This window comes from Elaeis guineensis, chromosome 4, assembly GCF_000442705.2.
Source record: "Elaeis guineensis isolate ETL-2024a chromosome 4, EG11, whole genome shotgun sequence".
Lineage (NCBI taxonomy): Eukaryota > Viridiplantae > Streptophyta > Magnoliopsida > Arecales > Arecaceae > Elaeis > Elaeis guineensis.
Window position 1 is genome coordinate 23,219,470 of NC_025996.2, and position 60,948 is coordinate 23,280,417.

At 40.6% G+C, this 60,948-nt stretch overlaps 3 protein-coding genes, 1 long non-coding RNA gene and 1 pseudogene across 7 annotated transcripts; 1 reads left to right on the plus strand and 4 right to left on the minus strand.

Moving 5' to 3' along the window:
- Positions 1–7,977: 7,977 nt before the first annotated feature.
- On the minus strand, positions 7,978–36,017 carry LOC105043545 (DEAD-box ATP-dependent RNA helicase 7-like; annotated as a pseudogene).
- A 2,371-nt stretch (positions 36,018–38,388) lies between these two features.
- LOC105043363 (serine/threonine-protein kinase Aurora-3) lies at positions 38,389–39,256 on the minus strand. The gene is made up of 3 exons (XM_010920885.4): positions 39,066–39,256; positions 38,916–38,988; positions 38,389–38,835 (listed from the first exon to the last, which is right to left on the minus strand). Exons 1-3 carry the CDS (start codon positions 39,218–39,220, stop codon positions 38,743–38,745), a joined length of 321 nt encoding a protein of 106 aa, XP_010919187.1. The 5' UTR covers positions 39,221–39,256; the 3' UTR covers positions 38,389–38,742.
- LOC140857204 (uncharacterized) lies at positions 38,712–39,403 on the plus strand. Its single transcript, XR_012140755.1, has 2 exons — positions 38,712–38,844; positions 38,945–39,403. It is a non-coding gene; the product is annotated as an uncharacterized lncRNA (long non-coding RNA).
- Positions 39,404–43,315: 3,912 nt separating this feature from the next.
- On the minus strand, positions 43,316–46,259 carry LOC140857203 (serine/threonine-protein kinase Aurora-3-like). 4 transcript variants are annotated; one of them, XR_012140754.1, is made up of 4 exons: positions 46,180–46,259; positions 45,990–46,079; positions 45,348–45,443; positions 43,316–43,499 (listed from the first exon to the last, which is right to left on the minus strand). XR_012140754.1 is itself a non-coding variant. In XM_073255858.1 (4 exons), exons 1-4 carry the CDS (start codon positions 46,069–46,071, stop codon positions 43,449–43,451), a joined length of 447 nt encoding a protein of 148 aa, XP_073111959.1. In that variant the 5' UTR covers positions 46,072–46,173; the 3' UTR covers positions 43,316–43,448. The 4 variants fall into 4 exon arrangements, 2 of the variants coding, with proteins under 2 accessions (XP_073111959.1, XP_073111960.1); XM_073255858.1 differs by lacking the exon at positions 46,180–46,259 and adding an exon at positions 45,674–45,891 and having other exon boundaries at positions 45,990–46,173; XM_073255859.1 differs by lacking the exons at positions 43,316–43,499; positions 46,180–46,259 and adding exons at positions 43,509–44,324; positions 45,674–45,891 and having other exon boundaries at positions 45,990–46,173.
- A 7,074-nt stretch (positions 46,260–53,333) lies between these two features.
- Positions 53,334–56,509, minus strand: LOC105043362 (xyloglucan galactosyltransferase XLT2). Its single transcript, XM_010920884.4, has one exon. It carries the CDS (start codon positions 55,734–55,736, stop codon positions 54,201–54,203), a length of 1,536 nt encoding a protein of 511 aa, XP_010919186.1. The 5' UTR covers positions 55,737–56,509; the 3' UTR covers positions 53,334–54,200.
- Positions 56,510–60,948: the final 4,439 nt, after the last annotated feature.

Sequence of the window (60,948 nt, forward strand, 5' to 3'; positions counted from 1 at the left end):
CTCTCTCTCTCTCTCTCTCTCTCTCTCTCTATATATATATATATATATATATATATATATAGGCACACACACGTAATGTTTCAGTTAGGAGTCCATGGGTCACTAAACACTGAATAAGACTATATCTGACCAAAGCTGCCCTTCTATTCCCTATCACATGATGTATTTGACTTTCAACCTCCTTAAGAAAAACTGACAATAAAAAAAGTATTTCCTTCCAAAAAAATAAAAAGACAATAACGGACAAGCACTATTTATTAATCCTAGTGGGTGGTTTATCTTGGTTTATTGATTAGTGGATGTTTTATCATATATGCGTTCTCCCATGTATGCCGTTGGACTTGAGAATTGCACATCAAAATCTCAAAGAAGTGCCAGTACCACTACAAATCTGCTAATCGAAACTGCATTATGCGGTTGTGCTCCTTCATCCATGGCAGAAAACTAGAACAGAAAGGAAATCTACATAAAAACCACCAATTTCAAATACTGCCGACAAAGCTAGCAAAATCGTCTACTCTCACAAACCATGATCTAAGACATTTGACACTACATTTTCAGGAAAGACATTTCAAATTCAATATTCTGGTTCATCTTATTATTCCTCTTTGTCATTATCATCCCTACCAACATTTATCCGAACTAGTAGCGTTTATGCCCGCCTTTCTGAAGTCGAATACTCTCAGTTGGGGGCTGCAGCATTCAGCCTGGCCCGAAGCATCTTGCCGAACTCTACCAGCTTGTCGACCTTCGGCATCACCTCCTTCACGGCATTGGCCGAGCAGAAACGTTCTGCCCATCCCATCAAGAGAGGTATCTTTTCCTTGTCTAGTAGTTTGACGCCGTCCATCTTTTCCGCCGCCTTGAGCCACCCCAAGTGGCACACCAACGCGTTGTCTACGTGGCCAACACTTTCCCCGCCAAAGAAGTCCTTGCCTTTGGAGCATTTCTCGAAAGCCACTTCCAACAACTGGAGACCGGCAATCACTTCCTCTGCTGCTTCGGCCACCTCTCCATCAGCAACCTTTGCTCTTGTGATCTTTTGCAGATAAGGGAACCACTGAGAAGGAAGCTAAAAAAGGAAAACACTGCGCTCAGGAGTCTTGTGCATGATGAACTCAAGTTCTCTATATCTTTTAATGGGGTAAATGAAACTTTTCATTTGGTTCATAGATGATTAGGATGCTTGAAGTAAGCGCAGCAAAAGTCAGCTGCAATTGAGATGGGTAAATCGGGATCCAAGCCCGAGTTAAATCGAACGCACACACAAATTTAGGAATCAGGGGTTGCAAAGGTCGGTCCCAGACCCACACCCACCTTCCACTGCTATGGGATGAGCGATATAGTATCCATGCTGACGTACTTGACAGAGATATGAAAAAAATGTCCCAAGCTACTTATCTTGGATACAACCCAATCGAGACCTTCCGACGCAACACAAAAAAAAAAAAATTATGATAAATTTATTTATAATAAAAATATTTTTATCGATAATAAAAATATTTATGATTAAAAATTAAATTTATCATAAATAATAAAATATTTATGACAAAAATAATTTTTTAACACAAATAGTTTATATTAGCGAAGAAAAAAGAATTTCATCGTAAATATTTATTATTTGTTACGGTTATTTTTATCGTAAATAATAAAATATTTATTTTAATTTTAAATTTTTAAACATTCACGATGAAAAATTTTCATCATAAATAATTTCAGTATTTATGATAGAAAATATTTTTTCATCGAAAATAATATTATTCTCAATGAAAATATTTCATCGCTAATATTTAAAAAAAAATTAAAATTTAAAAATTATAGATTACTTGCGACGAAAATATTACGTCATAAATAATTGAGTATTTATAACGAAAAATTTTTTTCATTATAAATACTCAATTATTTATGATGAAAAATTTTCATCGCTAATATTTAAAAAAAAATTATAAATTATAAATTATAAATTATTTATGATGAAAATATATATCAAAAATAATTGAGTATTTACGATAAAAATTTTATCCATCGAAAATACTAATTATTTACGATGAAAAATTTTCATCACTAATATTTAAAAAAAATTAAAAAATTACAGATTATTTGTGATGAAAATATTACATCATAAATAATTGAGTATTTATGATGAAAAGCTTTTTCCATCGCAAATAGCCATTTATTTACGATCAAAAATTTTCATTGCTAATATATAAAAAAATAATAAATTTTAAAAATTTAAAAATTACAGATTATTTGTGACGAAAATATTACATCATAAATAATTTAGTATGTACGATGAAAAGTTTTTTCCATCATAAATACTCAATTATTTATTACGAAAAATTTTTGTCACTAATATTTAAAAAATAAAAAATTTTAAAAATTTAAAAATTACAGATTATTTACAATGAAAATATTACATCATAAATAATTGAGTATTTATGATGAAAATTTTTTTTCATCATAAATAGTCAATTATTTATGATGAAAAATTTTTGTCACCAATATTTTAAAATTTTAAAATTTTAAAAATTTAAAAATTATAGATTATTAATGATAAAAATATTACATCATAAATAATTTAGTATTTATGATAAAAAACTTTTTTTATCATAAATACTCAATTATTTATGATAAAAAAATTTTATCACTAATATTTTAAAAAAAATAAAAAAAAATTAAAAATTTAAAAATTATAGATTATTTATGATGAAAATATTATATCATAAATAATTTAGTATTTACGATTAAAATCTTTTTCTGTCATAAATACTCAATTATTTATGATGAAAAATTTTCATCGCTAATATTTTAAAAAAATAAAAAAATTTAAAAATTTAAAAATTATAGATTATTTATGATAAAAATATTACATCGTAAATAACTGAGTATTTACGATGAAAAGTATTTTTCATCGCAACGAATCAATTATTTACAATAAAAAATTTTCATCACTAATATTTTTAAAAAAATAAAAATTTAAAAATTATAGATTACTTATGATAAAAATATTACATCATAAATAATTAAGTATTTATGATGAAAAATTTTTTTCATCATAAATACTCAATTATTTATGATGAAAAATTTTTATTGCTAATATTTAAAAAAAATAAAAAATTTAAAAAATTATAAATTATTTATGATGAAAAATTATTTTTAATCATCAATATTTTTTAAAAAATAAAAAATTTAAAAATTATAAAAATTATAGATTATTTATGATAAAAATATTGCATCGTAAATAACTTAGTGTTTGCGATGAAAACTCATTTTTCGTCATAAGTAGTCAATTATTTATGATGAAAATCTTTTTACCACTAATATTATGAAAAAATAAAAAATTTAAAAAATATAAAAATTACAGATTACTTCCGATGAAATAGTAAAAATATCATAAATAATTGACTATTTACGATGAAAAATAATTTTCATCATAAATACTTCATTTTTATGATGAAATAATTTCATCGCTAATAATTAAAAATTTAAAATTTAAAAAAATAGCTTCCGACACTGAAAAAGAATCATTCTCTCAGTATCCAAATTTTATTGGATGATGCAATAAAATTTTTCACCCACAATCGAATCAACCGTCTATGAGATTCAGGAGCAAATTATCTTAAAAAATTAAACATAAGAAATTTGATTCAGAGAAAATGTCAACATCTAACTGTATAAATAACAAAACTTTATCAACTGTTCGATGGACTAAATTATGTCATTTACTTCTAAACCATCCTAAAAAAATTTGGCCAATAATCTCTTGTGACAATAAAATCCTATAACATCTTTAACAGAAAAATATAACTTCTTAAACATTGTCCTTAATCTACGGCAGATGATGCACCACAGCAGTCCGATTCTTGAAACCACCAATTGATGTCAATCCTCCATCAAAAGGATCAGACTTTATATAAAAACTAAGGCCGGCAGATCACCTAAAAATTAGTCCAAACAAGATATCTGTCAAAATATAAGAACACGATCAAAATTTAATTTACGTGTAATAAAAATTGTTAGTTAACATCTGCAATGTATCAGCAAAAAATTGATTCTCATCTGACAATACATAATAATGTGTTGGTCTGTTGGTCTCCTGAATGGAAACAAAATATAGATAAATTGATAAAAAATTATTTTAAAAACTAGATAAAACTAGATTATGTAAATATTTAAAATTACAGATTATTTGTGATAAAATTTTTCATTGTCAATAAATTTTTTTATGATGAAAATAATATTTTCATCGTAAATACATGATTATTCGCAACGAAACATGTTTTGTTGCCAATAGTTAAAAAAAATTAAAAATTAAAAAAAAAAATAAAAGTTGATCATTATTTGCGATAAAATTTTTCATCTCTAAGTTTCTCTGTCTCATTGCTCAATTTTATGTAGGTTGTTAGTTCTATAGACTGATCAGATGTCACAAAATATAAAGGCCTTATATCTATCCAAGAACATAAAAAAGAGATGATACAGGATCTTTATATATTAAAATATGATCCACAAAAGGGTTATTCACATGGTGGCATGATAAGATAAGTTTACTCTTAAGGCTTACACTCAGTCTTTGAATTTGAGTTTAAATGCTCCCTTCTTTCCTCTTGTTTTGCAGAAAATTATTGCTTTTTTTTTATAGATCAGTGAAACAAAAGCTCGAGAGAATAATATTCTACATATTTTAATTTACAGTATCAATATATCCTTTAAAAAAATGAGAAAAAATAAAAAATATAAAAATTATAAAAATTATAGATTATTTGTTTGGTTTATTATAACCATTCTGCCATTTCTATTTTTATTGTTTAATGCTCCTTTTGCATTTATATAGGTCGAAGAGTATGCGGAAGGCCTTTGCTAGGTCCTTCAGTATTATTTTTTAAGAGTGTATTCATGGTCTTGGTATGAGATGACTGTTTGTTGTAGATACTCTCTAACTAGCTGAACTCTTATGATTGCTATCCAGTTCAAGATTTATCCTAAGATTGACATACTCTTGAGCAGGTATTATCCTTTCTACCACGCTTCTTTTGCATCGAATCTCAAGGATCTTAGCTGCTCGTAGATTAAATTTAAGTTCTGATGTCCATTCAAATCTTTCGATTAACTCATGGCAGTGTTGCCCCCAAAAAAATAAATCTAATTAGTTAATTTTTTTTAATTATAAATTATGTTTGATTAGAGCAGAATATCAGAGAATTTGCTTTAATTTTGTGATCAAGGAGAATCAAATTGATCCATATCATAATTATCTCATATTCATCTCATTCTTCTGCACAGATCTGCAATCTTTATAAATCTTGATTGGTATGAACATATCCCAAGACTGCTAGAATTCGTGAATATATCTAAGAAGGTACTTTTAGTGGAGAAATATTTTTTTATAAAAATTATTTACGATAAAATTTAAATTTACGTTGCTAATAAGATTATTAACGATGAAATCTTTCATCACCAATAATTTTTTTGATGAATCTTTTTTAGAGAAAAAATTATTTTAGCGAAAAACTTTTTTTTTGAATTATTAGTGATGCAAATAAAATTTTCATTGCTAATAAACTTATTAACCATGAAAATATTTTTCATTGCCAATAATTTTTTTAATTTTTATTATGGCTATTTTTTTGGTAGAAATTATTGGCAACGAATATAATTTTTTTGTTGCTAATAATTTTATTAACGATAAAAAATTTTATTTCGTCGCTAATAATTTTTAGAGAAAAAAATTTTAATGAAGATTTTATTTTTAGTGAGAATTATTAGTGATAAAAATCATATTTTCTTCACAAATATTTTTTTTGAGAAAAAAATTTTTAAAGAAAAAATTACTTTTTTTGACGAAAATTATTGGTGATGAAAAAAATTCCGTCGCTAATAATGGTATTAGCAATAAAAATTTTCATCGCTAATACTTCCTATCAACTCAATATCCTATCACGCCAAACCCACTTCCCCCCTCTCCTCTCCCCTCTCTTCTCTCTCCTCTCTTCTTTCCCTCTCCCCTCTCCCTCTCCATGCTCTCCCTGAACTCTCCCATCTCCCCTCTCCCTCTCCCTCTCCCTCTCCGTGCTCTCCCCCACTCTCTTCCCGTCAGTGAGCCTGTCGCTGCCGCCGTCCGTCGTCCGCGCCGCCATTGCCATTGCCGTCACTGTCTGCCGGAGGTAAGGTTCTTGGAACCCCCTTTTTTTCTGTGTTGATCGGGCCATCGAGGGGCGGAGGGGGTTGCGGGGGGGCCTGGTGGTGGCCGATGGTGCCACGAGGCCAGAGAGGGGGTCGGTCGGCGGGGAGGTGGTCGGGGGCGGCCGAGGGTGAAACGGGGCAGGATGGGGTCAGAGGGCGGTCGAGGGCAGGGAGGGGAGGGGGTCGGCCAGCGGTGCCTTGGGGTCGGGGAGGGGGTTCGGGGGCGAAGATCGGGTCGGGGGGGGGCGGCCGGCGGTCGAGGGCGAAACGGGGGCAGGATGGGGTCATGGGTGGCCGGGGGCGAGACGGGGGTGGGAGGGGCCATGGGCGGCAGGCGGTGCCACAGGGCTAGGGAGGGGGTCGGGGGTCGGAGACAGGGCTGGAGAGGGGACAGTCGGCGATTGGGGGCAAAACGGGGGCGGGATGAGGTCCATGGGCAGCGAGGGGCGAGATGGGGGTGGGGAGGGGGCCATGGGCGGCCGTCGGTGCCACGAGGCTGGGGAAGGGGTCGGCCAAGGGAGACGGTGCCGGGGAGGGGGCGGCCAATGGCCGGCGATGAAACGGGAAGGGAGCCGATCGGGGAGGAGTGGGTGACGACGAGGAGGGAGGAAGGAAAGAGAAAGAGGAGGGGAAAAAAGAAAGGAAAAAAGAAAAAAAATAAAAAAAATATATATTAATAAAATATCTTATTATTTGATTAATAAAAATAAAATCTGAAGTACGATCCGAATTGGATTGAGGTCGAGATCCGGGTCGAGATCTCGATTCGGATTGAGATCCAGATCGGGATCTGATTCGGACGGCGCTAGATATGTGACAGTGCCAGCATCGTGGGAGCGGGGGCTGTGGGAGGCCGAGTCTAGACGACATGGGGTGTGTGACGGTGCCGGCGTCGGCACCGTGGGAGCGGAGGTCATGGGGGCCGAGTCCGAACGGCACGGGGTGTGTGAGGCATCGGCACCGTGGGAGTAGGGGCCTTGGGAGGTCGAGTCCGAAGCTCGTTTCGAAAAAAATTATTTAAAAAAAATATTTTTAGGTAAAAAATATTTTTTAAAAAATAAAAATTTATTTATAATTTTTAAGTAAAAAATATTTTTAAAAAAATAAAAAACCATCGATTCTTCATGATTAGATTTCGTATTATTATTTTGCATTAATATTATTTTGCATGCTCAACTGCTTATAATTTATTTTATATTTATTGCATAAATTTATTTTATATTTATTGTATGCCCAACTGCTTATAGTTTTTGTTATTATTATTTAATATTATATTCATTTATATATCAAGAATTGCAGGTATAGCACCCGGAGACAGATGACGATGTTTGCGTTCGCTGTCTACCTTGGAGGTTGAGGCATCTTCATCGATTTTTACTACCGCACCAGCTCCGTCATCAGAGGATCCTGCACTGGCAGGTCCCAGTGAGATGAGTTTGAGTGAGGCGGATCCGAGTGATAATATTATTCTTTTTATATAATAAAATTTAATTTTTTTATTTAGATAGCATCATATTAATGATTTATTTATTATTGTTTCAGATCAGTCTCCACCGGTAGTGAGGTGAGGACGAGGTCCATCAAAAAATCTCGCTCTAGAACATTGGAGATGCGAGCACCCAGGACAGCATCTACAATGCTCGGTTAGGGGTCTAGGATATGGGATCACTGCTCCCTCATCCTCATACTCGTCTAGGACTGACATTCCTACTGCCTGCGATGCTCAGCTGGCGAAGGTGTAGAGGCAGACTACTAAGAATCGACAGTGGATTGAGCATCAAACTGACGAGTTGGCTACATGCATCGACGAGTATCAGCTGCTCCAAATCCAAATGATGGAGCAGATGGCACAGATGGAGCGGATGATACAGCTGATGAGGCAGCAGCAGATCGGTTCGAGCTCTTCCGAGTGCTCTCCTTCTCCAACTCGTTCTCCTTCTGTAGATGACACTTGACGACCTCTTTATGTAGTCTTTTATTTTTATTTCAAATCTTTTATAATTTTAATTTAATATAATAAAATAATAAAATTTATTTATAAATTTATTATGTTAATTTTTATTTTTATTTTTTATTTTTAATTTATAAAAAATATTATAAATATAAATTAAAAATATATATTCATAAATTATTTTTTAAAAATTATATGTGTAATTTATTAGCGACGGAATTATTTCCGACGAAATATTGATCACCAAAAAAATATTAGCAACAAAAAATTGATCGTAAGTAAAATTTTTAATAAATTTAAAATATTAAAATTTTATATTAAATTAATAACGATAAAAATATTTCATTGTAAATAATTAATATTTTATTAGCGATAAAAATTTACGTCAGAAATTGCTATATTTACGACGTAAGCTTTATGTCGCTAATATTATTTAAATTTAATTTTTATAAAAATTTATAATTAAATTAATAGCGATGAAAATATTTTTATCGCTAATAATTTTATTTATGATGAAAAATTTACGTCGCTAATATTTTTATAAATTTAATTTTTATAAATTTACCTCCCGCTTCCTTCCATGGTCAACTCTTCTTATATTCAGGCCACCCTACTAATTGAAATCCAAGATATAACTCGTCAATTCTATTATAGATATCATATGCCACTTATGCATAAATTTTATCTTAATATCTATTGATTCAAAATCTAATTACCGGATCGTTTGTTTTATGTCTATCATGTTCCTTATGATCATAACCTAAGTTTAAATATCACTAGAATTACAATTTTAAATAATTATAACCTTAAACTCAAATACCACTTAAATCATATTTTCTAGTGATCATAACCTAAACTCTAATATCATTCTATCATACCTTTAATGATCCAAATCTTAAACTCTGATATTATCAATCATACTCTAGTGATTATAACCCCAAAGTTTTGATATCATTTATATGACAATCCCTAGTGACCTTAAACTTGGGTTCTAGTACTGTTCTGTCATATCCTAATCACTTGTATCATTATCTCCGAATAAACGTAACCTAAGCTCTAAGCTCAAATGCCACTCCGTCACATCCTACTGATCTTTACATAAAGTTTTAATATCACTTCATAATCTTAGGAATTTTAAACCTAAGCTCTGATATTATTCTGTCATATTCCAATCACTTATATCATAATCCCTAATGATCCTAACCTATGCTCTGATACCATTCTGTCACGACCCGAACCCAACACCCGGATCGGATACGTGATGGCCGCACACTCCTTAGAGCAAGCCCTAAAGAATATGCAAGGCCAAATCAAATCATTACAATCTTATCAATCCATAACAATTAATTTCAAATATAATTCATAAAATTTTGTATAGGTACAAATTAAATTTCTTCAGTTCTCTGATCAGGTACTATAACACTCTATCTATCCATCTGCTCACCCATAAATCTAAGTCATGGTCAATCATGAACATCCTGTATCTCTGAAAAGAAAAGAAAGATGAAGGGGTGTGAGCTTTACAGCCCAGTAAGAATTCCCATATCACACTGATATAGTAATATAGTCTGAAAATAAGGATAAGCAATAAAATATAAAATCTCATGTTCAATGTCCAGAATAATGCAAACATTCATAAATTTTCTGTCTTGTCAAAATAGATGCATCATCATATGTTAATCGGTGAAACACTTTTGTTCAACAATTGTTTCATATCTTATCTTTCATTTCTCCTTTCATAATCATATGATTTTAACATTTTCTTTCTGGCTCTGGACTATCCAAGTCTATACCTCAGTCATCATCCGGATCGAATCCACTTTAAAAAGTCTTTCAAGACTGTCCCAGGATGAGCTCCTGGCCGGCTGTCCCACGTACCAAAGCCCGTGAGAGGCTGTCCCAGGCATAAGCTCCTGGCGGGCTGTCCCAGGCATGAGCTCCTGGCCGGCTGATCCACCTGTAAGCCAGTGGGGGCTGTCCCAGGCATAAGCTCCTGGCGGGCTGTCCCAGGCATAAGCTCCTGGCCGGCTGTTCCACATGACAAGGCTAGTCCATACCATATATCTCTTTCTTTTCATTTAATCATTATGTGTTGATTTCATCAATCAATTCTGTCTTGCATTATGATCAATTCAGATATGTCATATCCATATAATCATGCCATCAATCTCTGATACATATATATTGACATAACATACTCATGCTCAAAATCAAATAACAGTATCTCAGGTATAATAAATTCATCGATCTCAAATCCGATAACGCAAAACCAATAATGCAAGACCAACAGTAAAATAGCATATATAATAGTGATCATGTACAGGGATTCTTACCTTTACCGGTGACTGATCCAAACACAGAAATTAATGTTCTTCTTTGATTTATGAATTTCTCTAACAAGATATTCCACTCGATATCATATGCAGACAATCATCTCTTCATAACCCTGATCAATATAAAGATCACATATATGGAGAAAATTACCGATAATCGACCTGATAACACAAATCTAAGATCTCTCTTAGGATTAACCAAAATTAGGATTTACCTAAGTATCTGGATCCTCCACTGATCCATAAGACTTCTAGAGAGAAAAAATTCTAGAGAGAGAAAGTAGAGAGAGAAAGTGGAGAGAGAAATCTTCATATCCTTCCGATGAGGCACTCATGATCGAGATCATCAGAGGTCCTATCAGGGTGACTCAATATGAATTAAGTGTTACAAATTTCGAATAGGATCAGACTGGAATCAGACCTACTGCATGAATTTCGGAGCAACCTCGGATCATCTTATTTTCATCTTCAAGTTTATTCTAGGGTTCATGATGAAATCAGAAAGGAAGACAAGATCCTAGAGAGATAATCCGTAAAGAGAGAGAAAAGTCTAGAGAGAGAATCTAGAGAGAGAAAATGTAGAGAGAGAAGGTAGAGAGAGGAGAGAGAAAAGAGAGAGAAAGGAGAGAGAGGAAAATTCTCTCCTTCTTCTTCTTTTTATTTTATTTTATTTTATTTTTATTTTTATTTTTCTCTTTCTCTTTTTCCTTTTTCTTTTCTTTTTCCTTTTTCTTTTTCCTTTCTTCTTCTTCTTCTCTTCTTCTTCTTCTTTCTTCTTCTTTTCTTTTCCCGCGGCCACCCTTGGCTGAAACAGGGGAGGACCGTGAGGTCCCCCCCCTCGGTGGCTCGGGCTCCGGTGGCTTGGCCGGAGATCCGACAACGGCCGACGATGGGGTTCGGTCGGCGGCGAAGAGGAGGACGGCGGCAAAAACAAAGAAAAAAAATCAGAAAACAGGGGATCCGTCCCCTTTCTTCGTGATTTCCGGCCATTGGCCGATCGCCGGCGGTCGAAATTTTCAGGGAAGGAAGAGAGGGAGATGGGGGTTCGATCTCGGGAATGGGATGCCGCAACCGGCGGCGCCGGTGGTCGGAAAAGAGAGGGAAGAGTTCGGCCGAAACAGAGTAAAAACAGGGTCATTTTATTCATGAATTTTTCGGTGATCCCGAAGGCCGGCGGGAGTGCACGAAGCCATAGAAAGGATGGGAAAGAAGAGAGGAAAGAGGAGAAGGGCTTACCTCCGACTCCGGTGAGGTCTCCGGCAAGTATTTGAGATGAACACGATGAGGACATCCGCGGCTTCAACGGAAAAAAATTCGAGAGAAATAAAAGAAAAATCCGGTGCTCACCTTAGAGGGAAGGAGAGGGGGATTTTATAGGATGTAGGGGAGGTCGAATCTGCCTCGGATTCAACCTCTCCACCGGTGATTTGGGTGGAAGAAGACTCCCAGCAGGAGTCTTCTTCATTCTTTTTTTTTTTTTTTTTTTTGTAAGGCTGGGGCTTTTTGGGCCGGGGTGTTACACTACCACCAGAAAATCGACCACCACCACTTCTTCTGTCAGCAAAACTACCCCATCCTCCATACCTGCCTCCAGCTCTTGACTGATCCTTGTCTTTCAAAGGAGGCAATTTTTCCAAAAGCTCAATGTTCACCATATTTGCATTCCCTTGACCTGCAAGCAAAGATGAACAAATGCAAGAGCGTTAAAATTAGAGAGAGTAGAATCATATTTCACAATCACAACAGCGATCCTGCTACACTGTTTCTCTTTTCACTAAAGACAATGATTGACAGCTAAAGTTGCATGCTTTGACTTATTTTACTTCTTTCAACACAACCATAGTTTCACAGGAACAGTGAAGACGAGACAGTTGTATCTGCATTCTTTTGTACAAAAACCAGCCAAGCATTTCCCCAAAGTTCATAGTGCTGGACTGCCACAATATTTGCTGCTTGTAAAAGGCACTATCATATCACGGTTGAACATCACCAACAGTAAAGCCAGAGGCAGGAGTAGGTCAGGTCTTCAATTTCAGAAGTCACACTACTTGAAAAATACATATCATGGCATGTTTCAACTTTAAATATGATCAATTTATCATAGATTAGTAACCAAAGAGATTGATTCTAATGAGCACACCTGCGATGAACGACTCCACATCATCAGTAGGCACATCAAACACAGCATCCATTCCATCAGCTGTAAGAGAAAGACCCTTCACCCCTTCAACCTTTTCATCAGGCAAGAATCTCCTCAAGATACTATAAGCAAACCTAAAACCCAGAGAACAGAATCAGGTCTGAAAGATGGAGAAACTATTCATATGCAGATGTTGAGATGTGGAATCTCTATAAATGCCATTCCAGTGGTTAAATACTTGTGTAAAGTGCTTCTGGGACACAAGCGTAATAAAATTCCAGAGTGGGGTGCAGTGCAAAATTGATCACATGCAAATAAAATATATATTGAAAAAAAAAAACATCCACAATTTTAAGGCATGCAGGGTTTACGAGGGTGAGTAGATGGGCTTTCCAGCATGAAGGAGTAAAGTCACATAATTCTCCATGGATGAAAGTAGTGATCTCTTCCTAATATCAGTGTATCCCTGCAAAACAAACAAAAGATCATCGAACCCACTTGAAGAAATTAACTAAAACTCCCCACAAGCTTCATAATAATATCTATTTTTCTTAAAAGGAAAGGGACTAACTGCAGCTTTTGCAAGTGCTTTTGCAAGTAAATCCACTGCTGACAATCCAGAGGAACTCAGCAGTTGTTCTGCATGTGACTGGAATGCTGGAATCACACTGCAGGAGGGATTGAATTTCGGCATAAGCAACAAGCAGTTTCAAATTTACAAAGGTAATCCTCTACAAACAAAACAAGGACACACCTGTCAGATACATTGAATATAGCTTCAGAGGCTTCAGAACCAGCAGATTCAGCAACGTCAGCAGGTTGAGGAGCAGATATGTGCTCGAACTTAACACCAGATTCCCTTTCTATCCGAGATATGCTATATGAATATTTGGTTTCATATAGTAGGACAGCAACTCCAGTGTTACCTGAAAATTAATCACGCTAGTAACATAGCAACCTCTGGTGATCAATAAAAAAACAGACCATGTGTTTCTGAACTTACCAGCCCTCCCTGTTCTCCCTGAACGATGAATATAAGCTTCAACATCACGTGGGGGCTCGCACTGCAACATAAACAAAGTCAATGTTAATAGATTGAGTTTAGGGGCTATAAATCTATAAGATATGTTCTGAATATCTGTTTTCAAATAAAAGGATAAAAAACCTGAATAATCAATTGCACATCGTTGATGTCCAAGCCCCGTGCTGCCACATTTGTGGCCACCAAAACCAAGAATCTTCCAGATCTGAATCCAGCAAGAATGACCTAGATGAAATCATATCTGACTATTAAGAACAGAAAGTTTTCTTGGAAATAGCATCGATGGTGAGGAAGATCTGATTCTGTTAAAGATGAACTAGGTTCTGGACATGCACAGAACTTGATCCTATGTTCCCTTTATTATCAGTGACACTTACTTCACGTTGTGCCTGCATTATGTCCCCACGCAAAGCACGCGCTCCAGATTATAAACCAGCAAGTTCAGATGCAGATTCCTTTGTCTCCATGAAAATAATGGTACGACCTCCACTGAATCAGAATGACTTCATAAGGAAAAATTATGAAATTGTATTGGTAGAGGAGGGAGACAGAGAAAGGAAAAAAGAACAAGATGAATACAGAAGTAACAGACCGGCTATAGCAATGGATAACATCTGGAATAACTTGACGTCTAGCAGCATGAGAACAGGGAAGAGCAAGATGTCTAACACTAGCACTGGCCTTCAATTTCTCATTTGCAACAAGATCAACAGTTTGTTTATTATGTTTCAGAAAACTTGCAGAAATCTGACAGAGTAAGGAGTAGATCAGACATGTCAAGAGAGTGACATCCATATTTGACATATATATGTTTATAATAAAGACATACATATGTTTATCTATATATATTTTATGAAAAATACTTGAATCTGCCAAGTGTAGGTTGAGAACAAGACCTTCTTCACCCAGTCAGGCAAGGTGGCACTAAAGAGGAGCGTCTGAACTTTGCTTACATCCTCAACCTTCCCTGCAAACCAAAAAAGGGAAAGAACTTATCACCAAGATTAGTAACATATATGCAACTGACTAATGTATGAAATTGTGCTATAATTACAAGGCCTCCCAGCCTCCCTGCTGGCCCCCTCTAGGACTGCAAGCCAATCTAATCCTCCCAACTTGAAGCCGACCCAACAATTATTAAATCCTATTTGAACTTGAATCATTTGGATTAAGTGAGGACTGAAAGTTTTAACAGGGACTCGACATGGATAGGATAAAACCTGACTCAAATACAAATTGACTCATATCTAATACGATATGGCTTTCACTAGGCAGCTAGACCCTCCTAGATGATTGTTGCGGCCAATCTCCCCGTCGCCCGATCGCCGGTGTCACGCATCTGCAAGAAAAGTCCTCACAGACCGGAGATGCCTCCGGCGGGGACCCTCCGATGGTCAAGTCTGAGAGGAGACTAAACAACAGTGGAAAATCAGAGGCTCAGCGGGGGGGAGAGAGAAAGGGAGAGCTCAAGAGCTTAAAGGCGCCTCAGAAAGCTTGAGAAAGCTTGCTCCCCCCAAAAACTTACCAAGACTGTCGCCTTACCCCATTTTATAGTAGAATGCGGTATGGTCCCATCATTAATGGTGCAGACAACTGAAGAGTTGTCAAATCATCGAGAGCTGTCAAATCACTGTGGGTTATCAAGTCATTCGGATTAATCTATTCCTTGGCAGGACAATGCCCCAGGGCGGCCATACCGCATGTCCCTGACAGGACAACTGCTCATAGCGGTCGTACGGCGTTTGAGTGGGCTGGCCGACTATATGTCGGTAATCGGCTGTCGGGACGTCGGCTGATGACCCGAAGACACCATCGGCTGGTCTGGTGCCTTGCGGAGGTCGGACGTCGGCTACCACCCCCGACAGTGAGTCGGTGATTTGGGCTCGGCCGCTTGACCGGTCGGAAATAGTATGAGTCTGTTCAGCCGACATATCTTCGGTCGGATATCGTCGGTAGTCATCGTCAGAGCCGCCGTCGGAGTCGTCTGTCGGTCCGATCGGTAGAGTCGGACGTCGGTCGGACCGGTCTGAGGGTAAGTCAGCGTACAAAGATCAGTCGGTATATCCCACAGTTACCCCCTCCACTCCTGAGTCGGATGTCGTGTTGGCCAGCATTTTCACGTGGGCGACGACGTCGGGTGAAAGGAGTGGTTTTCCATCACGTCATGCTCTGACTCTAACGACCGTACCAACGAACGATCCGATGTCAAACGTCCCATTGAAAATGCGAACCACCATCTCCTTGGGAACGCGAACCGCCGTCTCCTCGAGAACAAGAACTGCCGTCCCCTTGGGAATGCGAACCGCCGTCACCTTGGGAACACGAACCGCCGTCGGTTAATGAATTCCGAGACGCGATTTTTACGCCACGTGTCAGGAGGCTATTAGACCGGAACTGTTCATGCAGATGGAGGCGACGTGGCTCGATCTGGGGATAGGTGCGTCGAACCGTCGGATCGAGGAAGGGCCCAGACGCTGCCACGTGTCGGCATCCGGGACACCCTCGTTCGATGCACTTTCATCTCGACCGTCGAAGGGCTTTATATATATGCGGCCACTTACATCCAAAACTTTACTTTCTGCTGCAAATCTGTTTCTGATGCTGAGGCCTTGTCGAATTATCTCCCAGTTCCAGGTAGTTGTCTCCGTCCTCTTCTTTTGAAAACTCTTCTTAAAGCTTTTCCGTTCCTGTCTCCTTGCCTCCTTTCTCCTTTGTCATTTTTTTTTGTTCTCCTTTCTGGGGCTAGCGTGTGGCTAGAACCTCTCCTCGAGAAAGTCTGTCGGGGAATCCGACCGACGATTCCCGGTCGACCCCGGAGGTGGAGGTTTCTTCACTTTCGGGGGCAAATATCGTACGGCTCAGGGAGCAGTACGGCATCCCGGAGCAGTTCGGACTCTTCGCCCCTGGGGCTGAGGGTCGGGTTAACAATCTGCCTCCGGGCCAGGTGGCCTTTTATGTCGAGGACCTTCAGGCAGGTCTTCGCTTCCCGATTTCGGAGTTTGTCCGGAATGTTTTGGATTATTACGGGCTTTGCCCGACGCAACTGGCGCCGAACTCAGTCCGGTTAATAATCAGTTTTGCTCTGTTGTGTCGGCTTTTACCGACCTTTCCCCACATCTCCCTCTTTCGGGCGTTCTTCGTCCTCCGACCCCATCCGAAAGCCCGAGGGTGGTGGTTTTTCAATCTCCGAAAGGATCTTTCGTTCATTACCGGTCTTCCATCGTCGATCCACAGGTAGAAGAATCAATTTTTCTTTGCTTCCTCTTTGCTACCTTGGGGGTTTCCTTCCCGCTGGAGCGACCCTCGGACTCAGCCAAACGAAAACAGTCGGATGGAGGCTGGAGACCAAGAGGATTTTCACTGACTGAAGGATGTGTCGATGCCGAAGTAGAGGGAGCTTGTCACCGAGCAAGCTCTGTATGACGCCGGCCTGAGTTCGGTTCTCTGTTTAGGTACAGTTCGGTCTGTCGGTTGTTTTTTGTCTTTTTCATCCGTCTTTGGACTTATGCTGATCTTTTGTTGAAATTGTAGGCATGCCGCCGAGAGTGAGGCTGATAGACGCTGACATTCAGCAACATGCGGCGCGGAAGAGACCGGCGCCCGGGGCCGAACCTTCACGGCCTCCCAAGAGGCCTCAGATATCATCGCCGACCGACATTGCAACGGCGGCAGCGCAGCCCGACACCGAACGTGCGTCGATCTACGAGCCGGTCATCGCCCCGTCGGTGCTAGTAGTGCCACCCGAGGCGCCGTCCGAGGAAGGGGAGGTTGAGGGGGCAGCCGAAGGAGTGTCGGCTCCCCCACCTACGGAAGAGGTTCGGGCCGAAGCACGTGAGCCCAAACGACCTGCGGCGGCCCCCGTCGCGCCCTCGGGAGGGACCCAATCGAGTTCGAGCTTCCCGTCTCTCTCCGACCTCCGGGCCTAGGCGACCGACCGAGGGAAGGCACCGATGGCGCCGGTGGACGACATAAGGTCGGCAGGCCGCGTTGCGTCGTCTGACGTCCAGGTTCCTGAAGGAGCGTCGGCCCTGGCCAACCACAATTTGGCTAGGAGGTTGTGTCAGGCAACCATCCTCCCAGCCGACCGGGAGCTCCTGAAGGGTCGGCCGGTGTCCGACATACTTTCTTCCTTTTACCCCATGATCCAGGTGAGATCTTCTTTTCCTTTCCCTTCATTGTTATTTTTATCATTTCATTTTTGTGACGATCGGCTTTCTATTTGCAGCTGATCAACAGCATGTCCGAGCTGGAGGTCGGGTACCGGAGGTTCGGCGATGTCTGGGCGGCCTGGAAGAATCGGGCCGAAATCGCCGAAGCAGAGAAGGCAACACTGGTGGACCAGCTGAAGTTGTCGGTCGACCGTGAGGCTAGGCTCGAGGAGGAGATCTCCCGACTCACCAACGGCCTAGCTGCCTCAGAGGCTGAACTTCAGTCGACTCGCGAGCAGATCCAGCGCAAGACCCGCTCCGTTCACCGACTACGGTGTGAGCGAGACGGCCGCGTCAGGGAGCTCGAGGCCGAGCGCAAACAGCTTCGCGTTAGCCTGGAGAACCTGGCTAAGGCCGAGGAGAACTTGTCCTCCGCCCAAGCTGACGCCGACATAGCGAAGGCGGAGGCGGAGTCGGCCAAGGAGGCGCTGAGCCGGGCGGTAGAGGACTTTCGTGGCTCGGACGAATACCGGGAGGAGCTCCTCGAGAGCGGCTTCGCCTCCTATCGGGTGGGGTACAAGGACGTCCAGGATGCGATTCAGAGTTTGCACCCGGAGCTCGACCTGAGTGGCATCGTCCCTCCAGGGTCGGAGGACCAAGCCGCAGAGGAAGAGGCCGACCCACTGCCGACGGAACGAGTTGCCGAAGGTGAGGCGGCTCCAACTTCCGATCCCTCCCCGACTGGAGCGGGCACGCCGGTTGCTCCCGAACTCTACCCGGTGCAAGAAGCCGACTCCAACGAATAGTCGGAGTATCTGCTCCGTTTTCTTTGTATTCCTCTTTTTTTTCTGTTTAGTCTTTGACATTTGTAGTCGGGCTTCGTCCTAATTTTGTAATCGGACTTTGACCCAATTTTATAAGTCATTTCAACTTAACAAAATCAAAGACTTTTCACACTTTTCCTTGTGTGCGGTTCAATGTGTTTGATTTGCCGAGCCATCCCTGAGAATATAGGTCGTAGCTCCGACATACCTCATTAGGACGTTCGATAGGATCTAGCATAGCTGATCAAAGTAGTCAGTAGCGTGCACCGTGCCAAGGGCAGCGCAAGCCCCGATCGCAGGCCGGCATCCCGACCGTCATACAGATAGCGTAGGATCGATGGTTGAGAGCCGTATCGATTGAAGGTCGAGTGTCCGCCGCCCGGACCTTGGTCGGGCGTGTACGTCAGGCCGAGTGTCGGCCAATCACCGAACGTAGCTCGTCGACACGATCATTCCGTAGAGTTCGATAGTCGAATGGTGTCCGACGTATTCGGATAGGATAACGATGACAAGTCGAATATCCGTTGTCCAACCCTTGGTCGGACGTGCACGTCGGGACGTATGATAAACGATGGCAAGCCGAATATCCTTCGACCGGTCGTGATCAAGTCAGTATGTCGTAAGTCGAATACCTGTTGCTCGGACTTTGTTCGGGCAGGTACGTCGCGATGCATGATAAACGGTGGCAAGCCGAATATCCTTCGACCGGTCGTAACCAAGTCGGCATGTCGTAAGTCGAATACCCGTTGCCCAGACCTTGATCGGGCGGGTACGTCGCGGTTGTCTTGGCGTTTTGCCTTTCTTAATCAAAACTAAGTCGGCGAGTTAGCCAGTCGCGTTGCTCGAGAGTCGACTGTGGAAGGAGCGCAGCTTCAACTTAAAGAGGTTTCATCGCCAGTGCTGGCCTTTCGTTAGTGTAGACAGAACGGTTCTCGTAAGAGTCATGTGTCGTCGGCGATCGAGCCGTAGATTCGACATAGAGTCGTAGACTTGGCGTAGAGTTGTAGACTCGACATAGGGTCGGCAATCGAGTCATAGATTCAGCGTAGAGTCGTAGACTTGGCGTAGGGTCGGCGATCGAGTCGTAGATTCGGCATAGAGTCGTAGACTCGGCGTAGGATCGTAGACTCGGCGTAGATTCCCAACAAGATGTGGGGCCCAAGTCGGAACGTCGAGGCTCGTACTTCTGGCGAGGGCCGACCCTCGGCGGGGAGCCAAACTTTGTAGACTCTGGAGTTTTTGAAATTGTATTGTATTCCGAGCAAGAGGGGCATACAGAATTCATTGATAATATAATTTCAGGTTGTCAGCATTCCAAGTCCAGAGAATGACCGTCCCTTCCAGGGTTTCAAGTCGATAGGCGCCCGGCCTGCAGGTGTCTGCAATCTTGTAGGGTCCTTCCCAGTTTGGGGATAGTTTCCCTTGATCCTGAGGCTTTAAGACTTCCGCCTTCCTTAAAATCAGGTCTCCGGGTCTGAAAGACTTTGGCCTAACTTTAGCGTTGTAGTATCGGGCCACTCTTTGTCGGTAGGAAGCCATGCGGAGTTAAGCCTCGCGTCGGAGCTCAGGTAGGAAGTCCAAGTCGGCTCTCCGACACTCGAAGTTGTCCGGTTCACAGTATTGCTCAACTCTAATCGATGGTAGCCCGATCTCTAGTGGAATCATTGCCTCCGTCCCATAGGCCAGGTTGAAAGGAGATTCCCCGATCGGGACCCAGGGTGTCGTTTGGTATGCCCACGTGATCGAGTGCAACTCTTCGACCCAGAGGCCTCTGGCTTCATTCAGTCGAGTCTTCAACCCATGCAGGATGGTTCGGTTGGTTGCTTCGACTTCTCCGTTGGACTGTGGATGGCCGACCGAGGTCAGCCGGTGCATGATATGAAATCTCGCACCGAACTCTCTGAAATCATTGTTGTTGAACTATCATCCATTGTCAGTGATGATGGTGTGCGGTAGTCCGAACCTAGAGATGATGGATTTCTGGACAAATCTTCCATCTTGTGCTCGGTAATTTGCGCCAAGGGTTCGGCCTCCACCCACTTGATGAAGTAGTCGATTATGACGACTATAAACTTTCTTTGGCCAAATGTCAGAGGGAAAGGGCCGAGTATGTCGATCCCCCATTGGGCGAAGGGCTATGGGGCGACAATGGAAGTCAGTTGGTTGGCAGGTCGGTGTTGTAAGTTGGCATACTTCTAACATGGCTCACACCTCCGAACCAAGTCAGCCGCATCTTTCTTCATGGTGGGCCAGTAGTAACCTTGCCGTAGGACTTTGTAGGCCAAGGATTTGCCCCCCAGGTGACTCCCGCAGATCCCTTCATGCATCTCTCTGAGTGCGTAGTCCACATCCGTCGATCTCAGGCACCGTAGCAAAGGAAGGGAGAACGACCTTTTGTAGAGTCGTCCGTCCATCATTACATATTGGGAGGCCGCCCACCAGAGTCGCTTGGCTTCCGCGAGATCTTCGGGGCTGATTTCGTCAGTCAGGTACTGAATGATCGGGTCCATCCAGTTTGGTTCGGTCGTCAGTTGGAGTACCTGCTTAGCTCTGTCGATGCTCGGTTGCTCGAGACTCTCCACAAAAGTTCGGCCCAAGGTGCTGTAGGCAGATGTCGCAAGCCTGGAGAGTGCATCGGCCCGAGCATTCTCCGACCTGAGAATATGGGAGATCTCGAAATACTTGAGGTGTGCCACGAGATCTCTCACCTTCTGGAGATATTTCGCCATGGTCGGATCCGGCGCTTCGAATTCGCCTTCGACTTGCCCCACAATCAGGTGGGAGTCGGAGAAGACTCTGAGGCAGACGATCCCGAGCTCCTTCACCACTCTCAAGCCAGCGAGAAATGCTTCATACTCGGCTTGATTATTGGAAGCTTTGAAGTTGAATCGGAGGGCATACTCGGTAACCACTCCCTCCGAGTTGGTGAGCAGGAACCCAGCCCCGCTCCCTTGGGCATTGGAAGCTCCATCTATGTATAACACCCAAGTTGACCCAAGGTCATACTCAGAGGTCGCAGCTTCTTTGGAGCTCCCGCCTTCCGACATTTGGTCGACTGTCGGGCATTCTGTAATAAAGTCAGTCAGGACTTGGGCTTTCAAAGCAGGTCGTGATCGGTATTGAATGTCAAACTCGCTCAGCCTCACCGCCCATTTCGCCAGTCGTCCTGATGTGTTGGGGCGATGGAGGATCGCTCTCAGGGGCTGGTCGGTGAGGACCACGATGGTGTGTGCTTGGAAATACGGACGAAGTCGTTGCGCGGATGTGACTAAGGTAAATATCATCTTCTCCGCCCTTGAGTACCGAGTTTCAGTCCCGTGGAGTACTTTGCTGGTATAATATACGGGCTGGTGAGTTCAGTTCTCATTCTCCCGGATGAGTACCGAACTAACAGCCTCTAGGGCAGTGGCCAAATAAAGATACAATGTTTCTCCGACCTCTGGCTTTACAAGCAGGGACAGAGAAGCCAGGTACTTCTTCAAATCTTCAAAGGCTTGCCGGCACTCATTCGGCCAAGAGAAGTTCTTCATCTGCCTCAGGGTTTTGAAGAACGGAAGGCATCTCTCAGCCAACCGAGAGATGAATCGGCTGAGCGCGATGATCTTTCCATTGAGCTGCTGCATCTCTTTTTTAGTGTTCGGGTGCCGCATGTCGATGATCGCCTTTATCTTCTTGGGGTTGGCCTCAATTCTGTGCTGGAAAATGAGGAACCCGAGAAACTTCTCCGAAGCTACCCCGAAGGCGCACTTAGTCGGATTTAGCTTCATCCGATGTTGCCGAAGAGTGCGAAAGGTTTCTTCCAAATCTTAGACATGATCTGAAGTCTGCGCACTCTTCACCAACATGTCATCCACGTACACCTTCATGTTGCACCCGATTTGATCTTTGAAGATCTTATTGACGAGGCGTTGGTAAGTGGCTCCGGCATTCTTCAGACCGAAGGACATCACTCTGTAGCAGTAAAGGCCCTTGGCGATCACGAAGGCCGTATGCTCTTCGTCCTCGGGCGCCATCCGGATTTGGTTATATCCGGCGAAGGCATCCATGAAACTGAGCAGTCGGTGACCGGACGTCGCATCCACCAGTTGGTCGATCTTTGGTAGTGGAAAGCTGTCCTTCGGGAGGCCCGATTTAAGTCGGTGTAGTCGATACAGATCCTCCACTTTCCGTTGGCTTTCTTCACCATGACGACATTTGCGAGCCAGTCGGGATATGTGGTTTCTCTGATGAAGCCCGCCTCGAGTAGCTTGTCCACTTCCTCGTCGATGGCCTTCTGTCTTTCGGGGGCGAAAGCCCGTTTCTTCTGTCTCACCGGCTTTGCGCCAGGGGGGATGTTGAGTCGGTGAGTCATTGTTTCCGGGGGTATGCCGATCATATCCACTGCCGACCAAGCGAATATGTCGGCGTTAGCTTTCAACAGCTTTATCAATTACTGTCGCTCCGGGTCGGACAGCTGCGACCCGACCCGGACAACCTGTTCAGGATTCTTTGTCATCGGGATGGGAATCAGCTGTTCAGCCGGTTCACCCCTCTCCTCCTCTTCCCGTTGGTCCAGCTTGTCGACCGTCAGGGAGTCCTTCGATTCATTGCTTTGAGTAGAGATTTGGAAGCATCGCCGGACGAGCTGTTGATCCCCGCGTATTTCCTCGACTCCATTTTTAGTTGGAAAACGGACCAGCAAGTAGTATGTCGAGACTATCGCCCTGAGGGCGTTTAGTCTGGGTCTTCCAAGTATGGCGTTGTAGGCCGAAGGTACTTGGACGACCGTGAATGTCATATTAACGGTGCTTTGTCGTGGTTCGGTCCCAGCTGTCACGGGAAGAGTAATTTCTCTTTCCACCATGATGGCTTTCCCGACGAAATCCACTAGGGGCGTAGAGACTCTCCTGAGTTGGTTGGTTGACAGTTGTATTCGAAAAAAGATCGAGTAAAATAAAATATTAGTCGAGCTTCCATTATTAACAAGAATCCTTTTTACATCATAGTTTGCTATTGTCGCCGAGACAACAATAGCGTCATCATGGGGAGTTTGGATTCTCCGAGCATCCTCATCTGTGAAGATGATTACATTGTCCTGGCGTGGCCTCTTCGTCGACTCCCCTTCAGCAGTCGTTCCTCGGTCCAGTCGTCTGGAGATCATGTTGATGACTCCAGCGGTAGGCTGGTTATTCACTGCCTCTTTAGTTGGTTGGGGTCGTTGGTCGGAAAGGGGCTGAGCCGGTGGGTCCCTTCGGTACTTCCCGAGATACCCTCATCATATGAGGGTCTCTATTTCATCCTTGAGTTGGATGCATTGCTCGATGGTGTAATCGTGGCCCCGATGGAACCGGCATTATCTTCTACGGTCAAGGCCTTTTGCCTTCAGAGGTGGAGGCCGTCACAGATATTCCGCTCCTTCGATCTCCATCAGGATCTGTGCGCGAGGAGTAGAGAGAGAAGTATAGCAGTCATACCTGTGATGCGTCGGTCTCGGACTCCACCGTCAAGGCGATCTCGGACTTCGTCGTCGGGGCGAGACCCGTCTATCAGTTAGGGGCCTGCTGGGTTTAGCAGGAGCCCGATTCTTCTTCCGCTTCTCCTTCTGGCCCACGTCCTCGGTCAGGCGCCGGTCGGAAACTTCTTCATCTGCGCGCATGCATTTGTACGCGCGCTCCAGCAATTCGGCATACGTCCAGGGGAGGGTCTTGTCCAAGCAATACGTGAACTGGGACCCCCTTAGCCCCCTCTTCATGGCCGAGATAGCCATGTCTTCGTTGAGGTCCCGGACCTCAAATGTGGCCGCGTTGAATCGGGCCACAAAGTATCGGAGTGTCTCGTTTTCTCCCTGCTTGAGGGAGAAAAGACTGTCCGAGGTTCGTGGTGGTTTCCGACTGGTGCTGAAATAGGCCACGAAAGAATGCTCGAGCTACCCGAAGGAGTGGATACTCCCTGAGTGGAGGCCGGAGTACCAGGCCCTGACAGCTTTACGAAGCATGGTGGGGAAGCCGATGCAGAGGAGGGCATCGGTTGCCCCTTGAATTGTCATGAGAGCCTTGTAGCTCTCCAGATGGTCAACTGGGTCGGTGGAGCCATCGTAAGGCTCCACGTGGGGCATCTTGAACCGACTAGGGATCGATTCGTTGAGGACAAATCGGGAGAGAGGTTGGGTGGTCCGGAAGTCAACATCGTTCGAAGACTTCTGACCATCCATCTGGAGTTGAGCAAGCCGACGGTCAATTTCTTTGAACTTACGTTCGTAGTCGTCAACCGTCGGTGTTGTGAAACCCCAGGGGTCGATTCTCCCGATGAACTTGAGAGTGAGGCAGACGGTGTCCGTGGCCGCTTCTCCTTCCTCGCCCGCTCCAGCTGGGAAGGAGAAGGACATCGAGATCGGTGGGTGTCGCACCATGGCCGCCTCGCCCCTTCTCGATGGGAGTGCTGAGACGGCTGCTCTTGAGGAGGAGACGGAAGTTGATGCGGACATCGGCGGCTACTTCTGGATGGCATAGGGTGCGCCATCGGTTGTTCTACCGGCGGTTGCGGCAACCGAGTCGGTTGCTGTTGGAGATTCTTGACCGCGTCCGTCAGAACGATCATTTGCCGCACGATCACCGCGATTTGTGCCTCCGTAGTTACCACTGGATGCGAAGAGCTGGGCTCCGCTGTGGAAGGTGAAGGAGAGGCCTCTTCCCGACGGGAAGAGCGCCTCGCCGATCCGGTAGCTCTCGATCGCTGAGTCTTGATTTTCGTCATCTCGAGAGGGTTTTTTTTTTAAGCTCTGTGGAGCTCGCTGTCTTACCTCTGTCGAATACCCCCTACCTAGCACGCCAAATCTGTTGCGGCCAATCCTCCCGTCGTCCGATCGTCGGTATTGTGCACCTGCAAGAAAAATCCTCACAGACCGGAGATGCCTCCGGCGGGGACCCTCCAACGGTCAAGTCAGAGAGGAGACTATGCAACAGTGAAAAATCAAGGGCTCAGCGGGGAAAAGAGAGAGAGGGAGAGCTCAAGAGCTTAAAGGCGCCTCAGAGAGCTTGAGAAAGCTTGCTCCCCCCAAAAATTTATCAAGACTGTTGCCTTACCCCATTTTATAGTAGAATGCGGTATGGTCCCATCATTAATGGTGTAGACAACTGGGGAGTTGTCAAATCGCCGGGGGCTGTCAAATCGTCGGGGGCTGTTAAATCGTCGTGGGTTGTCAAGTCATTGGGATTAATCCATGTCCTTGGCAGGACAATGCCTCAGGGCGGTCATACTGCATGTCCCTGATAGGACAACTGCTCATAGCGGTCGTATGGCATTTGGGTGGGCTGGCCTACTATATATCGGTAATCGACTGCCGGGACGTCGGGTGATGATCCGGAGACACCGTCGGCTGGTCTGGTGCCTTGCGGAGGTCGGATGTCGGCTACCACCCCCAACAGTGAGTCGGTGATTTGAGCTCGGCCGCTTGGCCAGTCGGGAACAGTATGAGTCTATTCGACCGACATATCTTTAGCCGGATATCGTCGGCAGCTATTGTCGGTAGTCATCGTCAGAGCCGCCGTCGAAGTCGTCCGTCGGTCCGGTCGGTAGAGTCGGACGTCGGTCGGACCCGTCCAAGGGTAAGTCGGTATACAGAGGTCAGTCGGTATATCCCAACAATGATAATAAAATAACATGCTATTAGTACTTTTATATGGTTAATCATTAACCGGTAATTTACATGTTCTTTTTAATTAGTCTCATGTTGAATGGGCTGTTCATAATGCTTGTTATAATTGCTGGTTTCTTGCATGATATGTTTATAATACAAATAAGTAATCCAATATTAGAAAATGTCCACAAAAGTGTGCTTGTGTTATCACTGACCTAGTCTAGCCAAAAAAAAAAAAAAACTTCTAATATCAGAAAAAATAATTAATGTCACCCAGTGCAAATGGAAGTGGAACAGGCTTGGAATTATTTTTTGACCTGATTCAGGTATAAATCAAACTTGGATCATCCCAAAATCTGACCTATCGAATCCTGCTTTCGGCTTTACATGCAGCCTACTCAAAGCTATAAGAATGCACTAGCTTCATTAGAATTTCATATATACATAGAGACCACCTTGAACTTAAGGTCAAATCAAAATCATAAGCCACAACTATTTAGTCCGTAACACAAAGATGTGCAAGAATGACCAATCAAGCATTCAAAAACTGAATCCCACTATGCTTATGTTTCCCTCCTACATCAAAACTGTACTGCCATCTGATCAAATAAATATGTACTTTTTTGTATATAAGTGACCATGCAGCTCTTCAACTCCCTTACAACATGGGAGATGCTCCTTTCCTAAAAAGAACCCCTTTAGTTCCAAGCATTTGATATGCAGCCACCTAGCCTGTGATGCTTATCTTGAATTGTTCATGTCCTAAGCTAGTTCTTTACATACCACAAAGCTGGTCGACAATTTGAACATTGCTGAAAGCCAAATAACACTTCACATAGAGCTGCATAATCATCTTGGTATCCATATTTTCAACCAGGTATGACAATAGCTAATCATTAACAGCAACATTTCAGATGCATTAATAATTACTACCACTCGTGCCATTAGATAACACTATGAAAATAGAAGTTGCATAATGTAGTATAGAAACTAATTATCTTCCAATTTAGTACTATAATATTTGATACCAATGTGTAATTTGGTGTCTGATACTGGCATTTCGGCTTGACTGCAATTCAATCAGTTAATTAGCTACAGAACATCCTTCTATAAGCTATCGAAAAAAAAGGCCAATACCAAGGATAAGCTCAACATCTTCAACGAAACCCATATTCAGCATCTCATCAGCTTCGTCAAGGACACGAAATTTCAGTGACTTCAAGTCAAGCATTCCCCTCTCTATCTGATCCTACAGCAAGTGAGCATGGAAATAAACACACATCACCAGGAAAAAGTCATGAGTTAATTAACCTTTGAGCAGTAAGGAACCAGAAAATTCATTGAAGATTTCTTTTTTTTGTGAAAGAAGAATACTTTTATTCTCCCGGGTGTTCCAACAACTACATCAACCCCTCGTTTCAGTGCAGTTTCTTGGGGACGATAAGGAGCACCTCCATATACACGGCATGCAGATAGTCCCACTGCCTCACCATAAACTTCAAACTCTGAATACACCTGAAAGCAAAATGATCTGAAATAGTTGCCAATGCAAACAAAATATAATTCCAGTTTCCACAGAAAATTCTTCACTGACCTGATTGGCAAGCTCTCTAGTTGGCAAAAGTACCAATACACATGGAGGCCTTCCATAGCCTGTCTTTCTTGATGTCTTGTGTTGTCCATCTACTAATGATTCCAAAATTGGTAACACAAAAGCCAAGGTTTTGCCATGAGAAATTGCAAGTTGTATATAAGTGGACAGTAATTACAAGAGATTAAATTTGAACCATGGGATGCAGTATGCTGACAATAATGCTAATGGATGCAATATGCACATACTGAATTGTATTCAGAAAAAATCACCATTTTTTTAAGTTAACAGTATGTAGAAAATCATAGATTATAAACCAGATGAGTCTTAATTAGGTATACAATCAGCCTATCATACAAACTTTCTCATTATTGAACTCGAAATATGCACATAAATGTCAATTACTAGCAATGCATCAGAAGATGAAGAGATATGATAACTGTAAGTCACGGAAAAATTACAATATCACTGTAATAGCAGATTAATGAATTGCCAAGTTCAAGAAATAAACTAGTAATCCAAACAAATGAAAGATTTTTAATGATCAAAAACAACCAGCCCTCTTAATCGTACTAGTATGCTTTGTTCAACATATAATCATGCCAAAGGTGTCCATTCGATCATTGCATGTTGATGAAGAAAAAATAAATTAATAAAGATTTCCTTCAAATGCTATAGAGAACACAGAAAGGCAAGCATGAAGCATAGCTTGCAACAAAAGGAGGGGAAAAAAAACCAAAATACAAGAATATCACTATCAGGACATTACAAATGCATCAGATTGAAAAAGGAAACTAGTAGATTTTGCATGTGAGATGGTGACTAAAGAGGATAGTTTAAAATTAACAAAAAAGAGATTATTTTAAAAACTTGAATGCATATGACTGGATGTATAGTAGATGACAGGAAGAACTAAATTCACAGGATAGAGGTAATGCTTGACAGTGAATGAATTACAACATGACAAGAACCGAATTACTTTGTATTGGTTGGTGGACCGCAGCTTGTCATATTATACTATTTCCTTCTAGAACTAAAATTAATTGTCATCTTCCATGTTGGAGATACTTTAACCACACAATCTACAGAGCAACCATAAATAAGGAGTCAAATCAGAAACAAAAGGATGAAAGCAAAGACCAAAACCAAATAAGAAAAAAAAAAAGAAAAGAGAAATTTAAAGAAAAACTTGTTTTCTAAATGCAGACAATCAGAGCTTCATAATAAAACAAATAAATAATATGGGAAAAAATAAATAAATAAGCAATCAGCTTTATAGTAAATAAACAAATAAATAATGGAGCAACTCCCAAATTAATGTGGAAATAACCATCATAGGTATTATTCAGAAAGTGCTCTGGAAATTGAAAATCAAAAGTACAGAAATACCAAACAGTGAAATGGCAAGCACTTTGATGCTTAAATATAATAATAACCTAAAATGAATATGTAAATTCATGTTATCAGAATCATGACATCAGAAACATATTTGGCTTCAAACCAAAGTTGGGACCGCAAAGTTTGTGAAACTTTCAATTTCTATAGTGTTATTTGCTGTTAATGGGCTAAAGTTAGTAATACAGTGTATAGTAGGCTTAAGTATTTATAGCAACACCACCATGCTTGCCTGTGAGGATTTAGCAAGAAGGAGTGTTCGGTAGAGTCAGCTACCAAATGAACGTTCAGCACATGTCCTTCCTTAAAGATCATAAAGTTAACCAGTGTATACCTCAAAGATTGATCATGTTCAAGAATTCTAGTGATGCTATCAACAGTTCTTGCATGTTAATAACTTTGAATGATCTACCCCAAGAACATTAACAGAACATCTAAATACATATTGAATGGAATAGATTAACTCATGATATAGATGTATTGTATGGCTCATGATTAGATAAAGTGATAGACAAACAAATATAATATCACTTGACAACTGAAATTGGATCATAAGCTTAAATCCTAGATAAAGGATGCCAGCATATCTCAGTATTAGCACTCACACCTTAACCAAGAAAATATAGGTTCTCTAATTTTATCTTCCATACCTATAGTATAACTTTTGGCAGAAGAGTCACAAATATTTGGGAGATGTTGTGCGCTAGCATCCAACATGATAGCCAGTCGCGGATTCATGTAACAACATGTGGGGTCCCCACAAAAAAAAAAATATGTGGGGTCAATTGACCCCACAAAAAAAAATTAAAAAAAAATATTAGGCATATATACATATACTAGTAGGAAAAATCAAAACTGATCCCATTAATTTTATGAATTGATCCCATATCTCATGTAAAATTTTGAAGAAGTAAAGAAAAAAAAGATCATATATTAAGAGTAATTATGATCTACATTCTCTCTCTTTAATGACCCATATGTCCTACCTCTCTCTTCCTCTCTTTCACTCTCATACCACTTTAACCTCCCTCCCCCTCTCTCTCATTCTTTCTCTTTCTTTATTAATTACTTTTTATCTTTTAATTATCCCTCCCCAATCCCATCCATCCATCTTTTATATTTAAATCTCACATCAATTTATTTTTTATATCCTAGAAGGACCACATCAAAAGATGAAAGGAGTAATTATGACATACATTCTCTTTCTTTAATTGACTCATATATCCTACCACTCTCTCCCTCTCTCATGCCACTTTGATCTCTCTCCTCCTCCCTCACATTCTTTCTATTTCTTTATTCATTACTTCTCTATTTGTCTTTTAATGCCCCATCCCAAACCCATGGTCCCCATCCGTCCACCCCTTACATTTAAACCCCACCTCAATTTATTTTGCATACCCTATTCAATCCAAATGCAATAGAAAACCATGTGTTCTTTTTGTCTCTCTTCTCAACCTAAATTAGATATTTCTCTTTTAGCTTCATTTTTTTATAATATTTTTTTACTTTTTTTTATCTTTTTCTTTTTTCATTCATATCAAATATATATGATTAGAATAATTTTTGGTTAGCCATTATAATTTAAACATTTAATAATATCTAGAATTTTGCTATAATGCTTCTTATAATATTTTATTATAAAGGATATTTAAGATATTACAAATTATTATTTTTATATATTTTATTATTTTAAAAAATAATATTTTTTTCTTTCTTCTTTCTCCTCCTACGGCTCCTCCACTTCTTTTGTTATATTGACCCCACAAAGCAAAATTGCTAGATTTGCCACTGATGACGGCCCGTTAAATTTCAACTTGAGAAGGATACCATCACAATTAGCAATAATTTATACTTTGTGAAGATGATACAAAAAACTGAGTCTTACATTTGATATTTCAGTTATACATGATCAATCATGCACAGCTTAGCATACAGCACTCACAAGCATGCATATGTGCAACTGGATCCTTAACAATTGATAACTTATCGATGTCAAAGAAAGATGGAATAGCATCCTTGGATTCAAGCAACAAGATAGTAAGTCAAAAGCTTCACTCACAAACTTTATAGTGGGAGAACAGCAAGCAGAGCGGCAGCCTTTTCAGTTAAAAGAACAGCTGAGAATGCTTAGATATTTGAATTTTTTACTAAGACAGTAGATGAGGATACAAACTGTCATGAGGCTGACCTAGTAGAACTAAGTAACTTCCTAGGTTGGAGTACCAGATAAGATGTTGATGACTCACGGAAAGGCATCAAAGTGCTCATTTACGCATTTCCAGGGTGGATACTCTGTGTTCGTCTTGGTGTGGGAGGTTAGGCAAACATAAGTAGGGCCCAATGGGGATTAGGAGTTGGTTTGTTAGAAATATGAAAAATCTTCATACCAGGCAGCAAGATTAATTTTAGAAGTTGGTTCCCAACTACCATGCCTGTTTTTTCTCCAACCACGTCTGAAGCATTAATTGTAACTGACAACAGCTATTTCTTAAATAGGAAGATGAGAGTGAGACGCAGCATGGGTTACCACTTGTTAGCTTCAAATATAGAAAGATGAATGTGGTATTACTGACTGAAGGATTGCAGAAACTTGATAAAATTCAAAATGGGTTCAATCCATCATTGGAGAGGAATCATGATATCAAGCTTTCACATAATGCACCTAGAATACAATTGTCTGCTTATTAAAAGGCCTTTTTTCAGGTTGCAGATCTTAGAGGGGCCGAAAGGTTCAGAATGGACATGATTAACAGGATTTTGAGGATATAAGACACATGTATTGGAAGAGATGGGAGAAAAATCGGATGTGAAACAACATCCGTGAAGGACCACCATGGCATTTAAGATAGGATGGTGTTTGGTGCACCACCATGGAAATGACCTATTTTAGTCCCTTACCGAGATTCTTTGTATCAAGCATGTAAGATGCTGCAAATGTAAGGCCAACAAAAACTGCAAGGTCAATATTTTAACCCTGGTTGGTAGTGAACTGTGATCAAAGCAATAGCTTAACTAGAACTTCAAAGTTCTCCAGATACCAGATATTTTTCATCAGGAAAGCATGTCAGGCTTCCAGGATCTTCAAAAGAATTCACATCAAAATACAAAAAGTGCAGTTTCAGATCTGGTGATCATAGCAACCATGGCTCAGGACATAAGATATGGTGTTGATCGTACTGACAAATGACAACCTTAGTAGGAAAATATCTAAAAGGAAACTTTCTCGTCTTCTCATTTACTGGGCAATTTAGAGAGAAATAGTCACAGCTTCCTTTATTCTAAGTTCAAAACAAGTGGGAAACAAAAATTATCCCATCAGAGGAACGCCCCACTATGATAAGCATAATATTTCTACCCTTACGAGCTACCAATTAATCCAAAAGATCCCTACATTCAGGTCGGTGGCAATACATATAAGAAAAGCTTTAACTAAATGGTCGCAAATGGCTTGCCTGTAACACCCCGCCCAAATTGGGCCCAGAATCAGCCACGGCCCACAAAAAAAAAAAAAAAAAAAAAAGGAACACAGGGGAGAAGACTCCCGAAGGAAATCTTCTTCCTCCTCTCGCCGGCTCCCAATCGGAGTCGGAGACAAGCTCCCTCCGGCCCTATTTAAGAAGGAGATCCCTCCTCTTCCTTTCCATCGAAAATCCTAAGCTCAATCGGCGACAATCGTCGGAAAATCCACCGCGGAAGACCGTCCCTGTGCCGTCCAATTTCTCGCCGGAAAAGCTTCGCCGCGACGGAGATAAGCCTCCTCCCTTCCTCTCTTCTCCCCCTTCCTTCCGTGCCGGTGTGCACGCTCGCCGGCGACCGGAGTCGTCGGATTTTGTTGCGGAAGAAATCTTTTTTTTTGCCATTTTTCCATCGCCAGTTGTCACTGCCGACCACCGGTTTGGTCCCCCTTTTACCGCCGGATCTCCTCCCCTCCTCCGACGGCCGCCCCACGCCGGCTGCGCCGCCGGCCGGCCAACCAATGAGGGGATTAAAGTTCCCCTGTTTCGGCCAAAGGAAGCACGGGAAAAGAAAAGAAAAAAGAAGAAGAAGAAAGAAAAGAAAAGAAAAGAAAAAGGAAAAAAGAAGAAAAAAAAAAGAAAAAGAAAAGGAAAAAGAGAAAAAGGAAAAGAAAAAAAAAAGAAAAAAAAAAAAAAAAAAAAAAAGAAGAAGAAGAAGAGAGAGAATTTTCCTCTCCCTCCTTTCTCTCTCTTTCCTCTCTCCTCTCTCTACCTTCTCTCTTAGATTCTCTCTCTAGACCTTTCTCTCTCTTTATGAATTTTGTCTCTCTAGAGTCTTTCTCTCTCTCTGATTTCATCACGGATCCTAGGATAAACTTGAAATGAAAATAAGATGATCTGAGATTGCTCCGAAATTCATGCGATAGATCTGATCCTAGTCCGATCCTATTTAAAATTTGTAACACTTGATTCATATTGAGTCACCCTGATAGGACCTCTGATGATCTCGACCATGATTGCCTCATCTGAAGGATATGAAGATTTCTCTCTCCACTTTCTCTCTCTACTTTCTCTCTCTAAAATTTTCTCTCTCTTCATGAATTTTCTCTCTCTAGAAGTTTTATGGATCAGTGGAGGAATCAAATACTTAGATAAATTCTAATTTTGGTTAATCTTGAGAGAAGTCCTCAATTTGTGTTATTAGGATCGATTATCGATAATTTTCTCCATATATAATTTTTATATTGATCAGGGTCATGAAGAGATGATTGTCTGCATATGATATCGAGTGGAATATTTTGTTAAAAAAATTCATAAATCAAAAAGAACATTGATTTCTGTGCTTGATCAGTCATCGGTAAAGGTAAGAATCTCTGTACATGATCATCATTATATATGTTATTTTACCGTTGGTTTTATCTCCTTGATTTTGCTTCGTTGGATTTGAGATCGATGAATTTTTATATCTGAGACATTGTTATTTATTTATGTGATTTTGAGCATGAGTATATTATATCAATACATATGTATCAGCGATTGATGGCATGATTATATGGGTATGACATATTTATTACATTGCAAAATTTGAATTGATTAATGAAGTCAAATATTATAATTTCATGAAAATTAAAAGAAAGAAATTTGGTTTGAACTGGCCTTGTCATGTGAAATAGCCTGCCAGGAGCTTATGCCTGGGACAGCCCCCACAGGCTTATGTGTGGAAGAATATATCCGAGAAAGATCATGAAGAATCTGATCCGAGAAATATCATGAATGATTTGATCCGAGAAAGATCATGGCCTCTTTGATCCGAGAAAATCATGAATATTTCGATCCGAGGAAGATCACAGAAATCGATCCGAATAAAAGATCGTCGCATGATCCTGGTAGTCCAAAGCCAAAGCCAAAGTCAAAGCCAAAAAGAAAGGATTAAAGACGATGTGATAATAGAAGAAAATAGAAAGATAAGACATGAAACAATCGTTGAATAAAATTGTTTCACTTATTAACATATGATAATGCATCTCTTTTGATAAAACAGATAATCTATAAATTTTGCAGTATTCTGGACAGTAAACATCGATTTTTATGTATATTGCTTATCTTTATTTTCAGATTATATTATTATATTGATGTGATATGAGAATTCTTACTGGACTGTAAAGCTCACCCTCCTTTATCTTTCTTTTCTTCTCAAAGTTACAGGATGCCTATGATTGGCTATGGCCTGAATTTATGGGTGAGCAGAAGGATAAATAAGAGTGTCATAGTATCTGATCAGAGAATTGAAGAAATTTAATTTGTAATTATGTAAGATTTTACGAATTATTGCTGAAATTAATTGTTATAGATGTTAAGGTTGTAACGATTTAATTTGGCTTGCATATTCTTTAGGGCTTGCTCTAAAGAGTGTGCGGCATCACGTATCCGATCGGGTGTTGGGTTGGGGCGTGACATTGCTGCCCATCAAATTATAAAATTAGATGACACTGAAGCAAAATGGTTAATTTGCACTGCAATTGGATTACCCACATAAGCAGTGTCCGGTAATTTTTCCTGATAAAAGGAAAGAACGGTATCACCTTGATCAATACACACGTAAAGAAAAGAAAAGAAAAGAAAAGGAACGAAAAGAGAAGAAAATTTTTAAGATGATACTGAACCCAATGACAACTAAGAGCCGTAAATATGGGTAAATTATTCGCACCTGACCAGTTCTTGCCCGACCGACCAAATCAGAGCCATCAAGAATGGCATCAAAGGTCTTTGCCTGAATCCGGAACAGCGACTCAATCCCCCTCGACTTCAATTTCTCCCTCAGGGCCTTGGAGATCCTGAACTTGGACACTGCATTAGGATTCCCGTCACCACCACCCATTCCCTCATCCTGCCGCTCGCAATTCTTCTCCACCAGCGTCGGCTTCTTCAAAGCCGATCCATTTGCCACAGCCTGGTGACCGACCGGCTCTCCTGCATCAGAGCTGGTGTCGCTCCTCTCCTCGTCAAAGGCCTTCCTCTTCTTCTTCTTCTCCTTCTTCTTGCGGTTGCTCTTTTCCTTCTTCGGCTCCTCGCCATCGGTAATATCTCCGTCCTCTGATTCTATCTTCCTGTTCTTCTTCTTCTTCTTCTTCTTGCTCTTGCGGTCTTCGTTTCGGGGGTCGGCGCCCTCGATCTCGGCCGCCATGGGCTCCGCTTTTTTGGACTTCTGGAACCCCGTCTTCCTCGCCTTCTCGGGATGCGGGGAGGAGGAGATGCGAGAACGCTTGGGGGTTGGAAGAAACTGGTGGCGCTCGGAGCTATCTCTCCCGTGGAGGGCGGAGGTGCAGTTGGGGTTTTGGATTCAAAGCGACGGTTTTCTGTGCGGCCGAACTGTAACTCCGGCGTTGGTCAATAACGGAAACAGTAATCGCTGAGTCTGTACCTTTGCTGGAAGTGGAGACGAATCGGTGGCTAATTAATACGGAAGCAGGATCGTGAATCCGGCGAGGAACAGAACCGGAGAAAAGCGGTTAAAACAGAAATGTGACAAGTGTATCCTCATGTTTATGCGGTTCTTTTCTTTTGCCCTTTTGCTTGTTTTTTTTTTTTCTTTTCAAGCACCGCCTGGACATTCAAAATACCAGTATTAGGTAATATTCCAGTATTTTTAGCGCATGCCGCATAAGATTTCTATGGGACCTGTTTGGAGCATGAAAATACTCAAGAATTGATCCAACATTGGATTAATTTCGTACTCCACTCAAAGTAGTGTATTTAAAAATCCAAAGTTGGCAGAAATGGATGGAGCAACGTCCACGCGGTCCTGCATATGATGCAGGAGTTCATGCCACGTGCAAGCAACGAGAGCCAAAAATCTGCTCAACTGCAAAAGTTCTCAGATTTTTTTTTTTTGATAATTTTCCGCACATCACATGCCATAGAAAAAATATAATATATTATTTAATTAAACCACATAATAATTATTTTTTAATATATATTTAAAATATATTTTTTATTTAAAATTTTAAATGATAAAAATATTTTTTTTTAAAAAAATTATAACATCCTGTTATCATATTATGATGTCTACAGTCAAATTATGATTTTCTGTATATAAGATATCATAATTTGATCATAATATATCATAAGAAAGAAATGAGTATTTTCATCATTTAAAAATTTTATAAATTTTCAATAATAAAAATATATTTTTTTTTATAATTTTTAAAAAATTTTATAATATTCTGTGTGCAGAAAATCATAATTTGACTATAAAATATCATAATATAGTCACAGAATGTTATAATTTTTTAAGAAAAGAAGGAATATTTTTGTTATTCAAAATTTTAAATAAAAAAAGAGAACTATAAATATTAAATGTACGTTGGAAAGCGATTATATTGTCTAATCAGATAGAGCTGCATATTTTTTCTACACCGTATGTAATGTATAAAAAATTTATCTTTTTGCTTTTGATAACAAAACCACTCAAACTTGCAGGTATTCAGCTTAGCTCATATCTAGATCAAGTATTGCGGAAATAAAATAGCGGAGGCACCTGATATCAGTTTCTAAGCTGTATGGAAGCTTAAGGTGTCGACCAAAATTGAATACTTTCTTTGGCTTGCATTGCTAAAGAGGCTCAGGTCCAGAGACAAAATCCGAAAGAAGCTTGGTAGATGTATTGGTGGATGTAGGCTCCAAGGAGGATCAGAGAAGTCAATTGACCACATAATGCTCGGTCGCCTTCTGCCTCAAGCATTTGGCATGCCATTCGTCTCCAATTAGGTGTCCCATCCCTCCCTAATTTTTTTCATTATTTTTTGCTCAAATTGGAGGAAGAATGATATTCCAAAGAGGATGCAACCTGCTTGTTTTGATACTCAGTACTCAAATGCGATGTGTTGGTCCATATGCAAGGAATGCAATTTCAGAATTCTCTTAAACTAAGCCTCCTCTTACTACCAAAAAACACTAAGCCTCATCTTCCTCGATTTGTATGTCATCAGGGATCTCCTTGCCTAATCACTGGTCTATTTCTATGCTGGCCCACTGACCTTATCGGCATCTCCCACATGTGGACCAAGATTAAAGGATCTTCCGCTCTCCCGATTGATGATTGAGGACATTCTCTTCAGGTCTCTCTCCACCGGTACTCAGTTGGAGAACAATACGCACGCAGTATTTTCTACGGACAGAGGGCACTTCCTCCCTAATCATTGTAGTTGCTCCCCCTCTTTGTAAGCCAAGTACTCGACTATCCCACTTTTCATCTTTTCCTTTTTCGTTACCTTAACCTTACCGTACATAAACCACACTACGATCCTTGTACGTAATCTTTTTCTTTCTCTTGACAAATTTGAGTGGCTTAGCCTCCCCTTGAATCCAAAAAAAATACGGAGAGAGAGAGAGAGATTTTTTTTTCAACCTATGGAAGCCAAAAATCCACATGATGCCTGTTTGGCTTCAACATACACTAATTTTCATATAAAGATCATTTCTCGTCTCTACCATTCAAGAAGTTTGGTGGGATTTGTATATAAAGCATCAATCTTTGCAACTTTGCTAAACAAAAGATTGCTCAGGTAGAGCAACAAGAATTCTAATCAAAATACTAAGAATACCTGGGAATTTACACTGTACAAGGAATTTCTAATAAATCACCATGACTTGCCACAAAATTAATCACAAGAAATACCAAGTGAAAGATTAGTAGAAAAAATAAGTGGACATTGCCTGAATTGCCAACTCAGCATCAGGTGTACTGACCCTGTATATAAATATGACAACCCTGTTGGTAGTTGAATTAGAAATACAGTAGGAACGAACATGTATCTCAGTATAAAGAGCTGTCCGGCCCTGACGTACAAAGCAGCACGCTGCCAGAGATAATTCAATTAACAGAAAGCAAATTGAACCATGTTAAATATACAGCATACAGAAATTGCAGGAAAGGAGGGGTGAATTCCTGCCAACTTCGCAAAGAATTCTTAGCCCATTGACCTGCTGCCTTCATCTTACCACTTCTTTATTTAAAATGCACGAATCTCAACATACATGCCTTTATCTTCTAACCTTGCAGACTGCTATTGTACTGGTGGCTCTGCACTTTTGATTATCCAAGGATGTTCTAAGATCTTCTGAAGGGAAAGCCTCTTAGATGAATCCTTCACCAGTAGCTGCACGTTGTAAGTCAGATTCAGAAGTCTGTGAACTTTTACCTTCTCCTCAAACAGAAGATAAATATTCACAAACTCACCTTCCTAATGAGATCCTTTGCTTCAGCAGACACAAGAGGTATGGAAGGGAAATTCAAGTCAACCTTCATGATCCTGGGCCAAGGTTTCAATCAGTTCTATGTTGTCCATGAGGTCATAAACTGCTTGCAGCATCAAGCGAGGTTCCTTACCTTCTGAAAGTGGCTTTCTGGTCGTCTTCTTCGAATGGTGGAACACCATAAAGGAACTCGAAGCATAAAACACCTAGCATCCAGTTATCAACTGCATGATCATGAGCTCTGTTCTCAATCATTTCTGGGGCAAGGTAATCTATGGTGCCACACATTGTACGTCACTTGGAATTTGACTGCACAGCCCATCCAAAATCTGCAATTTTTAGATGGCCCTGCATGGTCATACAGTAACTTGATTTACATACTCCTACATTTCTTGTCCTACAAAAATGGTATTTGGACTGTCCATTTAAATATGCTTATACTATAAAATGTGATAGGTAGTCTTCAAGAAATCTTGCAGATATTCATTCAGGGATTCATATTCCCAGTGTACAAGAGACAGGTTCCATCCCACCCTCACTCGACTATTTGGCAAGGAGTTCACCATTCTAATTCAATAATAATAATAATAACCCTTCTAAAGCATGGTTTGGCTCTTTACAAAAGATGATTAAAAATTTCCAAAAGCAGGTAACCGTATGTAGTATTTGAAACAATAACCTAGGACAGAGCATCTCCAGGAATACCAGGGAACATCCAAATGGATATCTTGATAAATTACTACCTGTATAGTATTTTATTGTATATCCAAAGGCTGTTAAGAGAACCAACTATGTATTATCCCAGCCTTTTTTTCCTTCCTTTTCTTGTACCTTCAACACAATGATATTAGATAGAAGGTCTCAAGTATGGTTTAGTTCAATAGTATAGCTACAAAGCACCCTCTAGTCTTATGACCAATATTACAGTTAACCACAATTGCACTTCTACCAGCATCTACCTGCAACCGATGGTTTTACTGTGCATTCAGCAGCATGCTCGGACATATCAAGTGAATAAGCAGGTTTCCATGCATACCACAAAGCACTCATGTTAAAAATCATCTTTTTAGTAGTCGAACAAATTGAATCCCTCCTAATCAATTCAGGCAAATCTATATATATATATATATATATATATATATATATATATATAGAGAGAGAGAGAGAGAGAGAGAGAGAGAGAGAGAGAGAGAGAGAGAGAGAGAGTTAGAAAATTCTTATTAAAGAAAATCTAAAGAATCTTCATCTCTCTTATGAACTTAAAAAATTCTTGCATCAGTATGCCCATAATGTGCAAAGAGTCATCCTACTCTCGCAATATATTGCCCATTCTTATTCCATATTTTGGTGATGTAAATAAATCATCACTGCACTGCTTCTCAACTGCATCATGTTTCAGTCGATCGTCCCATTCATTTGATTTAATCAATCTTCACACAATATTTAAAATTTGTAAAAGTTGTGGGCCTTAATAGTTATGGAGAATATCACCAAATTCTTCATATCTGAGAAAAAAACACATACTACATTGAAGAAAGATTTTGTAATCTTTAGGGCTGATGCAGTTTTAGACTTCTGGTTGCAAATAGTTCTTTTTTTACCTTGACTAAGTGATTTGCCTAAAACCCTTTAACAACCTCAACTCTTGGCTAAAAAAGGCTCATAAAACATACAAAAAAAAAAAAGCGAAATTTTTTTTTAGGATTGAATATCAAACAAAAGAGCAACATCAATATTAAGCTAGAAATTCTTCAGATACTATTCAAGTGGCTCCACTCAAGTCATTTTAGCTCCACTGGTTTCCCCAGGCCACTTGAATCATCATTTTTTGCCTCAGCTATTTTTAACATCGAGGAATAATTATTGCATTTTCCACCATACCTTTCCATTGTAAAGTCACTGTGAAACAAAAATGATATTGTCGAGAACATAATCAACCATTGCAAGTAGTATTCACACCCTCCGACCTTCAAAAAGTTAAGCACCAGTATATAATCAGAATGGCATCCACTCATAGAGTTCTGTAGATGTGCAAGTGGTTCCTGACAAGAGACTGCATCCTGTTGATCATCTTCTATGAAACAGTGATCATGACTGGTCATGTTAGTTATATGAGAATACACCCCTTCTCTTTATCAAAAATGAGCATGAAAGATGACAGGTTCTATCGAGTCCTCCTTGAGATATACTAAAATCTAGCAAACTACAACAAATAAGCCAGTATCATACTCTAATTCATCTACATCATTCCCTGCTGGGTTGTATATGTTTCTTCTCATCTTTTAGCTACCGTTCTTTTTTCTTCTCCTAATTTAAGCCCCCTATTCAACACCATTAAATTTAAAGCAATCAAAATTCATATTGTACCATTTTAGAGAATTGCAACAAGAGCTATCCTTTTATATTATAACTTAGGCATACCTAAAGTTTAGAGGCCTTTCTACTTGAGAATCAGTAGATAGACTCCTTAATCACTAAATTATCCACACCAGGATAAACTTGTTTTTTTATATTCAGTAGCATCTAGCAAGCTTCATTAGCCACGTAAGGCCAAAATATAGTTCACACTCATCAAATGTTAAAACTGAGACTGGTTTTATAGCATAATGGGACTTTGCTGGTTTATCGTCATCAATCTGACATTTAATATTGACTTTCTTGATATACATATGTGTCTGTTTGTCACATCTACTAAAAATAACTAGCTGCTCAACAATAACTCATCAAAATCCAATAGTTATCCTCTTTATGCTTACCTAATTGGTTACTACACTTAAAGAATCTGACCTTGTACACTTATCCAGCGAATACAAGTATGATCCTTTAGTTTCATTGTGAAACAACACATCCATCTTTCACATCAATTGTCAAAAAACATGTGGATCCAACTATCATGAACTCTGGAACACTATCTGCACCTTGATGGTAATATTGCAACGATGCAGTTGAGGAAGGACTCTTATTGATTGACAGTTTGACATCATGCATGCACATTAATTTGGTTGGTAGAATGTACGACTCATCTTCACATTCTTCAATGTTCCCTCAAAATGTAGCAAGTATCACCCAAGCCAATCTATAGCGCTAGATTGACAGATCCTCATCTTAAAGGGCATAAGATGAGTATTCAAGTTGCAGACAATCTGTGCAAGTCCCCAGAGTATCTCTTCACATAGCAAGTATGTAGGATACCATGAAAATTTTGGTCACATCCTCTCAAACCTCCATCCCTCAATCAATATAGCAATGACCTGATACATTGGCTATGCTGCTAGGGCTTAGGATAAAAATTATCATGCTAAAATAGACAGCTGTGGTATCACTCAACTATGCCACGCAGTGGGCAATACCAGCATGATATACAACAAACCAAACATCGATCACCAAACAAAACTAAACATGGATTGTTAAACATACTGTTCTCACTGCAAATAACGCAATTTAGCCAATTTACCCTGGTTCATGTATCTAAAGCAATCAGAGTACCAATAAAACCAAGCATGGCTCCTTTCTCTTTGCTTTTGACCATCTTGCCATTAAGCCACATTAATTTGAATAACTCTTACTATGGACCTTACCTTGTTTATCTACCTACTTACACCTACAGATAGTAGTAAAACTGATATAATCTTTTTTCTGAAAAAAATACCTCCAATTCTTTGACACTCACACAACTAGATCTTTCCTCTTCTCTATTCATATCAATTAGTATCAACATTCATCCAGGTGAAGTTCTACTAGTTATTAAGACCTTGCCAACAAGAGTAACAGAACCATCGTTATCCCATCAACACCAAGATTCCTACTTATTTCATCCTCACACAAGCCACCTTTACTTTATTTCCATCACCAACACATGGATTTTCCTGTAACTCTATATTCCTAGTAATTGTTTCAAAAGCTTCTTAGCATATATTGTCCACTTTCTGAATCCTATTATAACTAATAACATGAATGCCTACTTTCCATTTTCCTCATTTTTCACACGAGTGGTTCAAAAAAGTGATAACATGGCCATGCACCAGGAAGTGAGAAAACAGACCATTAAAGTTGGAGAAAAATATAAAGAAATGAAGGAATACGTCAAGTTTGAAAGTGTTCCCTAATTTTATCTAAATGTTTAAAAGTTTCGGCAGTTTTCACCTATTAAAGTCATAGCCATGTGAATGTGTTACTTGTCGAAAATAAGCACCTTCCAAATTCTTTTCACCAACCATAGAAAATTAAATTTATGACTATGCAGAAAACTGAATTGTTAAACTTTAGCCACTTCATATGTCAAGCCCCAAACCCAGCACCTGAGTTGGGCACGAGACACGGCCACACAACCCTAGAGCAATGCCCTGAGGATCATGTAAGGCCTAAAAATTTAACACTTCAAAATTTTAAATAACCAATTAAATACCAAATCAATCAACCGAGTCACAACTTCAAATCGAATGTAAACTTGTTCAATACAATTATTCAAATGTTTGTTGGTATCAGAGAATTTAAGCTAACTAAATTACTAAAAGCTTCAGTTCTCATTTGCTCTCGCCCAAACCATCCAACTAAGCATCCTGTGAGTCTGAAAAAAATAAGAAGAAAAATATGAACTTCTCCAGCTCAGTAAGAATCACTGCACATGTACATCAAGCCAGTAGTTAAAAGTAATATTTCTGAAATCAATACAATTGATGAAGACTCATATGTATATAATAACTGAAATATTGTCATAAATATGCATTTAATAATATGGATCATCATATATCATCAAGCGAAGTCTTCATTCATTGTTGAATTACATATTAAATGTTGTATCTTCTCACATTTTCGGTCTGTCAATGTTTTATCCCTTTTTGACTTTGGACTAACCCAGACCATACCTCAATCTCTTCCCAATCCAATTATTCTTTCATATAAGCCTTTCAAGGCTGTCTCAGGATGAGCTCCTGGCCAGCTGTCCCACGTACGAAAGCCCGTGAGAGGCTGTCCTAGGCATAAGCTCCTGGCGGGCTGTCCCAGGTACGAGCTCCTGACCGGCTGATTCATATGTCAAGGCTAGTCCAAAACATATCCTTTTCATTTAATTCTTGATTTTATCGAATTATTTCAAATTACAGAATAATGAAATTGATAAGTCATATCCATAAGACTCATACCATCAATCATAAAAATCTTTTCATAACATACTCATATAAAAAAAAATTTATATAAGCTATATATCAATGTCTCGAGCATAGAAAACTCATCGATTATAATTTCAACATATAAGACTAACGAATAAAAATCATATATTTATCGATGATCATGTACAGGATTCTTACCTCGATAAATGAGAATTCAAATTCACAACCTTATAGTCAGAAAATCAAACCCTACTCGCTGTCCCCCTGGTTGTTGGACTGTTCTCCTATCAAACAAAATAAATTAATTTAACCAAAAAAAAAATTTAAAAAATTTATATATTGAGGTTTATCGGAACTCTTACCTATGTCCCCCCCCCCCTTTTTTTATTTTTTTATTTTTATATATATATGTATGTATATATATATATATATATATAATTATATTATATATATATATATATAATTTTATTTATTATTTTTATTTATTTTATATATATATATGTATGTATATATATATATAATTATATTTTATGTATATATATATATTTTTTTATTTTATTTTATTTTTTTTAATTTAGAGAAGAGAGAAGAAATTTCTTCTCCTCTTCCTCACGCTCGAAAACAAGGAACCCGAGCCCCTTTCCGAGCGTCTCCCTTAATCCGACCAGATGAGCCATCTCCGGCCACCTTCCCCAGCAACGTCCCGATGACGGCGATGCTACTATCTCGGTGGCAGTGCCACCATCCCTGTTGCCGGCGGTGGAAGGAGAAAAAAAACAAAACATAAAGAGGGGTGTCCCTGTTTGAGCCCGAACCGGCATCTCGCCGGCTTCCAAGTTCACCGATGATCAGAGGATCAATAGGAAAAGAAGAATACCTTGCTCCGACGTTCAAAAATAGCTCCGACGACCCCCCTTTCTTCCGATCAACCACCCACGGTATTTCCTTGAGAAAATCTCTCAAATCCCTCTATTTTCTTCGAAATTTTTATTGTAAAATCCTAAGGGAGGACGGGGGATCTTTATAGTAAAGGTTTCCTATCCTAGCCGGACTCTTTGAGTCCGATTTCGTCGGCAACGGAAAGGAAAAAGGCTCCGATTAGGAGTCTTCCTCCTCCTCTGTATTTTTTTTTTTTTTTTTTTTTTGTTGTTGGGCCGTTTGAACTACAGGCCCAAGTACCTGGGCTGTTACATCATATATGATCAGTAACCATTAAACAACAAATCCAATTGGCAAGCAGAAAACCACAATTTTGTCCGTAAAAGTCAAGAAAACAGATAAATTCATCTACGAAGATGAGGTCGTACCTCCACGTCCAGCAATAAGTTTTCAGGCTTGATATCCCTGTGAATTACATACTTCTCATGGCAGTGTACCAGTGCCCTGGCGAGACTTGCAATATACTGCACAAAGCCAAGAAGAAAAGAAGAGAACATCAATGACCCATCTCCAACAACAGAGACTTGAATGTGGACAATTTGCCAAAATATCAGCAAGTAATCACGAAAACAAAGAAACAATAAGCAGACACCACAAGAAGAACGGGAGAGCAGCACGAGCGATAATTGTCCACATAATAATTTCATGAACAACTCACGACCATATAGTACACAGCAAGATAAGGTAGGGCTACCATGGCGGCACGCCTCTCGGAGAAGTGCTTGAGGTCCTTGAGCAACTTATATAGCTCCTGGCCGGCGGCGTACTCGAGAACCAAGAAAATCCGAGTATCGTCATGGAACCAGGCGTAGAGACGGAGGACGTTGGGGTGGGAGAGGCCGTGCTGGATCTCGATCTCGCGGCGGAGGTGGACGTGGTAACGATACTTCTCTATCTTTGCTTTAAATATCACTTTCAGGGCAACAACATACCCACTCTGAAAGATAAAAAATTTTGGCCGCTATTTTTTTTTTTTTTTCTATTTCGTAGAGATAGAGAGAGACGGGTACCTGTTTCTCTCTTGCAAGATAGACTCTGCCGAACTTGCCTTCGCCGAGGAGGCGGCCGATCTCGAAGTCCGCGAGGCTCCATTGTTGTTTCTGGATTTTGGGGGGAAAGGGGTCAGTGTTTGAGATAGTGGAAGTCGGAAGAGAGCGGGAGGGGAGAGGAGAGGAAGGAGAAGGGAGGAACGATACTTACTGGTTTTTCTTGAGAGGGTTTTGCTGTGGTCACGGAGGTAGGGTCTGTTGAAAAAAACAAATATTAAATATATTTAAAAAAATTGAAAGGTTATTTTGTAAACTTAATTGAAGTGGAAAAAATTAAGAGTCACATGAAAAAATCAAAAGTCACAAGGAAAAGCCAAGAGTCACATGAAAAATCCAAGAGTCACATGAGAAATCTAAATGATAAATTTATTAGGGGAGTCAAAAGGTCATTTCTTATACCTATAAATAGGTGGTTGTTGTAGAATTGACGTAGTGGTGAAGTGGTATCCAAAATAGAAAAAAAAGGAGAGGGTTTGTGAGAAAAAGTTGTATTCTCCATTGTTTTATATAGTTTCTCATACTATTGTTGTATGTTCCACCACCATTACATATTCTATCAAAATGGTATCAGAGCCCGGAGGTTGGAAATATGTCCAACAGCATGCAATTCCCCATTCCACGACTCACCACCACCAATTATGAGAATTGGAGCATCCAAATGAAGGCATTGCTAGGCTCTCAAGATATTTGGGAGGTTGTTGAAAAGGGATATGAAGAATCCCAAGATGACCGCGCACAAACGGCGGCACAAAGAACGGCGCTTGTCGATCAAAGAAAAAAGGACAAGAAGGCCCTTTATTTCATCTATCAAGGGCTAGATGAAGCCGGATTCGAGAAGGTTGCTTGTGCCACCAACTCAAAACAAGCTTGGGAGATCCTTGAGAACGCTCATAAGGGCGTTGAGAAAGTGAAGAAGGTGCGCCTCCAAATGTTGAGAGGCGAGTTCGAGACTTTGAAGATGAAGGAAGGAGAATCCATCTCGGATTACTTCACAAAGGTTCTTTCTAATGTAAACCAAATGAAAAGAAATGGTGAGAATGTAGAGGACAAGCGTGTGGTGGAGAAGATCCTAAGATCCTTGGATCAGAAGTTTGACTATGTTGTAGCTGCAATTGAAGAGTCCAAAGATGTGGACACTATGACAGTTGATGAACTCATGGGTTCTCTACAAGTCCATGAGCAAAGGATCTTGATGCGGAAAGAAGAATCCTTGGAGCAAGCCTTGAAGTGCAAGCTCACCATCAATGAGAAGAAGGATGGCCCAACTAGCGAAAGCAGTCAAATAAATCGCGGTCATAGTTATACCCGCGGATACGGTCATGGACGAGGCCGTGGACGAGGACGAGGTTCCTTTGGACATGGCAGAGGAAGAGGAGGCACAGGAGTCTTACCTAATGAAGAAAGCACACAAGGTCCCTCTGGCGGAAGAAGGCAACGAGGTTTCTCAAGAGGAGGACGAAGGTATGACAAAAGTAAAATTAAATGTTATACTTGTGGTAAATATGGTCATTACTCCTCAGAATGTTACCATAATGAGAATAACCAAGTGCATGAGAAGGTCAACTATGCAAAGAAGGAGGAAGGAGAAGATGGTATCTTGCTACTAGCAGAGAAGGGAGAAGAAGGTTCCAATGAAAATATTTGGTACTTGGATACCGGTGCAAGCAATCATATGTGTGGGTACAAACACATGTTCAAAGAGTTAGATGAGACAGTGGAAGGCAATGTTTCTTTCGGTGATACCTCAAAAGTTCAAGTGAAGGGGATAGGTAAAATCCTAATTCAACTCAAGAATGGTTCTCAACGGTTCATTTCTAATGTTTACTATGTGCCTAATATGAAAACAAATATCTTAAGTCTTGGTCAATTATTAGAAAAAGAATTTGATGTTGTTATGGAAGGTAGATATCTTTACTTAAGAAAACATGATCAGCTGATTGCAAAAGTACCTATGACCAAGAACCGAATGTTTATATTGAACATCAAGTATGTTATGACAAAGTGCTTGAGTGCATGCATGAAGGATGACACATGGCTATGGCACTTGAGGTTCGGGCATGTGAACTTTGGTTCCTTGAAACTCTTATCTTCGAAGGCGATGGTGAAGGGATTACCTCTCATTGAGGATACCCCTGAAGGAATATGTGAAGGATGTATTATTGGAAAACACTCAAGAGCTAGCTTCCCAAAAGAGTCATTTCATCAAGCCCGAAGGCCTTTGCAACTCATCCATACGGATATTTGTGGTCCCATCACACCGGCCTCATTTGGAGGTCGTCATTATTTTCTAACATTTATTGATGATTTTAGCAGAAAAACTTGGGTGTATCTCTTGAAGGAGAAACGTGAGGCCCTGGAGACATTCAAAAGGTTCAAAGCTCTTGTGGAGAACCAAACCGGGTGCAAAATCAAAGCTTTGAGATCAGATCGAGGAGGAGAGTTCACCTCGAAGGCATTTGAGGAGTTCTGCAAATCTCAAGGTATTTGGAGGACTTTGACTGCACCATACTCACCCCAGCAAAACGGCATAGCAGAAAGGAAGAATCGGACCATTCTTGACATGGTGAGAAGCATGTTGAAGACGAAAGAAATGCCAAAAGAGTTTTGGACGGAAGCTGTGAATTGTGCGGTATACATTCTCAACCGCTGCCCAAGAAAGAATCTTGAAGGAAGGACCCCTCAAGAAGCATGGAATGGATATAGGCCAGATGTATCTCATTTGAGAGTATTTGGTTGCATTGCCTATGCACACATCCCAGATCAAAGGAGAAGCAAGCTTGATGACAAGAGTTATCCTTGCATCTTTATAGGATATGATCAGAGATCCAAGGCATACAAACTTTATGATCCAAAGGCGAAGAAGATCCTCATAAGCCGTGATGTGAAATTCAATGAAGAAGGAATCTGGAATTGGGGCACCAACATGATAGAGGTGCAAGAAGAAGAAGAACAAGTGAAGGCTCAAGTTGAAGATCCCACATCACCTTCATCACCTAGCACGAGATCTCCATCTTCAAATGAAGAATCCAGAAAGACAAGAAGCATTCAAGATCTCTATGAGGTGACGAGTCCCCTTAATCTTATTTGTTTGTATGCTAATGAGGATGTAATCTCTTTTGAAGAAGCAGTGAAGAATGAAAACTGGAGGATGGCCATGAATGAAGAGATGAAGGCAATCCAAAAGAATAACACATGGAAACTTATTACTCTTCCAGAAGGTCATGAACCTATTGGAGTGAAATGGGTATATAAGGTAAAGAAGAATGCAGAAGGAAATGTGGAGAAATATAAAGCTCGATTAGTAGCTAAAGGCTACAAGCAGCAAGCCGGAATTGACTACGAGGAGGTATTTGCTCCCGTAGCACGCATGGAGACCATTCGTCTGGTGATTTCTTTGGCTGCACAGAGTAATTGGAACATCTACCAGTTAGATGTGAAGTCGGCATTTCTAAATGGCTTTCTAGAAGAAGAAGTATATGTTGAACAACCCAAAGGGTATGTGAAGAAGGGACATGAAGAGAAGGTTTTAAAGCTAAGGAAGGCACTTTATGGTTTAAAACAAGCTCCAAGAGCATGGAACTCAAGAATTGATGGCTACTTCAAAGCAAATGGCTTCAAGCAATGTCCCTATGAGCATGCTGTGTATGTAAAGGAGAAAAATTCTAACATTCTACTTGTGTGTTTGTATGTGGATGATCTTATTTTTACAGGTAATAATCTACAAATGTTTGAGGAGTTCAAGCATGCCATGATGAAGGAGTTTGAGATGACAGACATGGGGTTAATGACATATTTTCTGGGTTTGGAGGTCAAACAATATCAAAAAGGAATTTTCTTATCTCAAGAAGGTTATGCCAAAGAGATCTTGAAGAAATTCAAGATGAAAGATTGTAACCCTATAAGCACCCCCGTTGATTGTGGAGCAAAGCTGTCAAAAGAAGATGAAGGAGAGATTGTTGACCCTACTCTCTTTAGAAGCTTGGTAGGATGTCTGAGGTACATGACATGTACTAGGCCGGATATTCTATATGCAGTCGGCCTAGTCAGCAGATTCATGGAGGAGCCCAAATTAATGCACTGGAAGGCAGCAAAGAGAATTCTTCGTTACATCCAAGGTACTATTACTGATGGACTATTTTATTCTCATCATAGTAACTTTGAACTTGTGGGCTATTCGGATAGTGATTGGGCTGGAGACATGGATGATCGGAAGAGTACTTCCGGATTTGTATTTTCTATGGGAGATGCAGCTTTTTCATGGATGTCAAAGAAGCAACCTATTGTTACTCTTTCTACATGTGAAGCCGAATATGTTGCTGCATCCGCATGTGTATCACATGCTATATGGCTAAGAAGCTTGCTGAAGGAAGTTCATTTTGAGCAAAAGGAACCTACCAAGATAAGCATTGACAGCAAGTCGGCTATTGCACTAGGAAAGAACCCGGTGTATCATCAAAGAAGCAAGCATATTGATGTGCGTTTTCATTCAATCCGGGAACATGTGAAGAACAAAGAAGTAGAGCTACTGTATGTGAAGACACAAGATCAAGTTGCCGACATATTCACTAAACCATTAGGAGCAGAGCTCTTCACCAAGTTTAAAAGTTCTCTTGGCATGATGAAGAAAGAACAATTAAGTTTAAGGGGGGGTGTTGGAAAAAGCAAATATTAAATATATTTGAAGAAATCGAAAGGTCATTTTGTAAACTTAATTGAAGTGGGAAAAACCAAGAGTCACATGGAAAAATCAAAAGTCACATGGAAAAGCCAAGAGTCACATGGAAAATCCAAGAGTCACATGGGAAGTCTAAATGATAAATTTATTAGGGGAGTCAAAAGGTCATTTCTTATACCTATAAATAGGTGGTTGTTGTAGAATTGACGTGGTGGTGAAGTGGTATCCAAAATAGAAAAAAAAGGAGAGGGTTTGTGAGAAAAAGTTGTATTCTCCATTGTTTTATATAGTTTCTCATATTATTGTTGTATGTTCCACCATCATTATATATTCTATCAGGGCCGTGGGGGAAGAAAGTTGAGACCTGAGGGGAAGGCGGACTTGTCTCCGTTCGAATTTCTGGTGCCTGCTGCACCTGCCATCGTGCCACCCCCATGTACCGTTCTTGTAGGCCTGGAACACTACAACTGGGCTAAACAGGCTTGGTCCCGGGGAATCTTTGGGCTCGTCTTGGGTTAACATCCAATGCTCGGATTAGTTAACAGGACGGTTGTACTTGCTATGGATGGTAGCTTCTATGCTCCTACGTCCTAGCCCGTGTGGTCATACCCCCTTACCTTATAAGCCCCAGCTTGTGTATATTTTAGCTATTCACTCGGCATCTGCTTAATAACTACTGGCCGATATCTCTCTCGCTTTTTCTCTCTCTACAAAGAAACATAAAAACAACACAAAAAACAAAAAGAACACTCCGGAATCCACTTCAACATGGTTAAATGCTAAAGCCAAGCTTCAGCCGTTGACTAGTTGATTGTTATAAAACTATGAGGAAAGGTAGGTTGTGCTCCACCCCTAGAACAATGCCACATCGTTAATCATTTCAAAAAAGATGCCACACGATCTTCAAAGTTTTTTCATAAAGTACTGAAATATCTATACGTACCTGGCACTCTATCTTACCCGAAACAAAGAATGTAGATATTTGGAAAACTTTACTTGCATGGTTAGATAGCCATGCAAACAAATTTAGTAATGATACAAAACTAAGCTGGTATCAGATGTTTTTGTCTCATTTTTCATTACTATCAGGTACTCACCATTAAGATTTTATATAATTTCTTTTCCTTAATATCTCGAACAATATAAATTAATGTATTCTAAGACAACAACCAATAAGATATCATCATGAAAATATGAGCCAGCATCTTGCTGATTATTTTTTTCACTTCAGCAGATTTTTTTTTAATTAATAAATTTAAAATTAATGTCTAGGATTAGTTGCTAACCTTGATTTACTACATCAATTGAGATTTTGATGTCAATATGGTTCTGATAGCTCTACTCAAAATCTTGAAAATTCTTAACCCCAATATCCCCACTTTCCATCTTGGCCGATGTAAACCAAAATCTCATTCCCTCAAATCTAGTCACTCACCAAGATGTCCGATATCCTAAATTTTAAAAATCTTTCCTATATATCATAATTATAATAAAAAATACCGTGACTACATCCAATGACCAAATTAGATTTGACAAAGCTAGTTTAAAATGATAGGTCTGAAATACAGACCGGCAAAATATTTTGACATAAGCTGAGGTGTTCACTAAATTATCACCTCTCTCAATATTTCTTCATAAAATTACTTCTTGACCATTAGTTCGGTACTTAGATTGCGACGACGCTCGACCATGTTTCGTTTACGTTTCATGCTTGTGCCGATATAATAATAACTTAGCAATAAATCTTGTAAAATTAGCATACTTTTAGTTTTCTTAGTTCAACACGACATTGGCAATACATTGCACGATGGTATGCATAGCATGCGTAACCAAGTTGAGTCCGCACCCCATGCCACACAATTTTCCTGATCTCCAGAGCATGTGAGATTTTACTCGTTCCCGGTGCATGTGGTGAGCAAGATGTCTGGCGGGTGGCGAGCTCCAAGACACATTGGACCTACCCACTCCCAACGTACCCCACAGAACTACCGAGAGAAAATGGCGACGCTATCGTCCTTTGTTTGTTTGTTTGCTGGGATTTATGTTGCATGCGATTCTTTGTTGGAAGTGGAAGTATGTGAGTTGGGGGTCCCATGACCTCGGCGGGCCAACTTGGGTCAATGCGAGCACGGTTCTGGTCCAGGACGGTGTGCTCGACAAGAGGATTCGACACCAATGACGAATGTTTTCGAACAGGGGGAAAGGGTCCTATACAAATAATTCACTACAAAAATATGTTAGGGTACGTATCTAAAGTTTAGCAGCAACAATACCGTAAATTAGACTAACCCTTTGCGACCTGACAAGAGATTTTTTTTTCCCCCCTTGTTCACTCTATGAGAGACATCTAACGTTACTCGATTCACTAATATCAAAGCCTAATTTTGAGTCTAGATAGTGTATATATGAGTTATTAATTAAATAATGAACAATTGTTACAAATTTGAATGGCAAATAAACACTATCCGACTAATCCAGCCTAGATTATTCTTGCAGCTTTTTCTCTGTTGTTCCTCGATGGTCCGTGACTCCGCCTGTGCCTCAGCCTTTTGTTTCTCTTGCTCAGCTAAAAAAAAGTTGCAGGGTCACGGTAAAGGGGCCTTGCGATGTAATCGCCCTGACATCCGGGCTTGGTCAGCCCCTCGTAGCCTATCTCCTTCTCTCTCCTTTCCAATCTCCACGCGGAGCATCCAAAGGTTGAATCGCTTTTACTCCTCAAATGCAGTGATAATGACAGAGCGAAATGGAAACTTATGAATGTGAGGTAAAATAATAGGTAATCCAGCCATCCACGTGGAATGATACCTTGCTTATTCTAGTCTAAATGTTACGAGGATCGACAATTGAGGGACCAGGGAAATTAATTAGTGCCTGTATGGCCTACTAAACTCCCTTTTCTTATTAATTGAACACTTCCGTCTAACATCTAGTTAGTTCAAGGTGATTAAAAAACTATCCACGGAGAATTGGAATTCAGAGCAGTGCAACATAAATCACCTGAACAGACCAAACTTTCCCCATGCTAGTGTTTTACGGTGCTGGAGTCATCCCAACCAAAACACAGCACTGGTGTTCCTGCCGTCCCTTCACTTTAAGATGAGAGAGAATCTCTAAAACTGTTCCTCTGGAACACTCATTGATTTAGGGAGGAGAGCAGACCTCTATGACCGTATCCTCCGCGGTTCAGATGACCGTACCCACCAGAGCTTTCACCAAATTCTTCATTCATCCCACCAGCACATACAAATCAAAAACTCAACAAAAGTACTCAAACACAATTCTATATTATTATTTTGTAGGCAACAATGTCTGTAACACCTGACAATTATTTATAGTGACAATTCCATACTCCTCCCTTCGATGTAGCTCTACACCCACGAGAAAGAATAATGGTAACCGGAAGGTGTAAACCAAATTAAGTAAAAGATATATGAGCACCACTTCAGCCCCTGTCACACCTCCCGCCCCTAGGCGCTCCTTCTCTCTCCTCACTCGACTCACCCCAAAACCGTTTCCGATTCCCCCGTCCTCCGCCGGCGGTCGCGGAAACGCCTCAAGACACGATCCACCGCCACGTCGAATGCGTCCTCCATCCCCTCCCCCAACCCCCCCTCCGCCGCCGCGTACACCAATCTCGGTATCAGCTCCACCACTTTCTCTCGCATCTGCTTCGCCTTCTCCGCGCCGATCCCCTCCAACACCCCTCTTACGCTCACTGCGCCGCTTCTGACCTCCCTCCGGTCTATAAACACCGACCACTCCTCCCCCGCCGGTAAAAACCAGGGGTACTGCACGTACGCGCTCCTCCGCCAGAACAGGACCGGCACCGCCCCCGCCACCATGCAGTCGAACATCGACCGCCGCGTGAAACTATCACCTCGCGGCTGGAGGCAGAACGCCGAGTCGAGGAACAAGCCCAACGTCTCCGCGCTCCGGTTACCGCACCGCCCACCGCTGCAGTCCACCGACCGGCACTTACCCCCGGCCCGCCGGCACTCCCCTAACAAAAGCCCCCGGAAGTCGTCCTTGAACCCGGCACGGGCCGCCCCCGCGAAGCTGAACAGCGCGGACCGGTTCCGTCCCAGCACGAACCGCTGCCATTCCCTCACCTGGGCCGCTGTCCGCGGGTGGAACCCGGTCGGGTAAGGGATTCCGACGTCTTTTTCGTCCCAAGGATTGCGCTCGATGAGGAGGCGCGTCACGTTCTCCATGCCGGGCATGTAGAGGAAGCTGCCGCCCCAGTCGCCCTCTCTGGACCGGCGGAAGTCCCACGTGATCCGGCCTAAAATGATGAAGTGGTCCCAGCCGCTGGACCGGCGCCAGGGGGCCTGATCGTGGACCCAGCGGAGGAGGAGGGCGCAGTCGCGGTCGCGGTCGCTGGAGGTGGAGTTGGGGGACCATAGGTGGCGCCCCACAGCGAGGCCGCCGTAGAATGGGACGTAGAAGGCGGCGGCTGCGGACGGGTCACGCGTGCGGCAGCGGTGGGCCACCATGCGGCGGTGGAAGATTATCTCCGCGGCGAACTGGTCGGTGGAGTACCAGGATGGCAGGAGAGAGGACGGGATGACGCCGGCGAGGTCGGTGGCCGGGGGGCCGAAGCCACCACTCGAGAGGGCGGTGCAGCGGGAGGCCCAGGGGTTTAGGTCATCGCAAGCGGCGAGGAGGTCCTTGTTGAACATCGGGGGGAGATCGTAGACGTAGACCATGCCGGCGGCACAGGGCGCGGGGGCGGAGGTGGCAGCGGAGGGAGCGGGGATGGGGGGGCGGTGGCGGAGGAGGTGGAGGTGGAGGCGGGGGCCGGGGATTGAGCGGGCGGTGAATAGGAGGAGGAACTGGAGAGCGAGGGCAACGAGTACGATCCCCGCGCGGTGGCGGGGCGGAAGGTGGAGTTGGAGATGCTGGGAGGCGGCGGCGCTGTTTACGGAGTGGTCTGGGTTGGAGGCGGGGGTGCCGCCGGCGGCGGCGGAGGAAGAATGCTTGGGCTTCTTGAGGAGCTGGGCCTCTGGAAGCGGAGATTCCGACCGTGGAAGCATCAGAAGGGAAGAGGAGGGCAGTGACCTGACTCCGGATTGTTCGTTTCTAAGGGCGTGGTAGAATGACCGGAGAATTGCAACTGTGGCGTCGAGGAAGCAGGGGAAAGAGCCTAGCTGGGCTTTATCACGAAAGTAGTTGATCTTTCCACGTGTCAGCAGATGGACCGTTAAGGCGTACGCGGGTTTGTGTACCGGTTCCCTTTGGAGAACGCCGGGTCCGCGCGGTGGCAACGTGGGATACGAGGGGTGTGGGGTCCAGAGGGGTGTGAACTGGGAAGGATGTGGGTTTAAAAGCTGGTTTCTCTTTGGGTGGGCAATGGCATTGAAGGGAGTGCCGAGCGGGCAGCGGGGGAGGCGTAAAAGCGGACGTCATGGGGTGTTATGGAATTTGGTTTGGAGGAGGAGGCGTGGCGTCCGGGACGGGACGAAACGGGATTCTTGGAAGAAATCTATGCGTGCGGTAGCCGACGGAGCAAAGTCACCGTCTGTGGTCAATTGACGCCACCAAGTGAATCCGGGGGTTTCATAAATGACTCCGTTTCCATCATCTCGATTTGCATATATTCATGGATATGATGCATATAATATATATACGCACATATCAATATAAAATTATAAAATATGGGTCAATTATTTTAACTCTTTTTACCACGTAAAATATTTTTAACTAATAAAATTCAAAATTGATGCTTAATTATAGATTTTTATCTAAATATGCCATATCGAATGTGATTTCAATATAGGACTCATTTGCTTCGTAAGATGAATTTCTTCTCATTTTTTTTATAAAATTGATAATTAGGTATATGATGCTTCAGAAAGTAGTTTTTAAATATTTTATTGATTATAAGAAAATATCATATTTTGACTAGTTTATGCTTGATTGAGCATTTAATTTTTAAAAAAATTATATAAAATATATGTTGTGTCTTTAATAAAGAAAAGATTTTATTGAATTCTATGTTAAAGCCCCCTGACACATCTGAAAAAAATTACATCAATTTTCATGAGAATTTGACTATCCTATGTTCTATATAAATTTTTTTTTCTCTTAAAATATGAGAATCTTATTTCAATGAAAATATTATTTTCACATCTCTCTAATTTGAAAACTCCAATTAAATATAAGATCTTTCTTCATTTTTCATACTTTCTCTCTTTTTGTTCTCACGAACCAAACAAATCCACGGTGATTTTGAATTATAGATCAAGTTGTCAATAGAATATTAAAGTTCATATCTATATGTAATATAAATATACGATCCATGAGCTACAAAATATGTAATTGTTGATTTTACAAAAATTTAGTCTTGGCATTTCACATGAACAGGGGCTGGTATTGATTCCCAAGCAGTCGCAGACAAAGCGCTTTCAACCAAACTCTGTCATATCTCAAGCTTGAACTGTCATTTTGAGTTTAAATTCACATCATCTGATTATTTCAACATGACATATTATTAATTTTCTAGATTAAAAAGAAAATTTCTTGTTTAATTACAAAAAAAAAAAAGTGATGACATTTTATCTCATCCTTCCTAAGATCTTCTCTCACCAATGTTGGCACTTGCTCTCTCTGCGTAGGTGATTCTCGAGCCTACTGACCTGTACATATATTTTTCATATTTTTTTTATCTAATAAAACATGCATTATTAAGCCCAAATAGCTAGAGTAAAATATCCTATCCTTGACGGCAAATGTTTTACCTCTCTCTCTCTCATCAAAATAGCATAAGTTGGTGATTATTTTTAAATACTAGAAATGATAATTTCTCATTAAAGTTAATTAAGTGGTAGCATATGGAAATCTTATGTCTCTATATAATGTTTTAATTTGAGAAGAGAATATATTACCTATATATGATGAGTTAAAAATACAAGAAGTACATGAACATAATTGGCACGAGCTTGGTTATATAAACCATAAGCCATCACTAACAAGTTAGAACACAAAATAGAAAAACTTATCCTAGTTGAGATGCCAATCAACTACAAAGTTGCACCTAATAGCAAACATATCAATAGTCACTACAACTAAGTGAAAAAAAGGAAAATGCTATAGAAACAATAGCCCTAGCTCAAAGCCTCCATGTAATTCAAATAACTTGCTGGTGTAACTACCTAGTAATTACTCTGTTAAGGAAATCGATTTCTATGCTGGCAGTATCGGAACCCCCCTCCGATGGCACCAAAAGTCTAAAACACACATCCTATCGTGTACATGCAGGGACTACGTGTGGGCAAGAATTTTATAATTAACACGTTTTTTCAAACAACAAAAGTTACTTAGCTTCGGATAATTTGTGTGTTTGCTCTCTCAATCCCTTTTAAAGGTTTCGATCTGGGAATTATTGACCAGGAACTGTGTATATGAAGGCATCGAGAAATGATGACATGGTCACGGGGATTGGGAGAAGTATAATTCGGTTTCTTCGATGGCGGTAAAGCTAGCAATGAGTGGGCCGCACTCCAAATCATGCTCATGGTCTAAAAGGTCGAGCAGGTCCTGCTTTCCAATTGAGAACATTTCATTAAAGAACATATGCCTGATCAAATGCCATAAGTTCCTCACCTCATATATTTTTCATTTAAATATTAGTGTATTCTTTGGAAGACCACTGCATGCATCAATAAGTTGGGAAAAATTACCTGAACATCTCTTGGATCATTTTTACTTGGTATTCTTTATGTTTTAAACTTTCAATTTGATTACTAAAATTAGTTAAATGATTTAATATAGTTCTATTATCCATCTCCACCTGTTTAAGCTTATAAGATTCCATCAGATAGTTGTCTGATATATTTTGAACTAAAATGCTCCTAAAGAAAAAGCCATCAGCCACTTGAAAAGGAAATGAAAAAGAACTCTGTTAAACACACTCCCTGTCTAAGATCCAAGAAACAAATAACAAAAGCAAAGATTATAGTCATTATTCACACAGAAGGGTAGAAGAAAAAGAAACTCTGGTCATAAAATTTGAGTTAAAAAAGGTACATAGTGGCCAGCTATGACAACCTTAGTTACAATATATTTTAATTTGTTAAAAAAATTTTGAAGTATAAAATTTTTAAAGCGTTTTTATCTTTTCTCTCAATTAAATTTTCTCCAGAAATATTATGAACAAACAACTAGATTGAGAACTATTCTACCATTGTCAAATTATATATAAATTCTACAATTTATTCACAAATTATTCTCAACTATTTTCAAAAATTTTATATATTACGATTTAATGATACCATATATATATTACTAGATGTGAATTTCTTTTGCTTTCATTTATTATTTTTGCCTCTCCTATACCTAATAAGTAAATTTATGAATTTGCTAAGATACTTATTTTTAATTTGTTTTATTTTATTTTTTGCTGTCCGAATTCTTTTCAAGATTTTCATGAATCTTTTAGATTTTTCTAAAATTTGAATCACTAGCTTAATTATTCTCGAAACATTAGAGAGAAATACTTTTATGTGCCATGGGTGGTATAGCTCTGCATGCATCACTTGCGGTGATTGATTTTCATATAAAATTGATGAAAAAAAAATTTATCTGTACTATATCAGTCTCGTACATAAATCAATCATTATGGACGGTGCACAAAATATTTCGAAACGCTAGGTTATGTGCATCTCACGGTAATGATGTAGATACAGAACTCTTTAATAAAAAATTATTATCGCGTGTCCGCTCCATCTCTGCCCTACCTCCTCATCATTCCCGTTATCGTCTGAACCCGGGGGTTCTCCATAGAACAAATACCCCGCAATGGCTGCAACCTTGATTCGTGGCGTGCATGCGTTATGTTTTTTCCCCCAATACCTGCCGTGGTCTGTAGACAAAGCAACACCTGTAATCAAAAAGAAAAAACCACCATTTTCTTTTCACTTGCATCAAAGACGGGCGTTTAATTTCACATCCTCACCAACCAATTTGTCGCCTAACCCCATGGAACTGGTGGAAAAGGGTCGAGCCCAGGACTTGACAATGGCAGACAGGGAGGCTGGGACTGTGGGAAAGGTTGCACCACCAAAGCATGGCTAAAAGTTGGTGCCCAGCTCTTTTCAACTACAGCAAACTTCGTCCTGTAGCCCACATGAGAAGTGGTCTCATACCGAGACAACATATTGAGATGTCCTGACCGCGAGTCCACAGCTGTCCCGATATTGACGCCAGGTTTCAGCTCACAATGATATCTACCATAGCGTTAATTCCAGCGTAATACGAGCCGCGTTTCAGCTCCATCCCTCGCTAAATTACAATTTGCCAGCGTTGGTTGTACTGCAATCTTGCGTTCGTTTCTCCACCGTTCATTATTCCGGTTGTTGGATCTGGTTGAATAAATCAAAAATTTACCGACCTAAATTTGATATATTTATTAGATAGATCAAAAATTAAAATTTGAATCTGATCATTTTATTAAATAATTAATCTAATCCGATGTACAATGAATTCAATCAAGTTATAAGGATTAAAAGATTACGCATTCCCATCCCTAGTTGTTATCAAAAGATTGGCGAGAGAAAAAACTGCGTAGCATAATAAAGCGTGGATAATCATAATTTTTATTTAATAAAAATATGTAATATATCAAAAAAATTAAAAAATATATTTTAACTTTTGAAAAGGTGTAGTCTTTATGTTTCTCTTTCTTAAAATAAAAATTGGAATAATTGAGCTGCATTATAAAAATTGAGGCTTTCGCATGCCTATGGCACGTGGGATGATGCACGCCCCTAGCATTTTTTTCTTCCCAGTGTTTTCTTTTCTTTTTTTTTTTTTTCTTTTTATTGTTGTGTGGTAAAACTTCCCAGTGTCTTGAAGGTACGCACAGTTTCACTGGGTTTCATTGCGTGAAGGAGTAAAGGAAATTATAAAAAGGCATTTTTGATATATTAAAACTAAGAGTTGAAGCTCAGGCATTGAGTCTCTAGATTTACTTCAAAAAATAGAATAACACCAGAAACCATGAAAAGCTCAGGCATTCAGTCCCTAGATTTATGCCAAAAAATAGAACAACACCAAAAACCATGAAAAGCCAGTCATGTATGTTACCAAAAAATAAAAATTGATCTCCAAAGATTTAGAGAAATTATGTGCTACACCAGATACACCATATTAATAGCCTATCACAGGTATAATTCTACGTTATAACTGGAGCCTATAAAAATGAGAAATTCTAATTGACATAGTACACCATTGACGTAATGCATTTGG

Excerpts from the sequence above, each read along its gene's own strand:
- LOC105043363 (XM_010920885.4), bottom strand. The coding sequence starts at position 39,220 with ATGTGTGGCACCATAGATTACCTTGCCCCAGAAATGATTGAGAACAGA. Across the intron at positions 38,989-39,065 it reads CAGAAAGCCACTTTCAGAAG|GATCATGAAGGTTGACTTGA; the intron begins GTAAGGAACCTC and ends ACCTTGGCCCAG. Across the intron at positions 38,836-38,915 it reads CAAAGGATCTCATTAGGAAG|CTACTGGTGAAGGATTCATC; the intron begins GTGAGTTTGTGA and ends TACAACGTGCAG.
- LOC140857203 (XM_073255858.1), bottom strand. The coding sequence starts at position 46,071 with ATGGAGCCTCGCGGACTTCGAGATCGGCCGCCTCCTCGGCGAAGGCAA. Across the intron at positions 45,444-45,673 it reads CCGAGAGGCGTGCCGCCATG|TATATTGCAAGTCTCGCCAG; the intron begins GTAGCCCTACCT and ends GGCTTTGTGCAG. Across the intron at positions 43,500-45,347 it reads ACTTATTGCTGGACGTGGAG|ACTCACAGGATGCTTAGTTG; the intron begins GTACGACCTCAT and ends TATTTTTTTCAG.
- LOC105043362 (XM_010920884.4), bottom strand. The coding sequence starts at position 55,736 with ATGCTTCCACGGTCGGAATCTCCGCTTCCAGAGGCCCAGCTCCTCAAG.